Source organism: Nicotiana tabacum, chromosome 1 (assembly GCF_000715075.1).
Source record: "Nicotiana tabacum cultivar K326 chromosome 1, ASM71507v2, whole genome shotgun sequence".
In the NCBI taxonomy this organism is placed as follows: domain Eukaryota; kingdom Viridiplantae; phylum Streptophyta; class Magnoliopsida; order Solanales; family Solanaceae; genus Nicotiana; species Nicotiana tabacum.
Window position 1 is genome coordinate 196,731,233 of NC_134080.1, and position 72,089 is coordinate 196,803,321.

The following is a 72,089-nucleotide window of genomic DNA, read 5'->3' on the forward strand; positions in this document are numbered from 1 at the left end:
TCTAAAACCTTGTTTAAATTGATTCTTTATGTTTAAACTTCCATCTCTTGCATATTTCAACTGATTCTATAATTCTACTACCTTTTCAACTTGCCTATGTTGAAAGCCCTACATTTCTAAGATTACTTTGTTTGGTTCTATGTGTTAGCATGATTACTCGACTCTTGTTTAAGTATCTGTGATTACCTTGCCTCGAATATGTTCTTACTGAGTTTTTATCCAAACTTATACCACCTCTATGTGATTATGTTCAAACTTGCCTCTTTCTATCGATACTGTTTAACCTGTATGTTTGTTATGTCTGGTTGCTCTTACTTTATTTATATGCTGAATACTGAATCATGAACTCCTCTTTGATTGATTCTGGATTACCTATTTTATGGTTTGATTGAAAGACCTTCCCTCAAGCCCTCAATTTCTACCTCTTCTATTCAAATTAACTGATTCGCCCACCTTGTCTATTGTGGTACTTTATTCTTACTGAACTATTTCCTTAATTGGAGTTCTCTGAACTTAGCCCTAATTTTTTACCCTATACTTACTGAATTTGATTCTTTCCTTATTAGTCATACACTGATTTCTTTCCGTATATGCTAATTGTTCTTACCGTTTGAATTAATTTCGTTAACTTAAGGGAGTACTTGCCTGGACTTTGCTCTAATTGATTCTGAGTTCCATAATTACAATGCTACTATGATTCTTACCTTATTTTTTATCTAATTTCGAACTACTATATATACATACTCTCTTAGTAACACAAGCACACGAACACTTTGGTTCAAAAGCTCTCTCTCTCACACTTAAACTTTCTACTCTCTCTTTGTACTACTTGCTACTATTCTGAGCTAGCCGGCTGCAAGACAAGGCTAACTATTGTGCTTGCCTGCTCCTTGACTTTTGTTTATTATCTTCTTAACTGGTATGTTTCAAAAACTATATGGTTCTTTTATTGCTTCAGTTCATCCTGTTTTTAGTTTGCTTTTACATAGGGTTTTGCTGTGAAACTTGCAGTTAATATGATTGCATGATTAACATGTCATGTACTCCCCTTCATTAGGATCAACACAAACATGCTACCTCCCCCCCTATATGAAGTCTGTCTCCATGTGATTCTGCTCTATCTGGTTTCTGTATGAGTCTCCTTGTGAAATAGTCAGCACTCCTAAACTTGTATGGTTCTAGGATTGACCTAAAATCATGTGGATCCTATACCGAACCCTCTTAAACACGGTTGGTTCCGTGACTATGTCTGATCAGTTATGTCTGAGCATGGCTATACCAGTTCCTAAGGCCTTTGCATGTTATGTGTTTAAAATCATGTGTTCTATGTATCCCCAATCCCCATCACCCTTGTGTGTAGGTTCTTTCTCCTGTTTTGGTCTTGTGAGCATTGCTGATGGGGTTTTAGACTCCATATTTGATTTACTATTGCTTGATCATATAATTCTCTCATTTTAAAGTTGTTTTACTACATAACTCCCTCTTTTACTCCACAAAGTATTTCAAACAAACCTCCTTTTAATATTGTTTTCCTACTAAAACTTTTCAAACTATGTCAAGCACTCCCACCTTCTTTCTAAGTCAATAGGTTCTGCCCCCTCCAGTATGTGTATTGCCTTGGGATCCTCTTAAGAACCCTCTAAACTCAGGCATACTAAGGCTGGCCCTTCCACACTGCACTTATTCAATTTTGGTTACCAAGTCTAGGTGTAAGCACTGCCCGGGATCCTTGAGATCCTTAGGGAGTTTTGATGCACCTAGACTATGGAATTGTCTATGGAATTTGGGTATTTGAGGCTATTGGAGGCTTTGGAAACCCGGGCCTAATTGAAGGATCCCTATAGAATAACTTCTTATTTTCTTATTTACTCATGTAATTCATTCATATGGTCTATAATAATTTGTTAACGAATATTGGGGTAATTAGTGAAAAGGGTGGGTAGCTACATGTTTGTGTGGTAATAATGGTAGAAACCATGCCTATAGAACTTTACACCTTGTTATGTTTGTCTCACCGTGTTAGAAATCATGCCTAGAGGTTTCAAATAATTCCATAGTAGAAATCATGTTTACAAGTCTTAAAAACAGCTTCACAAGTAGATGTCATGCCTATAGGATATAATTCAATCCAAATTCTGTTACGACAAGTGTTTACATGTTTCATGCCTGCAAGTTTCTAAAATAAGTATTCAACAACTAGATATCATGCCTATAGGGGACAACACCAGAAATTTTGCTTGTCAATCCGAACTAGTTCAGTTTAAATAAATTAATGATTAGCTCACTTCTAAACTGGTTTAATTAAGTGGTGTATATTTCCCTGAAACGAGTCATTTTTAAAATTGTCTTAATTTATCATTAGACAACATGCCTATAGGGATTAAAAAGTCCGTTTTAAAAATCTGCCTTGTTTCACTATAAGACTTAGTTAACATTGTTCCGCATAGGCAAGCTTGTAGGGCATTTTTAAAACTTGCAATTCTGAAATTGTTTTTGTGACTTAATGTTCTTTTGGTTTAACAGGCTTTAAAAAATCAATAGGCAACTGATAGGGCATTACTTCTGAGTTTATAAAAATAAACTGCTTGTCTTTTGTATATTCACCTAGACATCCTGCCTTAGGATACTGTTTAAAAAAAATGCCTTTATTTGTGTTTGAGTCATGCTGTTTACATGCCTTATTGTGGAGGTAAACTGAGCCTCTTATTTGCTCTTTCCTGTTCTTGTTTGCTAAGAGTCCTATGTGTTATTGCTTGTCGCCTTAGTATTTTCACCTTTTAAACCTTAGGGGTCTGTCTAGAACCACCTATAGGTAGAGGCCCTAAATCCCTCCAGGACCATTAAGAAGGGAAGGGTAGCAGCACACAATAGAAATCGTTGACCAACACTCACTTTGAATGACCACTAAGGGGATGGGAAGGGTAGATATGGGATATGATGACTACGTGCTAATATAACGTGTAGCCCCTCGTTGAGGAGTGTTTACCGGACATTGTGTGAGGTGATACTATAGGCTAATCAACCTAGGACTCCTCCTTTTTCAAAATTCCTTTTGTTTAAACATTGTTTTATAAACACAACTTGTCCAAAACCTTTATCTTATTATTTGAGTTATACAAACATGCCTTATTTGTAATTATTTGTTGCAAGTATTTATTTGGAATAATTCATAAATATAAGTTCGACCGGAACTCGCAGTTGTAGACCAAGAGGGGTGCCTAACACCTTCCCCTCGAGGTCATTTCGAGCCCTTACCCTAATCTCTGGTAATGCAAACCAATCCAAGAGTTAATCACTCTAGGTGCCCTAACACATCATAACTCGTTAGGTGGAGACTCTTCAAATACCAAATTCCCAAAAGGAAAGGAGTTATTACACCCCATGAATGTCAGAACCCGTACCTCTCTCCGCGAGGAGGGAAACGGGCGCGATACTCACTGACTATTTTACTAAGTGGGTAGAAGCAGGAGCCTTCAAATAGGTACGAGAAAAAGAGGTCAGAGACTTCATCTGACGAAACATCATATGCCGGTTTGGGTTTCCAAAAGAGATCGTGTGTGATAACGGCCCGCAATTCATAGGTGCACAAATCACAGAATTCTTCCAAAGTTAGCAAATTAGAAGGATTACCTCGACACCTTATCATCCAATGGCCAATGGAAAAGATGAATCAACAAATAAAGTTATTATAAACTTGAAGAAACGACTAGAAGAATCAAAAGGCAAGTGGCCAGAGGAACTACCTGGAGTCTTGTGGGCTTATCGAACAACAACAAAAACAAGTACGGGAGAGACACCATTCTCACTTGTGTATGGTGCTGAAGCCTTAATTCCAGTCGAAAAAGGGGAGCCAAGTATGAGATATACTTGTGAGCATGTGATTTTTGCCCTATACGAAATACTCCTATAAAATCCCAAGAAAATAGGTTTTCTGTTAATTATTTGCCAATTTAGGATTTTTGTAGAATTTTATTTAATTGTTTGCATTTTATGCATGTTTAAGTTTTATTTAAATCATGAAAATACCAAAAATACCATGAATTGCATTTAGGATTGGTTTTTACATTTTTTTTTAGGATTAATCAGTAATTATTTATTTTATAGAAATTTGAAAATCCCAAAAATAACTCATTTTACATTTTTTGTCTTTTAATTTTTAATTTATTGATTTTTCTCTTTTGTAGAATTAAGTGATGTATATAAATATTATAATTAGATAATTAGCTTAATTTTACAATTTGGATTAATTTAGGATTTTAATTTAAGAAAAAGAAAAAGAAAAACAAAGGAGAAAGGAATAAAAGAGGTAATTGAATAAAAGGGGTTTTAATATGAATTTGAGTTAATTCTTTATACCAAATTGGCCAATTTCTTCCCCAAAGCTAACCCAGATCCAAGCCCAAATTCGAACCAACCCCAGTCTAAATGCACTTGAACCCATCAGCCCAAAACTCATGCCCTTTTAATTAAAACCTAGCTCCTAGACCTAGGATAGAGATCAAATTTAGACAAAAAAAGAAGACCCTCCCCTTAGAGAAAAAATCGAAAACGGTGCTCCCCCTTCTCTTGAGAACAATCAGATCTAATCCCTCACAGATTACACCTAAGGAGATGAAAAAAATCAGAGGCTCCTCTATAAAAGAAGCGTCGTTCCCCTCTTCTTCACCTTCACTACTCGTTCACACACAGAGAACACACTCTTTCCCTCCCGTTTTTCTCTGATTTCATCAACACACACATGCTGAACCCTTTGGTAACAAGTGGAAATTACAGAATCTAGAGCTGAAATTAGAAGGTGGCGAAGTTGATTTTTAGCCTCAAATTTTTATTTTATTTTCCACATTTTTCTCGGAATTTCGGAGATTGATGAAGCCGTAAAGATTGCTTCGAAGCTGAGAGCTGTTGGAACTGTTTGATTGTGAGCTCATTGTTGTTTGTTGGCTGGAGCTTCTTGAGTTTTGCTTCTAGGTATGTTCATATTCTCTGTCGCTCTACATCGGATCATGAAATAAAACTTGCTTTGTTAGTTTCTGCCCAGTTCGGTAAGACCAGTTGGCTCAATTGTTGATTTTAGCTTTGAACCCCTCTCTTTGTTTATCTCTAGTTCCAGTAGCATAATTCAAATACTTGAGTACGATGTTGTTTTGCTGATGAAACTAACATATGTCTACTAAGTTTTTACTCACATAAAAGTGATAGATTCGTGGGTCTAAGTCTATTCTGTTTTCGTCTTAGTATTTGTACTTGAAAAAACATTTCTCCTCTTGTCTAGTTGTGCTTTGTGGTGGTGAAGTATCTGAATGCATATTTATACCAAAATGCTCTGTTTGTGCAGAATAATTAATGGCATACAAGTTAGCACCTTATGTTAGCTTTTCTCCATTTGATTTTCATTCTTTATGCTCAAAAGTTCAAGAATCTTTTCCAGTTGCCTTCTGGTTTTTAATTGGAGTAAATAATTTTGGAAGTCCTAAATTTTAGCGGTTACTAAAAATAGAAACTAATTGCTAAATGAAAGACATCTTTGGTTTCAGCAGTGTGCGAGGCTAGTTGATTTGTAATTGGAATTTGGTTGCCTTAAGTTGAAATGGCTTGCCATATTTTGTTTGGGTAATAATAAAAGATTACGTAAAGTTATGAGCGACCCATTTTAAATACCTACTGTTTTGATACAATTGTTTTGCAAATGGTGCTACTAATTCATTTTTTATATATAGTGCATTTGTCTACTTTTTCTCGTAGATATTTTCATGTTTTAACTTTTTTTTCGCATTTCATCTTTAATTAGGATTCACAAATGTCATTTCATCTTCTGATTTATAGGATATTCAATCTACATGTTTTCAAAAATCATCCATGAGATGACACTTTACAACAAATCTTAGACTTAGAAAGATAATTAATCTTTTGTAACATCGTAGTTCGATATAGGCGCGTAATAATAAATCATCGTGACTATGGGTACGGTTCCTGTGGCATGGTCACAATACGTAATCACCAATTAGGGTGTGCATTTCATGTGACCCGATCATAACAACTTTGAATAATAATAAAATAAACGTGTCGCAAATCGTGGGTGCATTTCATGTAGCATGGTTTGCGGTGTGTTCCAAAATGGCAAGTGTACGACAATCGTAACTTGTTCAAGAAATAATTCCATAAATCCTAAAAAGCAGTAAAATAATTAAAAGTTGTTATAAAGCTAAAAATGCACAATTGGTTTAAAACAAGCAGTAAATCAGATAATAGGTCAATTATTAATAGTTTAAGCGACCGTGCTCGAACCACGGAACTCGGGAATGCCTAAAACCTTCTTCCGGGTTAACAGAATTCCTTAAGTAGAATTTCTAGTTCATAGGCTTTTAAAATAAAGTCGAAATTTCCTCAATTTGGGATTTTTAAATAAATTGGTAACTTGGGACACCCAAATAAACTATTCCAAGTGGCGATTCTGAAAGAATTAATAAAACAATTCCATTTCCATTAATGTCACTTAAATTGGAAAAATTCCCTTATATCTGCCCTCGGGTGGGAAAAGAAGGTATGACAATACTCAAGCTACTGAAGAGTCAAATGAAGAAGAGATGCGGGTAAATCTGGATTTGCTTGAAGAAAGGAGGGAAACTGCCCTAATAAGAACGGCAGCGCAAAAACAAGTTACTGAGCGATATTATAATCAGAAAGCTCGTCTCAGATACTTCAAGATTGGGGACTACGTACTCAAGAATATTTTTCAATCCAGAAGAGTAGCCAATGCAGGAAAGTTAAGTCCAAATTGGGAAGGGCATTACAAGATTCGTGGTATTATAGGAAAAGGTGTATATGAGCTTGAAACCATGGATGGCAAGATTCTGCCGTCAAGTTGGAATGTTGTTCATCTGAAAAAGTAATTTCTAAGGGAAGGAAATACCAACAGTCAGGTATCCCCACTTACAATGTTTATTTTTGAATTGTTAAAGTTATACTAACAATTTTAGATGATAGGCAAAAAGCTAGCCCACACGAAACGATGAAATTAGACCTGAAAGACACGAGGAAGAAACATAATTCCTGGTCTAGGGTTACAACTATTCTGATGGATATGTAATGGGTTAAGCAGTCTTCATCTAAATTATACCTCCGAGTCCCATATGTTTTTCCTTTTCAGGAAAGTGAACGCATGGAAGGAATAATCAAGTGCTCGAGATTTCATACTTCAAAGCTCAAACACTTGGGGGACTATATAATATACATATAATATATGTATAAGGAAGGCAATAAAGGCTGAAACAATTAAATTTCAAGTCAATCCTAAAGTCTACTCAACAAATATCATGTTCAGAGCAAAATCACGAGCCAAAAACGCAAGCCCAATTCGAAAACCTGTGAAGAGTACACCCGTGGATATAGATTTCAAAATCTTACGAATGTTTAGGTTAAAGGAAATATTTAGCCATGGGTCATAAAGAAACCCTTGAATTTTCTTTTTTACAAATTTGTTGTAAAGAAAACAGTTACGGAAGAGTTATAGAAGATACTTAAATATATGTAAGGTATTATTCAGTTCGAATGAAATAAAACTTTTCTCAAAGTTATTCCAAGAAACATGTGTGATCCTATTTCTCCTTTCGTATGTTTACACCATTATGAAGTTGAAACATCTTCTTCATTAAGTGTATATAAAAGGGCCCTCTTTTATAATTCATGTTTGATTCAAATAAGTCATGAAATTATCTAAGCATTTTTAAATGCAAAAGTTAAAAGGGTAAAACAAAAACCCGCGTATTAAAATTGAAGTGGAAAACAAAGCCTTAAACTTAAAAGGAAAAATCAAGGGCAAACCACTAAAAGAGTAAAATAGAAACTCAAATCAAAGGCATCATAAAAGAGAGCACAAACTTTTTGATATCTTAAATAACTTAGTTAAAACTAAGTATGAACTTAGTCCTAACCTAATTGTCATTATAAACCCCAGAATAGGACTGGAGGAATGATGTTACCAAAAAACATTACCCCTAAATGGGACCAGGGGTAAAACCACCAATTGTTCACCAACAAAACAAAAAAAATCTAGTTAACTTCACAATTAAACTTTCACTATAGAGCAGATTTTGAACCAGTATTCAAGATGGCATCATCAGCAGCAGAAGGATCAACTTGATCAGAAGGAGCTGGGACATCTACTACGCCAGGATTAGCTTCAACAATTTCGGGAGAATCAGCCATGGGTGAAGAAAAACTTTGGCTTTGCTGAGTTTTTTTAATTGTCTCCTTAATCTTTGCTAACTCAACGTCCAAGTTAAAACCTTCCTAACTTACCTCCATAAGAGAATCATGGCGGGTGCTCAAAATGGCCCAACTTTCTTCAATAGCGGCCTTGAGCTCTTCTTTCTTAGCTAAAGCAGCATCATAAGAATCCTGTAATAGAGCAAGCGAACTCTCCAAAAACCTAACTTTATCGGTGGACACTCAAAGGTCTTCTTGGGCTTTAGTGAGCGTTTGAACAAGCTCACTTGCATAAACATCTTTCTCATCTAGCAAGGCTTTTAGACCTCTGATCTCTTCTGTTGCCTTAGAGAGTTGTTCAGCAAAAGATGACTCAAGAAGGTGTTTGTCCTTGCCTGCCTGGTTGGAAGAGGCTTTCTTAATTTCTAGCTCCGCTGCCATGATTTTAATGTGTTGCTCCAAGGTATATTTGTTCTTTTCTAAAACTTCCATCTCAAGCTGAAGACTTTTATAGTGTTCTTTCCAATTATCAGCCTCAATCTGATAGTCATGCGTCAACTGCTTCGTATGGGAAACCCTTTTCATCATCTTCGTACCGATGAGATTAATCTACATAAAAAAAGGATGAGAATCCTAGTAAAGGGAAATTACGTTAGGTAAAAAGGGAAGCCTATACATTCAATGATGATTTCACGATGTCGTTAATCCAAGTTAAAGAACTGTGACTCTCCAGTTTTGACTTTTCCTCTGGACCTATCAAGGGTTTTAGCCATACATAAGCTTGGCCCGACTTCTTCAGAAGATTACCATCAACAGGAACCTCAATGGTAATTTGCTTCATTGCCCTGCTACCACTTGAAGAACCAATTTCATGACGAGAAGTATTGGTAGCAGGAACGGTTGAAGAAGTTATAATAGCTTCGGTTATTATAAATAGAAGCTAACTGCTAAATAAAAGGCATCTTTGGTTTCAGCAATGTGCGAGGCGAGTTGATTTGTAATTGGAATTTGGTTGACTTAAGTTGAAATGGCTTGTCATATTTTGTTTGGGTAATAATAAAAGATTACGTGAAGTTATGTGCAGCCCATTTTAAATACCTACTGTTTTGATACAATTGTTTTGGAGATGGTGCTACTAATTCATTTTTTATATATAGTGCATTTGTCTACTTTTTCTAGTAGATATTTTCATGTTTTAACTTTTTTTTCTCGTTTCATCTTTAATTAGGATTCACAAATCTCATTTCATCTTCTAATTCAATGTCGGCATCTCATTATGTGGCGGCCTAATCTAACTTTGGTAAATTGGATATTCAATCTATATGTTTTCAGAAATCATCGATGAGATCATACTTCACAACAAATCTTAGACTTAGAAAGATAATTAATCTTTTGTAACATCGTAGTTTGCTATAGGCACGTAATAATAAATCATCGTGACTATGGGTACGGTTCCCGTGGCATGGTCACGATACATAATCCCCAATTTGGGTGTGCATTTCATGTGGCCTGATCATAACAACTTCGAATAATAATAAAATAAACATGTCGCAAATCGCGGGTGCATTGTAGCGTGGTTTACGGTGTGCTCCAAAACGGCAAGTGTACAACAATCATAACTTGTTCAAGAAATAATTCCATAAATCCTAAAAAGCAGTAAAATAATTAAAAGTGGTTATAAAGCTAAAAATGCACAATAGGTTTAAAACATGTAGTAAATCAGATAATAGGCCAATTATTAATAGTTTAAGCGACCTTGCTCGAACCACAGAACCCGGGAATGCCTAACACCTTCTCCCGGGTTAACATAATTCCTTACTTAGAATTTCTAGTTCGCAAGATTTTAAAATAAAGTCGAAATTTCCTCGATTTGGGATTTTTAAATAAATCGGTGACTTGGGATGCCCAAATAAACTATTCCAAGTGGAGAATCTGAAAGAATTAATAAAATAATCCCATTTCGTTTAATGTCACTTAAATTGGAAAAACTCCCTTATATCCACCCTCGGGTGGGAAAAAGAAGGTGTGACAACTCTGACGACTCTGCTGGGGACAGAACCCAAAACTTCTAGTTCAGGGTTCAGAATTCGAGCTTAGAATAACTGTTATACTTGGCTTTATTTATTATCTTATTTTTACATGTTTGAGCCTAATGTACTAAATACCGCTTTTTACCGTTTTGATATTATTGAACTGTATATAAATTATTACGAAATCTTCCTCTCTCTGAGTCTTCTAAATCATCTGGGAAGTGTGCCCTTCGTGTGACTTCTTTTCTGTTAGAGTCATATCCCAATTTTAGAACGAGGTTCGGACAAGTTGCAAAGCCGGTGAAGCTTCTGTATTCCCGGTACGCTGCCCCCCTGGCTCGAGCTGTCCGCTTGGGTAAGACAAGTCTAGAACAATACACCCAGGTTTTTAAACCTAGAATAACATAGCCTCATGTCGGATCCCTAGTAGGAACGTTTGTTTGCATCATGTGCATCTGACTTTGGGGACTCAACACAAGAGTTGAGTCCGTCTAGGATAGGTGTACCCAAATTAAAAAGACCATCCTGATGCATCTTACAAGCTACTTGCGCATTTGTTTGTTTCGGCTTGCATGTTGACCGGCTTTTAGAATAGGGAAAGAAATTCAAAAAAAAAGAATGAAAAAGAGAGAAAAAAATCAAAAAAAGTGAGAGGTAGGTATTTAGAAAGTTCTGAAACTCTGCCGAATTTTTTTTTTTTAAAAAAAGAGGAAAGGTCATTCAAAATGAGCCAAAATTTTCAAGTGCCATATTTCCCTTGCTCAGTCAAAACTAACTGAACTACGCGGGTCTGATTCTCAAGATGTGAGATACGTAGGCAAACTCCATCGGTTCCGGCCCCAATTTAAAAAAAATCCAAAAATAATTTCCTTTAATTCCGTCCTTAGAAACATTTCCTTAGAAAATTCAAGAAAAAATTTTTAAACTCAAAAACAAATAGTTTCCTTCTTTCTAAAGACTTTCATATTGAAAAAAATAAAATAATAAAAATCAATCAAAAATCAAAATCCAAAATAGGGGTTTCCTTTATTTTGAAGTATTTTTCCAAAAACTTCAAAAAAAAAAAAGAATTAAAACAAAAATCGTTTCCTTGTTTAAAAGTATTTCTTTCAAAAAAACAAAAATATTTTGAAAAATTATAGTCCAAAATATTTTCGCTTTTGTAAATAAATAAAAACTCAGAAATCCAAAATATTTTCTTAAAAGTCCCTCTTTCGAAAATTAAGAGGCAACATCCAAAATCCAAGAAAATATTTTTCTTTCTTCTTTAGAAAAAGAGAAAACAAATGAAAGTTCAAACAAAAATATCTTCCTTTTACTTTTGAAATTCCCAAAGTTCAAATCAAAAGAAAAGGAATTTTCAGAAGTCTTTCTTTCAAAATATAATTTAAAAAAAAAAAAGAATCAAAATCAAAGATCCAAAAAATATTTCCTTTCTTCTTTTAAAGCATTTCTTTCAAAAATTTCAAAAAACATAATAAAGAATTGGAAAAAATATATTTTCCTTTTGCCTCAAAGCTTTCATGGTCTAAGTGTTATAAAAAAAGAAAAAAGAGTTAGTTTATTTACTCCATTCCCAATCTTCCTGAACTACGCAAGATCTGATTCATGCGGTGTCATGATACGTAGGCAATCCCCATCGTATTCGATCATAGCCATAAAATTAACTAAGTGAAAAAAGGAGCGACAAGAAATAAAAAGTAACAAAACAAAAGAGAAAGAGAGAGTGCAAAAATAAAAGAGCGGCAAAAACGAGATGAAAAAATCAAGAGTGATTAAAGAGAGGCAGAAATGCAGAAAAAAGGTACAAAGTGAAAAGGGTTAGTTAAGGCCGGGATGAAACATGCAACCGTTAAAACACATGGTAAAACGTTTAACTGTTTAGGTGCATTGCATTCAAACGTGTGATTTCCTATCTACTAAGCGTCTCAAAACTAACAAGGTTGTTCGATGTGCAAACTAGCCAGGTTTTGGTGGTTGGTTTTGTTCGTAGTATAGCCTCCCCTCCTTTACAAGATCCAAAGGCACAGATGGCCTCCGCAAGCAATCTACCAATCATCGGTCCTGAGGATAGCCCAACATCGGCTATTCTGCAGCTAGAATTAGCAGCTGCTGAAGAGAATAAGATATTGCGTCTCCACATATTGGAAATGTGGGGTGCCTGGTGTAATGGTAGGGAACCGCCAAGTGCAATCCCTGAGTTCTCTGAGTTGATCCCCGGGTCAAGTGAGGTTTCCAACGCCCAGGTGCCCAACCCGCTCATCCTATGCGGGCGCCCTCCAATGCCGTCCAATGTTCCTGGCATGCTTTCTATGGTTCTCCCCCAGGCCCCAGTTTCCAGGGCACCTCCAATATTGTTTTCTGTAGTACCAATCTGCACCAGAGTACAACCAACTTTACCACGGTCGTATATTGAGCCTCCAATGTTCACCTTTCAAGGTTCATAGCTTCAATCAGAAATAACATATATGACCCCGTACTTTTTCACTCAACCTTTGCAATATGATCTCTCGGGGGAGCAAGAAAAGGTTGTTAAAAATCCCGAGCAAGAGGAAATGGCTCGGAAGATGAAGAGCTTAGAACAAAGCCTGAAAAACATGCAAGGTCTGAGTTGCCAGAAGAGTGTCTCATACTCTAACCTCTGTATGTTTCCCCATGTCTACTTTCCAGCTGGCTTTAAGATGCCAAAATTTAAAAAGTACGACAGGCATGGAGACCCGGTCGCTCACCTGAAATAATATTGTAACCAGTTGAGAGGTGCTGATGGAAAAGAGGAGCTGCTCATGGCCTATTTTGGGGAAAGCCTCACCGGAATCGCTTCTGAGTGGTATACGGATCAAGAAATTACCCATTGGCACGTGTGGGATGATATGGCCCAAGATTTTGTTCGACAATTCCAGTATAATGTGGATATTGCTCCCGATAGAAACTCTTTGTCCAATTTGAAAAAGAAAACCGCGGAAAGCTTCCCCGAATATGCCGTCAAATGGCGTGAGCAGGCTACCAGGGTAAAGCCATCAATGGACAAAATTGAAATGGTCACGATTTTTCTGCAGGCCCAAGAGGCTAACTACTTCCAGAACATGATGTCTGCTGTGGGTAAGTCGTTCGCTGAGGCTATCAAAATTGGGGAAATGGTTGAAAACGGTTTAAAAACAGGTCGAATCTTGAGTCATGCTACTTTTAAGGCCACATCACAGTCTGCTCAGAATGGTTCGGAGGGTTTGATGAATAGAAATGGGAGTGAAGAGGGAGCCATGATGGTTTCAAGCTCGAGGGGGCCCGCAGGTCATTCAGCCAATCATATGTGCCTCATATCGCCGCACTACACTATTATCCCCTTCAAGACTCTACTTATGTTGTGGCACCGCCTCCCTATGCGGTGATGAACGTGCAACCTTACCCGCGGCCACAATATTATCCACAAAATCGAGCTCCACCTCCTAGAAATGCTCATCCTTACCAAGCTCCATATAATATTCAACCAAATGATTCCCAATGCAATCCTCGCCCAAGAGAGCCTTTCAGAAAGAATCAGTTCACCCCTATTGGTGAATCGTATTCAAGCTTATTCCAAAAGCTAATCAGGCTAAATCTATTGAAGCCAGCAGCCCTGAACCGGCTGAACCCCGAGTCCCAATCACACCGAGCTGATGCTATATGTGCATACCACTCTGGAGTAGTGGGACACACTATAGAGGACTGTTGGACCTTCAAAGGGGCAGTTGAAGATTTGTTTGAAGCTAAAAGAATCTTTTTTCGGGATGAAGAAGCTCCTGATGTGATGAACAATCTGTTGCCTGCCCACAACATCGGGCCAATAGTCATAATGATTTGTGAAGCTGAGGAATTTGATCCGGCACTGAAGGCCATTGCAACCATTGCCGAGACAGAAGAAAAGTCAAAAAATGGTCACCAAGCCTGAAAGTTCCCCATCAGACGGGAGTCTCGGTAGCCAGTATTGCTATCCTTTCTGCGTCCGGATTATCTCAGGGTGTGATCCGAATGTTTTACCTTATTGTCTTACTTTTCGATGTAAACCCTTTTATCTTCAAAAGAATGAAAAAAAATCAAAAAATCAAAATTAAAAATCAAAAAAATTAATATTTCATTGTCCAGGAATGTCTCTTTTCTTAATATTGTCATTTTTTTTCTTAATCTCTTTTTAGTTCTGTTAAATGCAGATTTTAATAACATGAAATGCTTGCGGACATCATGCCCGGATCCTGAAAGCTGTCAGAACTCGAAATATTGAATCAAGAATTAGGTCGCAATGAAGAGAAGTTTAAGGAAATAAAACAAAGAGTTGGAGCAGCTGAAGGAAAATTGGTTCTAGATTGGAAAGGTCCATACATTGCAACAAGCGTACTGCCAAAAAAGTGCGTTGTACTTGGGACACATCGAAGGAAATGTCCCTCAAACAATTGTCAATGCAAATGTAGCCAAAAGGTGGTATGTTGATCCTCCATATAGTGTTAATATTCTCCGGTTGGGATGACGAAGGCTTTCATTCTCGCTAACCAAACATCATTAACCCTTTTGTAAACCATTTGAGCTGGTTACTCTTCTTTGATTACCTTCCTTGGAACCTGAAAGTATTATTGAAAAAAAAAATTGAAATTGAAACGTTGAAAAAAAAAATTTGAAATTTAAACATTGAAAAAATGAAATAAAAAAAAAGAAATGAAAAAAAAATAGGAAGAAAAGGCAAAGAAAATTAAATGAAAAAAAATGAAAAAAAGAGGAAAAGCAGAAAGGAAAAAGAAGGAGAAAACAAAACAAAACAAAACAGAAACAAAGTTCCCTGAACTACGTTCGACTTGATTTCGAAAGGATACATAGGTAGCCTCTCTTTGGGGGTTCGGTCACACCAAAATAAAAATCTAAATTCCCCCAAAGTTAAAACTGGGACAGAAGTTACAATGGTTCGGCGATGGGTTTGCCTGAAATGTTCCAAGGTTGTAATTCAATCCAAAAACTTTTTACCCCAAACCTTGTTCAAGTCCTTATGATCATTCGGCAAGAGGTTCAAAACGGGAGGATACAGTCAGTTGGATCTGACACATAAAAATTAGAAAAATAAAATGAGAGAGTCTTATTTGTGAAAACCCACACGAGCACCGTGAGGCGACATTAAGAAGAGAAATTAAAAATGAGAGAGTCTTGTTAGTGAAAACTCGCAAAGAGTACTATAAGGCAACAGTGAGAAAAGAAATGAGAGAGGTCAGCTCGTGAAAACTCGCAAAGGGCGCCCCTGATTGAAAAGAGGATCCTCACAGCCATCGACATCGATAGATCCTGGCAAGGTTACTCGATTTTGAGGCAAAACTTGTGATGAATTTCTGAGAGTCGAGAGATTTACATAGATCACGCATCCAGTTCAAAAGGCACTTCATGTTCATTGAAGTCCGCATGTACTCCAGAAAAGTCCTTCTTTCCTTTCCCTGAAAGGGACACTTTTTGTTTACCCTCATTCTTTATTCATTGTTTGTTTTCTTTGAATCCCTTTCAGCCTAACTCTGTTCCGAAACTAAGACAAAGAAAGGTTGGTAAGACTGATTTACAGGGCTTCCGTTTGACACGAGCTAATGTGCAAAAAGGCACCCAGCCTCGTCAGGGGCATCAAGTCGACCTCGACTGGCCATGGTGGCCGATACTTCGAAATCAAAATTCTTGGAAAAAGAAAATCAAATTTAAGTGCCTATAAAGGCAAATGAAGCTGAAATGGTTGAGTACCACGTGGCTAACCGTCTCGGCAAAAGTTTGAAAAGCCAAGGTACCCCTAACTCTTTGAAATAGAAGTTGGAAGAAAGAAGCTAGAAATGAAAGGCTTATGAAGGTGGAAAAAAAGTTGGAAAAGGTTAAGTCCCACACGACTAGCCATTGAGACAAAGTTTGAGGAGCCAAAAGTTCCCAAACGCTCCGAAGTTTAAAAAAAGAAAAAAAGAAGAAGATAAAGAAGTCGGAAGGGAAAGGCCTACGAAGAAAAAATAAAGTCGAAAAGGTTGAGTTCCACCGACCAACCATCATGGCAAAGTCTGAAAAAAACAGAGGTTCTCAAGGGCCTGAAATGAAATCGGTCCTTAGGGAACAAACAGTTGCAGTTGAGATCTTCATCCAAGAAGCTGGGCCGAGACCGAGTGATTGAAACAATCAAGGCCACAAAACCAACTACCGTTTCAAACTAACAATTGTTCTTTGTTTGAAAATATGAAACATGTACAATCCAAAGCAACCTTGCAAGAAGCAGGTGCAACCAAACAGAAACTGCGGAAGAGCTAGAAAAAGCTTTGCGGCAAAAATCAATCCAAAAGGGAAGTCTCCTCTAAATTCTTTCCTCCATTTTTACTCATTTTCTTAAATAAAACAAAACAAAAAAAAGAAATGAAAAGAAGAAGAAGAAGAAGAAGAAGAAGAAGAAGAAGAAGAAGAAGAAGAAGAAGAAGAAGAAGAAGAAGAAGAAGAAGAAGAAGAAGAAGAAGAAGAAAAATTCAAAATCATGGTAGCATAGAGTCTCCAATCTCTAGCTACGTATTGCCCAACATAGGGTCTCATTCCCTAGTCGCTGCCAGCATAACCTGGTAGTCTTCTCCAGTACATGATCCCACTCCCTAGTCTGCTTTTCCAACATAGGGTCCCCACTCCCTAGTTGATTTTATTTTAGGCATAGGGTCTCCACTCCCTAGTCTGCCTTTCCAACATATGGTCTCCACTCCTTAATTGATTTTATTTTAGGCATAGGGTCTCCACTCCCTAGTTGATTTTATTTTAGGCATAGGGTCTCCACTCCCTAGTCTGCTTTTCCAACATAGAGTCTTCACTCCCTTGTTGATTTTATTATAGGCATAGGGTCTCCACTCCCTAGTCTGCCTTTCCAACATAGGGTCTACACTCCCTAGTTGATTTTATTTTAGGCATAAGGTCTCCACTCCCTAGTCGCGTTTTCCAACATAGGGTCTCCACTCCCTAGTTGATTTTTGTTTAGACATAGGGTCTCCACTCCCTAGTCACTTTCCCAACACAGGGTCTCCACTACCTAGTTTATTTTAGTATACATATAGGGCTCCACTCCCTAATCTTTTTTTTCCAAGGATAGACAATCCTGATTTTATTGCTTTCAATAAAGAAATAGTTTAGATTTTTGTTACAATAACTCATGAAATTTTCCTAGCAAAAACTGGGGCAGAAAAATTTTGTTAGTTTGTTTGCTTTGGTGCCTAAACAGGTTTTCACCGTGAGGCACAAGGGTTTAAATGACCAAAAGAAGAAGTCTTAACCCAAATAAAAGAAAAAAAGAAACTAGAAAAGAAGTTAAACTCTGAGTGTGGAAGCGGAGAAAAGATGCGGACTGCCTAAGCCATGGTTGAAGTCATAAGCTTTGCATGTACCGCCTTTATCTGAAAAGCAGAAGAAGATGAACCAGTGGTTGCAACTAACGAACATCAAGATTCAGGTCGGAGTCTGCTGGAAGAACCATCCAAGACTCAAGATCAAGCTTTAGAAGGTTTATAGATAGGAATCTTGTAACTCGTAGTTTGATAGGATTAGCTAGTTTAGCTTTTGATCTTTTTATTTCGGTGTAATAAGGAGCTCAGCAAGCAGAAACAGCAGCAACAACAGTGAAATCATAGTTTCCCGGTAGTCCCAGCTACCAAAACTTCCAGAACTACACTGACCTGATTCCTTTATAGCCAAAGATATGTAGGCAACCTCCGAAGCAGGGTTCGGTCAGACCTTTTTAAAAAAATGCTTCCCATGGAGTTTCAAAACGGTCAAAAATCCCTCATAATTGCTCATTTTGTCTTTGCTCGAAAACTCTTCATGTTTCCGAGCAAAGAGGGGCAGCTGTGAGCATATGATTTTTGCCCTATACGAAATACCCCTATAAAATCCCAAGAAAATAGGTTTTCTGTTAATTATTTGCCATTTTAGTAATTTTATAGAATTTTATTTAATTGTTTGCATTTTATGCATATTTACATTTTATTTAAATAATGAAAATATCAAAAATACCATGCATTGCAATTAGGATTGGTTTTTACATTTTTTTAGGATTAATCAGTAATTATTTATTTTATAGAAATTTGAAAATCCCAAAAATAACTCATTTTACATCTTTTGCCTTTTAATTTTTAATTTATTGATTTTTCTCTTTTTAGAATTAAGTGATGTATATAAATCTTATAATTAGATAACTAGCTTAATTTTACAATTTGGATTAATTTAAGATTTTAATTCAAGTAAAAGAAAAAGAAAAACAAAGGAAAAAGGAATAAAAGAGGTAATTAAAAAAAGGGGTTTTAATATGAATTTGGGTTAATTCTTTGTACCAAATTGGCCCAATTCTTCCCCAAAGCTAACCCAGATCCAAGCTCAAATTCGAACCAACCCCAGTCCAAATACACTTGAACCCATCAGCCCAAATCTCATCCCCTTTTAATTAAAACCTAGCTCCTAGACCTAGGATAGAGATCAAATTTAAGACAAAAAAGAAGACCCTCCCCTTAGAGAAAAATCGAAAACGGTGCTCCCCCTCCTCTTGAGAACAATCAGATCTAATCCCTCACAGATTACACCTAAGGATATGAAAAAAATAAGAGGCTCCTCTCTAAAAGAAGCGTCGTTCCCCTCTTCTTCTCCTACACTGCTCGTTCACACATAGAGAACACACTCTTTCCCTCCCATTTTTCTCTGATTTCATCAACACACACATGCTGAAACCTTTGGTAACAAGTAGAAATTACAGAATCTAGAGCTGAAATTAGAAGGTGACGAAGCTTAATTTCAGCCTCAAATTTTTATTTTATTTTCCACATTTTTCTCAGAATTTCGGAGCTTGATGAAGCCGTAAAGATTACTTCGAAGCTGAGAGTTGTTGGAACTGTTTGATTATGAGCTCGTTGTTGTTTGTTGGCTGGAGCTTCTTGAGTTTTGCTTCTAGGTATGTTTATATACTATGTCGCTCTACATCGGATCATGAAATGAAACTTGCTTTATTAGTTTCTGCCCAGTTCTGTAAGACCAGTTGGCTCAATTGTTGATTTTAGCTTTGAACTCCTCTCTTTGTTTATCTCTAGTTACAGTAGCATAATTTAAATATTTGAGTACGATGTTGTTTTGTGGATGAAACTAACATCTGTCTGCTAAATTTTACTCACATAAAAGTTATAGATTTGTGGGTCTAAATCTATTATGTTTTCGTCTTAGTATTTGTACTTGAAAAAAGATTGCTTCTCTTGCCTAGTTGTGCTTTGTGGTGGTGAAGTACCTGAATGCATATTTATACCAAATGTTTTATTTATGCAGAATAATTAATGTCATACAATTTAGCACCTTATGTTAGCTTTTCTCCATTTGATTTTCATTCTTTATGCTCAAAAGTTCAAGAATCTTTTCCAGTTGCCTTCTGGTTTTTAATTGGAGTAAATGATTTTGGAAGTCCTAATTTTTAGCGGTTATTAAAAATAGAAACTAATTACTAAATGAAAGACATATTTGGTTTCAGCAGTGTGCGAGGCTAGTTGATTTGTAATTGAAATTTGGTTGCCTTAAGTTGAAATGACTTGCCATATTTTGTTTGGGTAATAATAAAAGATTACGTAAAGTTATGAGCGGCCATTTTAAATACCTACTGTTTTGATACAATTGTTTTGCAGATGGTGCTACTAATTCATTTTTTATATATATAGTGCATTTGTCTACTTTTTCTCGTAGATATTTTCATGTTTTAACTTTTTTTTTTCTCGTTTCATCTTTAATTAGGATTCACAAATGTCATTTCATCTTCTGATTCAATGTCGGCATCTCATTATGTGGCGGCCTAATCTAACTTTGGTAAATAGGATATTCAATCTGCATGTTTTCAGAAATCATCCATAAGATAACATTTCACAACAAATCTTAGACATAGAAATATTATTAATCTTTTGTAACATCATAGTTTGCTATAGGCGCGTAATAATAAATCATCGTGACTATGGGTACGGTTCCTGTGGCATGGTCACAATACGTAATCACCAATTCGGGTGTGCATTTCATGTGACCCGATCATAACAACTTCGAATAATAATAAAATAAACATGTCGCAAATCGTGGGTGCATTTCATGTAGCATGGTTTGTGGTGTGTTCCAAAATGGCAAGTGTACGACAATCGTAACTTGTTCAAGAAATAATTCCATAAATCCTAAAAAGCAGTAAAATAATTAAAAGCTGTTATAAAGCTAAAAATGCACAATTGGTTTAAAACAAGCAGTAAATCAGATAATAGGTCAATTATTAATAGTTTAAGCGACCGTGCTCGAACCACGGAACCCGGGAATGCCTAACACCTTCTTCCGGGTTAACAGAATTCCTTAAGTAGAATTTCTGGTTCGCAGGCTTTTAAAATAAAGTCGAAATTTCCTCAATTTGGGATTTTTAAATAAATTGGTGACTTCGGACACCCAAATAAACTATTTCAAGTGGCGATTCTGAAAGAATTAATAAAATAATTCCATTTCCATTAATGTCACTTAAATTGGAAAAACTCCCTTATATCCGCCCTCGGGTGGGAAAAGAAGGTGTGACAATACTCAAGCTACTGAAGAGTCAAATGAAGAAGAGATGCGAGTAAATCTGGATTTACTTGAAGAAAGGAGGGAAACTGCCCTAATAAGAACGGCACCGCAAAAACAAGTTACTGAGCGATATTATAATCAGAAAGCTCGTCTCAGATACTTCAAGATTGGGGACTACGTACTCAAGAATATTTTTCAATCCACAAGAGTAGCCAATGCAGGAAAGTTAAGTCCAAATTGGGAAGGGCATTACAAGATTCGTGGTATCGTAGGAAAAGGTGCACATGAGCTTGAAACCATGGATGACAAGATTCTGCCGTCAAGTTGGAATGTTGTTCATCTGAAGAAGTACTATTTCTAAGGGAAGGAAATACCAACAGTCAGGTATCCCCACTTACAATGTTTATTTTTGAATTTTTAAAGTTATACTAAAAATTTTAGATGATAGGCAAAAAGCTAGACCACACCAAACGATGAAATTAGACCTGAAAGACACGCGGAAGAAACATAATTCCCGGTCTAGGGTTACAACTATTCTGATGGAAATATAATGGGTTAAGCAGTCTTCATCTAAATTATACCTCCGAGTCCCATATTTTTTTTCTTTTCATGAAAAGGACCGCATGGAAGGAATAATCAAGTGCTCGAGATTCCATACTTCAAAGCTCAAACACTTGGGGGACTATATAATATACATATAATATATGTATAAGGAAGGAAATAAAGGCTGAAACAATTAAATTTCAAGTCAATCCTAAAGTCTACTCAACAAATATCATGTTCAGAGCAAAATCACGAGCCAAAAATGCAAGCCCAATTCAAAAACCTGTGAAGAGTACACCCGTGGATGTAGATTTCAAAATCTTACGAATGTTTAGGTTAAAGGCAGTATTTAGGCATGGGTCATAAAGAAACCCTTGAATTTTCTTTTTTACAAATCTATTGTAAAGAAAACAGTTACGGAAGAGTTATAGAAGATACTTAAATACATGTAAGGTATTACTCAGTTCGAATGAAATAAAACTTTTCTCAAAGTTATTCCAAGAAACATGTGTGTTCCTATTTCTCCTTTCGTATGTTTACACCATTATGAAGTTGAGACATCTTCTTCATTAAGTGTCGTATATAAAAGAGCCCTCTTTTATAATTCATGCTTGATTCAAATAAGTCATGAAATTAGCTAAGCATTTTTAAATGCAAAAGTTAAAAGGGTAAAACAAAAACCCGCGTATTCAATTGAAGTGGAAAACAAAGCCTTAAACTTAAAAGGAAAAATCAAGGGCAAACCACTAAAAGAGTAAAATAGAAATTCAAATCAAAGGTATCATAAAAGTTGAGCACAAACTTTTACATATCTTAAATAACTTAGTTAAAACTAAGTATGAACTTAGTCCTAACCTAATTGTCATTATAAACCCCCGAAAAGGACTGGAGGAATGATGTTACCAAAAAATATTACCCCTAAATGGGACCAGGGGTAAAACCACCAATTGTTCACCAACAAAACAAAAAAAATCTAGTAACTTCACAATTAAACTTTCACTATAGAGCAGATTCTGAACCAGTATTCAAGATGGCATCATCAAAAGCAGAAGGATCAACTTGATCAGAAGGAGCTGGGACATCTACTACGCCAGGATTAGCTTCAACAATTTCGGGAGAATCAGCCATGGGTGAAGAAAAACTTTGGCTTTGCTGAGTTTTTTTAATTGTCTCCTTAATCTTTGCTAACTCAACGTCCAAGTTAAAACCTTCCTAGCTTACCTCCATAAGAGTATCATAGCGGGTGTTCAAAATGGCCCAACTTGCTTCAATAGCGGCCTTGAGCTCTTCTCTCTTAGCTAAAGCAGCATCATAAGAAGCCTGTAACGGGGCAAGCGAACTCTCCAAAAACCTAACTTTATCGGTGGACACTCAAAGGTCTTTTTGGGCTTGAGTGAGCATTTGAACAAGCTCACTTGCATAAACTTCTTTCTCATCTAGCAAGGCTTTTAGACCTCTGATCTCTTCTGTTGCCTTAGAGAGTTGTTCAGCAAAAGATGACTCAAGAAGGTGTTTGTCCTTGCCTGCCTGGTTGGAAGAGGCTTTCTTAATTTCTAGCTCCGCTGCCATGACTTTTATGTGTTGCTCCAAGGTACATTTATTCTCCTCTAAAACTTCCATCTCAAGCTGAAGACTTTTATATTGTTCTTTCCAATTATCAGCCTCAATCTGATAGTCATGCATCAGTTGCTCCGTATGGGAAACCCTTTTCATCATCTCCGTACCGATGAGATTAATCTACATAAAAAAGGATGAGAATTCTAGTAAAGGGAAATTATGTTAGGTAAAAAGGGAAGCCTATACCTTCAATGATGATTGCACAATGTCGTTAATCCAAGTCAAAGAACTGTGACTCTCCAGTTTTGACTTTTCCACTGGACCTATCAAGGGTTTTAGCCATACATAAGCTTGGCCCGACTTCTTCAGAAGATTACCATCAACAAGAACCTCAATGGTAATTTTCTTCATTGCCCTGCTACCACTTGAAGAACCAATTTCATGACGAGAAGTATTGGTATCAGGAACGGTTGAAGAAGTTATAATAGCTTCGGGTTGAGCAGGAACATCAACGGGGGAATAGGCACATGAGATTCCATTGGAACTAACATTGGAAAGGAAGCAAGAGGTGTTTCCTTAGAAACCAAGTCAAAATTTTCATTGTCAAACCTACGTGAAAAGATGTGCTCAGTAGAGTCATGGGGTGCCACAAGCGTCTCTTCATCAGAACATACTAAAGTGGCTTCAATAGGTTCGATCACTAAAATAGAACGAGGAGGAGGAGTAGCTTCGTCTTCCGAAATGACGCGTCTTCTAGACCGCGGTTTACGCACTAAAGAGCCTCCATCCCGCTCCTCTTCATCTTCAGAATCTTGTAGTCTATCAACCTTTCTTTTCGATGAAGAACTCAAGATTGTCTCTTGATCTCTTTCCAAGGAAATTGTAGACACTGCGATTGACTCAGCACTCACTCCTCGAATAGCAAACCCTGATAAAAAGAAAGGTTAATAAATTCTAAAGATAGAGTAGTCAAAGGGAAAAGAATGGAGAAAATAAAAAGTTTTACCATGAGTCTTAACCTTCCAGCCAAACCTATTCGAAAGGTACTTCCAAGACCTTACTTCCATCAAAGCAATTCTCAACAAATTTTTTACACAACCATGAAAATTGGGAATCTCTTCAATAGTTCCATGGTTGCTGAAAAAGAAAAATAAAACAGTTACGGGAAGTATAAACTCTTAAAAAAAGAGGAAGTTGTAAAGAAAACTTACGTGCAAAGTTCCACTTCTCAGGGACGAGAATATTTCTTCACCTACTAACACTTTTGTAGGAGCAGCAACAAATCGGGCGTACCAGCCACGATCTTTATCGTCCTCGGGGCTAACTAAAACCCTCTTACTCCTCGCCACTAGAGTTAAAATTCCATGATGGAATAATTTCGGAGAATAAAGGTGGATTAAATGGTAGAAGGTGAAAGGCAACTGAGCCAAATTGGCCAAATACCTTAAGCATGCAACAACCCTCCATACAATAGGGTCAATTTGTCCTAAACACACATTGAAGAAGCGACAGAATTCAATAATGACTGGATCAATAGGAGGTCTAAAGTCTAATGTAAAGGGATATGTGTACACAAAAGAAAAGCCATCTTTGAAAGAAGTGATCTTTTGATTTGCATTAGGGATCAGAATTAGGAAATCAAACTTCCAATGACAATCCCTACGAACAACAGAGATCAAACCTTCAGTAATCTGTGAAGGATAAACATCAGCATGATCATGAGAGGACATAGAGGAAACCTGATTTCTATTCGACTCTCTATCAATATAAAAAGAAAGCTCAGCGAGGATACTCTCGTCTACTATAGGTTCACGAATCGGCTCGTTGGAATCCCTGCTTCTAGCTGAAGACCTATGCGAAACAGAAGTCCTAGTTCTAGAAGACGATGGAGGAGTAGAACTAGGTTGAGGAGAAGAACCTCGAATGGAGACTGATTCTAAACTACGTAGCCTACCACCTCTCATGCTTCTGGTAGGAGCAGGGGGGAGTTCATCTACGATAAGGACCTTTTGAGGATCAAGGTTTGAAGAATACATAGCTATACGAAGGTGAAGAAAAGGTTGAATGGCAAAGTATGAGAAACTTTTTCGTGAAAGAAAAGGCAAAGGGTATATTTATACTCAGAAGCAACCGTCAAACAAAAAGGTAATGATGGAAACGTCATTATGAAAACTGTCACTTTGTGATTGATGCATCCGTAAAAAAGCCTTAAAAGACGCTGAAGAACTGCAGAACCAATCAAAAGCCATCATGTGTACATGCATTAAATGGAAGTGACATGCGAAGCGTCAGTTCAGGAAAAGGTATAATGGTATGTGAGAACAGCGGCAAAAATTCCCGCTTTAATGAGTTTCCGAAATATTCAATTGTTGAATAAATGGCAAATGGGGGGACTATCTGTATTGGGGAAAATCGACTTAGCATTTGGAATTAATTATGTGGCTGACATGTCAAGACACGTGGATTAATATAAGAGTGACAGCTAGCAAATAGTACTCAAAAAGACGCGGGTCTTAATATGTACGGGCAAAGGTTCAAGAAAACAAGAAGGAACAGTTACTCGGGTCTCTTGATATTTTAAGAGACACCAGAAGAATGAACCAAGATAGCAAAAAGTACAGGTACGTAATATCTGCAATTAATGAGCATAAATGATGAGGAACGTTATGGAATCTTCACGAAACAGTTACGATTGCCAATTATAACGTTTCATTAATATCATTAATTGCTCAAAATGGCTCTATTATGAAAGGAAAGAAACGTAGTACTTAGAAACAGCTATAAAAGGAGGGGGGATAACATTTGTATGGACACACTGATTATTATGGGAATATACTTATCTACATTGCTTTATATTGCTTACTCGGCTACTTCTCAGTCCAATTTTTCTTTTCTTATTACATAATTATTTCATTATTTGATTATCAGTAACCCGAATTCTTCTAAAATTACGCTTTGACCAAAATTCCTATTTTCTGGTTAAACATTGGGGTCGTGACAAGAAGATACAGTTATATCCTTTTTATTTTGTTAGAATTGTGGGATGGCCAAAAAAAAGGGAGTAAATATATGGAAATATATATCACATTACCCATGGTTTAGACCCATTTTTAGTTAATTGAATCTACACCACTAATATTAAAAGGAAATATGTGTCATCCATCCAAGTAGGACTTGGGGGAATGGAGATAATAGAAAATAGAAAGGAGTTGTATCCGGCAGAAGACTATCCTATAAGAGGGAATGTAAAATAAACGTGAACCAAGTCGGTTTTTTGATTTGATAGTTTTATGGCTTATCCGCAATTTAGTTTCATGAATTATCATTTAACTTTTACTTTAGTGTATCAAAATTATTAAACTATTTTTTGTAACAGAACAAGTTATCAAACTTTATCCAAATTTCACCACTAAACTCTTTTTCGTAACTAAAAAGTGAATCATCAATAATCATGACCGGCCATTTTTTTTCATAGAGATTGAGAGAGTTCTCACTTTTCATGCCACTAATGGAACTTTATCATGACTCTTTCTCAATTATTCCGAGAAAGATAAAAAACAAATTCTAGTAGTTCAGAGCTTTCTCCAACAACTTCTTCATAAGTGATTGTCTAAATACTACAAAATGTCACTAAAAGGAAACAAATAAGATGGTTTGAGTAATACTCAGGCAAAGTTGAGAGAATTTATAATTACAACAAATAATTTAGCGACTTTCGTGATATAAAAGTGATGTTCGAGTGATTTAGCTTTTGACATGCACGACCAAATTCACACAGTAGATCCTGATGACTCTTCTTGTCTGAACTAAACCAATAATGGAACTTTAATTTAATTTGTTGGCCATGTGGTTTAGAAAAATAAGACTCCTGGGGATGTAGACTACTACTATATTTACCATCTCTCATTTTATATCGGAGTTAGATATCTTTCATGTTTTGTATTCAATTCTGAAACATATTTGAAAAGCATTGTACTTATCAATAAGATTATGTTATCAAAACAAACAAATTCACAGCTGTTCTTGCTCTGACCCTACCAGGCTCTAAGGATGAACGAGTCAGTGAGTATTGAGTATCAAAACAATGAGTGTTCACACTGTTTTAGGGGGACCTAGCTAGCGGCGGACCAGGATTTGAAGGTCGTAGTATACTCTTTTATTTAATCAAAATCTGCTTTGTATATAGGGTGTCACTATTACTGCGTCACTATTTTCTAAAGATATATATGTATACATGAAATTTTTGTCTCGAGTGCCGGTGACCCTATCTTTATAACATAGGTCCGTCTCTGGACCTAGCTTGTACCCAATAAATTTTTCCAAACCTTTGTATATATTTCGAAATTTACTAAATATTTGATTATAAAAGCAGCTATTATTGTATATAAAAACTTAAGGAACCCGTAAATTTCATATCCCGAATCTGCCTCCAGGCTTAGTTCCACCTGTATATGTTGGCCCCCGTCGACCGGGGGAACATGATCTCCGCACTATTAACATCTGCTTCCATCAAGTCATCTGTCAACATACAGTTCCCCAACCCATCGACAATAGCACAATTACAGTGAAACAAAGCCTGGCCACAGCTCAGCCATTCCTCAATGACAAGAGGTGTTTGATAAAAAGAAAAATAATGATACCTCCTGAAGTTTCATAAATATAACCAACAGTGGTATATGCTAAAGGATCTATATATGGTACATACTAATTAAGCCTGCTATATATAATTGTGACTTCCGTTAGAACATGCGCAGCGGAAGCAAGCATACAATTCAGACATAAAATATATGTAAACTATTCAACGCAATAATAACAAGATTAGAAGCACTAACCTCTTGAAATCGTTGCACAAATCTTCTAAACAGTAAGAATCCAGGGCTGCAGTCTTCTGTTATATGCCTAGTAAAACCTTTGGACGATTTTGCTTTTGGGTGGGCAAGAACAATACAACTCTAAAAGGTGAGTTATTGCGTGAAATTAGTCTTGCTTTAACAGAGTTACTTTAGGCCGAAATTATGCTCCAAAAATGTGTAGGATTCTGCTTCTACAAGTAGAATCCTACTCCAACTCTATTAGATGACTTTTCTCCCTAGTCACTTTTTATCCAAGTCTTGTCCAGGTTTTTACTAGGTATAGCAAGGACCACAGAAATAATAAGAGGGTACCAATTATAGCATTAATTCGAAATTAACATAAATTAATTCTTACTATAATTAATTGCAATTTATTCTACAAAAAAACTACAACTGAACTCCTCAATATAAATTTCAAAAATTCAGTAACACTTATTTTAACTCCTCATGTTAAGATCTCAAATACCAGTTAATTAAATTAAATCACTGAAAATTTAATTTAATCAACTAATTAAGTCCTTTACAATTCCGTTTAAACTATTTCATGTGACGGATACAAAATCCACCTGCCGGGTTTTCACATGAAAACTTATAAGCTTACATAAAAGGGTATCATCAAACTCAAAACCGAGTCATGGATTCTATCAACTAATTATTATTCACAAATGTTATTCGTTATTGTCCAATCTATTAGGCATACACTAACTCTGAATAGAGTCGTACCTTTTGATAAATCAAAACAATAAACAAATTACATTAATCATAATAATTATATCAAGATTAGGAGTATAATCTCATTTAATGAATTAGAGAAAATATTTTATATATTCAATACAAAAATATCTTTTCTCTACTTGCTCCATTCAATATACACTGAGTATACTAGCACAAGAATTTGGAGTTAAACTACTCCCATAATCAAGACAAATTATACTATAATCTTGTGCTACAATCATCAAGATATTTTGTCCAACAATATCTTTGATTGTGAACATAGTTTATTAATTACGAGAAGCAACAATTTAATCTTTTGTGCATGAGCTAAGACTCCATACACTAAATTGTCTACTACATAACTAAAAGGACACACATGTAATAAATGATCTATTTAAAATAATACTTTATTGAATTGAATAAATTAAATCAACAATTGTTCCATAAAGAATAAAATATAATACTATGTCTAAACCGCACGGTTAATAGTATATCTCAACAATCTCCTACTTAGACTCATAACCATGCGTCTACTATTCTAACACCCATTCCTTCTACATGTTTGTCTAAAATCTTCTGTGTCAAGCTCTTTGTAAACGGGTCTGCCAAATTGTCCTCTGACGCAATCTTCAACACTCTTGCATCACCTCTCTGAGTTATGTCCCGAATTAAGTAATACTTATGCTCAATATGCTTACTCCTTTAGGGCTTCTTGGTTCCTTCGAGTTTGCAACTGCACCACTATTGTCACAATAAAGTAGAATCGGTGCTTGAACCGAAGGAACCACATTAAGCTCTTTCGGAAAGTTCCTGAGCCAAACAACCTCTTTAGCTGCCTCAGATGCAGCCACATATTCGGCTTCCATGGTGGAATCAGCAACACATGATTGCTTGATGATCCTCCAACTTATAGCTCCACCTCCTAAGGTAAAAACATATTCTGAGGTAGATTTTTAAGAGTCTTTATCTGACTGGAAATCTGAATCAGTATAGCCAATGGGTGCAAGATCTCCTGAGAGATACAACAACATATAATCCCTAGTACTTTTCAAGTACTTGATTATATGCTTAACAGCAGTCCAGTGTTCTCGACCAAGGCTAGACTGAATTCTACTAACCATGCCAATGGCAAAGCAGATGTCAGGTCTAGTACATAGCATAGCATACATAAGACTCCCTACAGCAGAAGCATAAGGGACCGCCTTCATCTTTTCTATCTCATCAGTCGTTTTTAGGGACTGATCTTTTGACAGAGAGATTCCATGTCTAAAAGGGAGAAACCCTTTCTTGGAATCTTGCATGCTAAACCTGGTGAGAATAGTATCAATATAAAGTGCTTGGGACAAGCCTAATATCCTCTGCTTATGATCTCGCATAAGCCTGATCCCAAAGATATATGCTGCCTGTCCCAAGTCTTTCATATCTAAACGTGAGGACGACCATTCCTTTACTAAATTCAACATGCTCACATTATTTTCTATGAGCAAAATATCATCTACGTACAAAATCAAAAATATAACTTTATCTCCATTCCACTTCTTATAGACACAAGACTCATTTTCACATTGATCAAAACCGAAGGTTTTAACTGATGCATCAAAAAACGTATTCCATGCCCTAGAAGCTTGTTTCAATCCATAAATGGATTTCTTTAATTTACACAACATGTGCTCATTGCCAATTTTAATGAAACCAACTGGTTATGCAATATAGATGCACTCATCAAGACTTCCATTTAGAAAAGACGTCTTGACATCCATTTTCCAGATCTCATAATCGTAATGAGCAGCAATGGATAAGAGAATCCTAATGGATTTAAGCATGGCTACTGGCGAAAAGGTTTCCTCATAATCGATCCCTTCTTTTTGAGTAAACCATTTTGCAACAAGCCTAGCTTTAAAAGTTTGCACTTTTCCATCCACTACTCTCTTTTTCTTATAGATCCATCCACAACCAATGGGTTTGACTCCAGTGGGTGGTTCTACAAGATCCCAAACTTGATTGGAGTACATGGAGTCCATTTCAGATTTTATAGCATCAACCCATTTATCAGCATCTATATCTTGTAGTGCTTCGTCGTAATTAATAGGTTATGTATTAGGCTCTTTAGGGATTCTATCATAAGATTCTCCCAAGAGCACAAACCGGAGAGATTTTCTAATAATTCTCCCACTACGACTAGTCACTACAAGTGGAGGCTGATTTTGTTGTTGAATCACAACATCATTTTCTGGAACTGAAGCCTCAATGTTATCCTTCACACCTTGCGGTGCTGGGATATCATTAACTTCTTCCTGGAGTGCAGCCTGCAGAACAATTTCAGGTTGTTCAACAATCTGAAGTTGCTCAACATTACTCCCACTACTTTCGAGTAGTGAGATGTTAGGCAATTGCTCTTGTGCAATCTGCTTCATGTTGACATTTCTCCCACTACTATAATGCAGTGGTATGTCAATATTGGCTTCTGGATACTTTCTAGAGATGAGTTTTTAGTTACTCCATTATTTAATTCCTGTAAAACTAGTTTACTTCAAGGAATATGGTTCGTTAAATAGTCCTCTTCTAAAAATCTGGCATTTGTCGTAATTGTTTAACCAAAAATCTGAGTCTTTGGTCAAAGCTAAAAAGAAATTCGGGTTACTGATAATCAGGAGACAAAATAAAATACTTTTGAGAATGATGGTAAAAAAAACAAATAGTTGTGTATTTCAATGAATTCTCAATAGTATTCTGTGTCCTTACAAATGATGATACTTCTTCCTTTTATAGATAATTCTAGGTAAAGGAATGAAGCCTCAGCTTTAATGATATAATTATGAGTAATAAATGACATTAAATAAACCGTTATACAATCATTCCTATTAAATACCAATTTCGTAACGTATCAAGTATTTAATAATGAATTTGGACTCCTTTCTGTCATCAGATCTTTGTCTTCAATGCCTTCTAATCCGTTGGCTGTAAATAATTTAAATTGGTACGAGACTCGTATCTATACGTCGTCTCGTGCCTATTTAAATTCTTCTTCCCGTGGCTGTCTCCATCCGTGCCTCTTAGTCAATTGTTGCGCTTTGACCATTTAACTAATCCACGTGTCATGCCACATCATCTTTAATATAAATTCAGTTTTTTCCCAATACAGATAGTCCCCCCCACTTTTCATTTATTTATCAATTAAATATTTGGGAAGTGTATCTTCATGAAAAAGGAATTTTTGCCACAATTAACGCTCATGACAGTATTAACGCCTCAGTAGTCTTTTCCATTTAATGCTCTGCCCATGTGTCATTTTCTAATTGATTCCGCTATTCACACCCTTTTTCGAGACTTCTTCATTCTCACTATTTACGAAGTGATAGCTGCCTTTATTATAGGCTTTCCATCATTACACTTCTAAGGTTGACGGTTCCCATTTTACACATAACTTTTTCTTCCTTTGTCTTCTTCACAAATCTTCAGCACACACTTCCTTCTTAACAATGCCTTCTTCAAACCCTAACCGTAAAAAAGTTCCAATTCTAGATCAATTCCCCAACGCCCCTGTTAGACACAGAAGAGGCGGAGGAGGTAGGCTTCGAACAGGGTTAGAATCTACTCGAGGCGGCTCCTCTGGTTCTTCTTCAAGGAGTTCTATCCCAAAGGCCCCTTCTTCTAAAAGTAGGGAAATTCTTGATTCTTCTCAAGAACCCTCAGTTGATGAAATAGTTCCCAGCGATTTGTCTTTTGAAAGTGACAAAACGTCTCTTCAAAAACAAATTGCAAATTTAGAAAAAGCCGATACTTACCCCACAATAGTAACCGAGCTTACAATCCCCACCATAAGAAAAGATTGTAACTGGAAGGATAGTCTCCGAATGTCAATTCCTTCCCCAAATCAAAGAATTTCCTCCTTTAGAAGTGGGTATTCTTCTGTTTATACTTACCATTTCACTTTAGGTTTTAATCCTCCGATTGACCCAGTTATTCTCGATTTTTATCGTTTCTTTACAATTTGTTTGGCCCAAATCGGTCCATTAGTGTGGAGAACAGTGGCTTGTTTGAGATATTTATCCTCCAAAGCCAATGTCAATTTCACCTTTTCTCACCTCATTCATTGTACCATCCTAACTTAATACGCCATGGGGTTTTTACCTTAACTGCAAGGAGCAAAAAAGTTTTGGTAAATCCTGAAGATGACAAAGATCGTGGATGGTATATCCGTTACGTTGTTTTTCGTACGGTGGACTTGATTGGCGAAACAAATATTCCCTTCTCTGAGAAGTGGAATTTTGAACGTAGGTTTCCTTTTATTTATCGTACCTACTTTTGAGAATTTCAAAAGAAATTTTGTTTTTAACCTCGTCTCTTCTTGGTTTTTTGTAGCAACCATGGGAGATATGGAACCTATTCCCAACTTCCGTGGTTGGGTAGACTCACTTTTGAAGATTGCTTCTAGGGAGCAAAGAACTTGAAAATCAATTTCTTTCTTACATGGCTGGAAGGTCAAAACACATGGTATCCCCCTTTTTATATGTCTTTTTTTTTACATGTTAAGCATTTTTCCTCAACTTTGATCATGTATATCCATCCTTTAATCAGGATTTGGCATTAGAGGAATGACGGCTGAAGTAGCTATGGCCATTCGCATGTCTGCGAATGCTGCTCTTGATTTGGATAAGGCTCGAGTCTTGCTGCCAAAAAGGAAAGCTATAAAGGAAAGTTCTGAAGAAGAAGAAGAGGGTACCTCCCTAATTACCAGGCCAAGGGTCAGGAGGCGAATAATCATTGATGATGAAATTGAAAACACTCATGCTCGAACCTCCACCACCGAGCCTGTTTTGATTCATTCTGACGAGGACACCGAACCAAGAGATAATAATGAGTCAATTCAGCATCTTTTTGACAGTGGTTTCGGGAGTGGCGAGCTCGGCCCTGTTTTTGATGAAGCTCATCTTTCCTCATTTGTTCCTATTTCCTCCATTCCTCTGCCAACCGTAAGTATTTCTTTACCAGTTTTGGCGACTTCCGTTCTTTTGCCAGTTTCTACCGCTCCTATGTCTGTTCCCTTGGCAGTTTCTATTGCACCTGCTTCCGCTCCTGCGTTGGTTTCTACATCTTCTCCTTCCATTCTTGTTTCTACATCTTCTCCTTCCATTCCTTCCATTGCTCCTCTTCCCTCTGTTCATCATACAGAGACGGGTTCTAGCAGTGGAAGTATGACTATGAGAAGTGTTACTCTGGAAGTTCCTGCCAATCATAGCCTCTTGAGGAAGACTGGTAGAGCCGATGTTTGGCTCGAGCCCCTAATTGGAGATATCGAGAAGAAGAAGATGGAGAGCCATAGCTGCTTAACTCTGATGAATGACATAATTCATTCTACTTTGAAGGTATTTTTTCTTCTTACCAACAAGTTTTTTTAATTATCTTCAATCTCTCATTTCTATGAGTTGTCTCTGTAGGCTAACCTTATTGGCACGGAATTAATGGGAAGAATTTCCCTTCTGGAAAGAAAAGCCCGTGAGTCTGAAAAGACTGTCTACGAGGCCGAAGAAATAGCTAGGGGAGCCCAGCTTGAAGCAACCAATTGGAAGGAACAGTTTGAGAATGCTCAAGGGACCATAGAGGAGTTGCAAGAAAATAAAAATCTCCTGGAGCAGCAAAACCGTGTTTTAACTTCTGAACTGGCAACTGCCAAAGCTTCTTCAAGCCAATTGAAAAGAGACAAAGAGCTTTTGGAATGCTCTTTGTCAGAACAATTATCCAAGGCTAGTGAAGAAGTTAGGGAGCTGAAGGCACTTTTGGCTAAGAAGGAAGAGTATGCAGGAGAGTTAGTGCAAAGCTTGACTCAAGCTCAGGCTGACTTACAGACCTCTTCTGACGAGATTCATACCTTGAAGAGTTCTCATGCCTCTCTTGAAGCTTCCCTTGATTCCCATTTAGCTGAGCACCAAATCTTAAAAAACGATCTTGCTATGTGGGAAAAGGAATATGGACTTCTAGAGGAAAACTTCAACATAGAGGTGAGTTGGGCTTTCCTGAAATCTCGCCGTGATGCTTTGACGGAAGCTGCTCAAGAAGGTTTTGACTTGCAGTCTGAACTGGCCAAAGTCGTAGATACCATCGAGAAAAGCCAACAGTCTACTGATACTCCTTCTCCTGCACTTGAAGTTCCTGGAACAGAAGAACTTTTAAATGAAAAAGTGACTACTGCAGCAATTGGGATTACAATTCCTGCTTCCGAGGGTGAAACTTCTGATGCTCCAAACCCTTCAGTGACTAGCTAAAAATGAAATTGTTGTAAAGGATCTTTTGATGAAGTCCCCAGTTAACATAATGGGGCATTTGTAAAAACAAATGCTTAGTTGACTAAGTTTGTACTTAGTTTTTTGTTTAAAAAAAAAGTTTTATCGGCACTTCTGCATATTCTATTCTTGCCTGTTTATCTAGGACTCATGGAATAGCTTAGCATTTTTATCCTTTTAAAATGCTTTACGATTCTTCTCATGGAATATCAACATGAGGCTTATAAAAGAGAGCCCTTTTATTTTATCGACACTTAATGAAGAAGACGTCTCAACTTCATAATGGTGTTATAATACGATGAAAGAAATAGGAAAACACACGTTTTTTATGAAACAACTTTGGCAAGTTTTTATTCATAAACTTTTAACAAGTGTTTGACTGTTACATGTATTACAATACATCTACAACTTTCTCGTAACTGTTTTTCTTGTAACAGATTTGTACATAACATAAAATAAACAAGGTTTTTCTTCATAACCTGTTTCAGTACATAGTCATGACCCTATCTTTACATATTAAGAAGGGTTTGAGAGGTGACTTTGTTTATGAGTTTGAGAGATGACTCTATTGTTCTCATGAATGCTGAAGATTTCGTAATTTTTTCTCAACACTTGACTTCTATCGTTCGATATTCGTATCTGCGTATCTGCATTTCTACACGTATCTGTGTACAGTATTGTAGTCCCCCAAGTGTTTGAGCGGTGAAGTATGAAGCCTCGAGCACTTGTTTATTTCTTTTACCTTTTCCCTTTTTCCTGAAACAGAAAGATATGCGGGACCCGAAGGTGCGATTATAGATGAAGACCGCCTAACTCGTGTGTATTTCCATCAGATTAATTGTAACCCTGGGCTAGGAATTTAAGAATACTCCATTTTGCCTTGCAGGTTGTGACTCATCATTTGGCACGAGTTAGGATATTTTGCCTAGCATCTAAAATCGTTAGTAAAATATTAATAAACCAAGAGAGAAATTTTAACATGATGATACCTGACCGTAGGTACTTTCTCAAAAGTAATATCTTTTTAAGTGGACAGCATTCCAATGTGAGGGTAAAACTTTACCATCCATTGTCTCCAACTGGTATGCTCCTTTTCCCGCAATGCCACGGACTTTGTACGGTCCTTCCCATGTTGGACTTAGCTTTCCTGAGTTAGCAGCCTTTGCAGATTGGAACACCTTTTTAAGCACGAAGTCCCCAATTTTGAAAAATCTGAGGCGTGCTTTCCTATTGTAATATCGTTCTATTACTTGCTTTTGTGCTGCCATCCTTATCAAAGCAGCTTCTCTTCTCCCTTCAAGTAAATCTAGGCTAACCCGCATCTCTTCATTATTAGATTCCTCCGTTGCCTGATCGTATCATGTGCTTGGCTCACCTATTTCAACTGGAATTAAGGCTTCCGTACCATAAACCATTGAAAATTCTGTTTTGGTCGTTGTACGATAAGCCCATAATACTCCAGGTAACACCTCAGGCCAATTACCTTTTGAATCTTGTAACCTCTTTTTCAAGTTATTGATAATGACCTTGTTTGTGGATTCCGCTTGTCCATTCCCTACTGGATGATATGGCGTAGACGTTATTCTTTTGATCTGCCAACTTCGAAGAAATTTTGTGATTTGAGCTCCAATGAATTGTGGTCCATTGTCACACACGATCTCCTTTGGTACTCCAAAGCGGCATATTATATTTCGCCATATGAAGTCTTTAACTTCTTTTTCTCGTACCTGTTTAAATGCCCCTGCTTCTACCCATTTAGTGAAATAATCTGTAAGTACAAGTAGAAATTTTACCTGACCTTTTGCTTGTGGAAGTGGACCTACGATATCCATTCCCCATTTCATAAAGGGCCATGGGGCTATAACAGGATGTAGTAACTCAGCTGGTCTGTGCATATTATTGTCGTACCTTTGACATTTATCACATTTGGACACGAAACTGGTTGCCTCTTCTTCCATCTTAGGCCAATAATATCCTGTGCGAATTAACGTTCTTACCAATGACCGTCCTCCTGCGTGATTCCCACAATGTCCTTCATGTACTTCTCTCATGACATATTCGGTTTGAGAGGGTCCGAGACACCTTGCTAGTGGTCCGCCGAACATATTTCGATAAAGATTTCCTTGATATAAACAATATCGTGCAGCTTTTTTGCGAAGCGCGTGAGCCTTTCCTTTGTCATTAGGCACGGTACCGTGCTGTAAAAAGGCAATAATTTCGTTTCTCCAATCCCATGTTAGATGATTAAAATTTACCTCGTTTTTATCAGATTCAAGAACGGAATGAAATAGATGTATGACTGAAGCATCTGTATTGTTTGCCACGTCTGCTGCGGATGCGAGATTTGCTAAAGCATCTGCCTCTACATTCTCATCTCTTGGGATCTGCACTACTTTCCAAGTTTGGAATTGCTTTATTAACTCCCGTACCTTTGCGAGGTATTCTTGCATTCGTGACTCTCTGGCTGTATAAGTCCCCAGCATCTGATTAACCACGAGTTGAGAATCACTCTTGATTATAATCTGTGTTATGCCGAGTTCTCGTGCCAATTCTAAACCTGCAATTACAGCCTCATACTCTGCTTCATTGTTAGTTATAGAATGACATTTTATAGCCTGTCTAATGGTCTCACCCGCAGGTGGTACGAGGACTATTCCTAGGTCTGCCCCTTTTACATTAGATGAACCGTCAGTGAATAAACCCCAAGTTCCCGGGTTCGTACCATTAAAAACTAGTAATTCTTTTTCTGCTTCTAAATGCATCCCCTGGCTAAAATCAACCACGAAATCAGCTAGTACTTGAGATTTTGTAGCGGTCTTGGGTTGATAAATAACTTCATATTCACTTAGTTCTATAGCCCATTTTGCTAATCTTCCTGAAAGTTCGTGTTTATGCAAAATATTTCGAAGCAGAAAAGCAGTAACTACAACAATGGGATGACATTGAAAATAAGGTCTTAATTTTCTAGATGCCATGATCAAAGCTAATGCTAATTTTTCTAGCTGTGGGTATCGTGTCTCAGCTTCCAATAAGGACTTACTTACATAATAAATAGGAGATTGTTTACCTTGGTCCTCGCGGACTAAAACAACACTCACTGCGACTTCAGATACGGCCAGATAAATGAGAAGTTTTTCCCCCACCTTTGGTTTTGCCAACAATGGTGGTTTTGACAAATAAGCTTTCAAATTTCTAAGGGCTTGTTGACAATCTTCATTCCATTCAAAATGATCTTGCTTTTTAAGTGCAGAGAAAAACTTAAAACACCTTTCTGAGGATTTGGAAATAAATCTCCCCAAAGCTGCAATTCTTCCCGTTAATCTTTGTACTTCCTTTTTATTAGTAAGGATATCAGGGATTTCTTCTATTGCTTTGATCTGAGAAGGATTCACTTCAATACCACGATTAGAAACAAGAAAACCCAACACTTACCTGATGCAACTCCAAATTCACATTTTTCTGGGTTGAGTTTCATATTAAATTTTCGCAAAATTTCAAAAGTAACAGATAGATGAGAAATATGATCATGAGATTGCTGGGTTTTGACGAGCATATCGTCTATATATACCTCCATTGTTTTCCCTAAATGTTCTTGGAACATTTTGGTGACCAACCTTTGATAGGTTGCCCCAGCATTTTTTAGGCCAAAGGGCATTACTTTATAACAGTAAGTCCCCTGTCTGTGATGAAAGAAGTTTTTTCTTTATCACCAGGATCCATTTTAATTTTATTATATCCCGAGTATGCATCTAAAAAACTTAAAAGTTCATGACATGCGGTTGCATCAATTAGTTGGTCTATATGCGGTAAAGGAAAGGAATCTTTTGGACAGGCTTTATTTAAATCGGTATAATCTACACAAACACGCCACTTACCATTTTTCTTGGGTACAACCACCGTGTTAGCTAACCAAGTAGGATATTTTACCTCACGGATTGATCCGATTTTTAATAATTTTTGGACTTCATCCTGAATCACCTGGTTCTTGAAGGCACCTTGCTTCCGTTTCTTTTGCTTTATTGGTATGAAAGAAGGGTCCTCATTGAGTTTGTGAGTCATCACATTTGGTGGTATCCCTGTCATATCAGCGTGGGACCAAGCAAAGCAGTCTAAGTTAGCTTTTAAAAATTCGATTATCATACCTCGCATGTTCATGCTTAAATTGGCCCCGACATAAACCTTCCGTTCAGGCCATTGATCAAATAACATCACTGCCTCAAGCTCTTCAATTGTCGTTTTGATGCTTTCATTTTCTTCAGGTTCTTGAATTGTGTCAGGTCTTGAGTCCAAATCCGTCTTTTCCTGTTCAGTTGAAGTTTGATCTTTTTTACCTTCAACTGTTTCCTGTAATTGCTATTTTTCTTTATTTGCGGTGCTCGTACTTGTTACAGCGTTGACACTTCTAGCCATCTGCTGATCCCCACGAATTTGGAAAATTTCCCATGGTGATGGGAATTTAATAACCTGATTTAGAGTTGATGGGACAACATCCATATCGTGTATCCATGGTCTCCCCATGATCATATTGTAGGCCATTTCCATATCAACTACCTGAAATTTAGTTTCCTTCACAACACCCATAGCAAAAGTTGTTAGAAATACTTCACCTCTTGTTACTACACTTGAATTGTCGAAGCCTGTCAAGGTGTGCGCCTTGGGTATCATTTTGTCTTCAGCTTGCATTTCTCGTAGTACCCTTAGTAATATAATATTTACAGAACTCCCTGGATCAATCAAAACTCGTTTTACATTAGTATCATGTACAAGTAAAGATATTACCAGTGCGTCATTATGTGGAGTTGTCACTCCTTCGGTATCTGCGTCATCGAACGAAATACTTTCATTTTCAAGGACCTGCCGCACCCGTTTCCCGTGTGTAATCGTTACCTTAGAAACCTTGTTGGAGGCTGTGTAGGTTATGCCGTGAATATCTTCTCCCCCGCTTATGACATTCACTGTCCTCTTGGGTGAAGGAGGTTGTGGTGGCTCTTGTCTGTTTTTCATATAAGCTTGTTTTCCTTTCTCACTAAATAACTCAGTGAGGTACCCTTGCTTCAATAAATGATCCACTTCACTCTGCAGGAATCTACATTCTGAAGTTTTGTGCCCGTGATCGTTGTGAAATTCGCACCAATGATCCGGATTGCGTCTACTTGGATTTGACCGCATCTCTTTTGGCCACCGTACCTTATCTCCCATACTTCTTAAAACAGCTACGAGCTTGGAGGTAGAGACATTAAAATTATATCCCCCGAATCGTGCCTTTAAACTCCTGTCATCATCTCGCGATTCTTGTCTGTTCCGATCATTCCTGAACTTTGAAGAAGAGCCAGAATCCCGGTTCCTCGATTTTTTATCATATTGCTGGCTATCTTGTTTCGACCGTGTGTCTTTTCCTGCAGGTCCCATATATGGATCGTACCTATTTTTACCTGATCTTTTTTCGGTTTCTGACCTTTGGGTACCGCCCCTTTCTTCATGATGAAGCTTAGGTACGATATCTTCTTCGATTCGCAGCTTCGTGCTATACCTGTTGTAAACATCATTCCATGTGGTTGCAGGAAATTCTCGAAGGCTTTCTTTGAGTCGTCTCGTGGCTTCAGAACTTTTGTCATTTAAATTACTTGCAAAGGCTATAGCAGCCCAATTGTCAGGCACACGAGGTAGAGTCATTCTTTCACGCTGGAATCTATCAACAAAGTTTCTAAGCAGCTCCGAATCCCCTTGTTTGATTTTGAAAATATCTTCCATTATTTTCTCAACCTTTTGTGCTCCCGAATGTGCTTTAATAAAAGAATCTGCAAGCTCAGCAAAAGAATTAATAGAATTTTCAGATAAAAGAAAATACCAGGTTAATGCACCCTTGGTGAGTGTTTCTCCAAATTTCTTGACCAATACCGATTCAATTTCTTGTTTGGTCAAGTCGTTACCTTTTACGCCTGTTGTAAATGCAGTCACGTGGTCACGTGGGTCTGTAGTACCATCATATTTCGGGATTTCAGGTATTTTGAACTTTTTCGGAATTGGAAGGGGAGCAGCACTAGGCTTCCATGGTTGTTGTTAGTATTTGTCCATGTCCACTCCCTTTATTACAGGCGGAACTCCAGGGATTTGTTCAATACGCTCATTTTGTTCCTTAAGCTGTTTCTGCAAGGTTAGTACTAAATTTTGCAAATATGAATTATTTAAATTACCTGGTCCCCCTTCCTGTGGTTCACTGGGGGTTGCTACGTTTCCAGAATTATCAAGACCAGAACGGGGATTCTCCAATGTATTATTATTAGGAGTTGGTGTGGGTGGCGCAGCAGGCAATCGACTAACAAGTGCCTGAAGAGCTTTGCCGACCTGTGCATCAATTAGCTTTTGCAAAGCTTCAGTTGTAACTCCTTCAAAATGTTCAGATTGCTCTTGTTGATCAGCACGAGATTCAGTAACAGGAGTGCCTTCACGAGATTGACGTGGTGAATTTAGAGGAGAGGGAACCACGTCATCTTGATTTTGATGTATTTGATTCTCATGGTTTCCCAATGTGTTATTACTATTGTTGTCGGCGTTGTTGTTTGACATGGTGACGACAATAGATAAGATATAGCTTAAAAGGAAAGATTATCAGATTCCCGGTAACGGAACCAATTTGTTTAACCAAAAATCTGAGTCTTTGGTCAAAGCTAAAAAGAAATTCGGGTTACTGATAATCAGGAGACAAAATAAAATACTTTTGAGAATGATGGTAAAAAAACAAATAGTTGTGTATTTCAATGAATTCTCAATAGTATTCCGTGTCCTTACAAATGATGATACTTCTTCATTTTATAGATAATTCTAGGTAAAGGAATGAAGCCTCAGCTTTAATGATATAATTATGAGTAATAAATGACATTAAATAAACCGTTATACAATCATTCCTATTAAATACCAATTTCGTAACGTATCAAGTATTTAATAATGAATTTGGACTCCTTTCTGTCACCAGATCTTTGTCTTCAATGCCTTCTAATCCGTTGGCTGTAAATAATTTAAATTGGTACGAGACTCGTATCTATACGTCGTTTCGTGCCTATTTAAATTCTTCTTCCCGTCGCTGTCTCCATCCGTGCCTCTTAGTCAATTGTTGCGCTTTGACCATTTAACTAATCCACGTGTCATGCCATATCATCTTTAATATAAATTCAGTTTTTTCCCAATACAGTAATAATTACCTTGTTTTCTTTGGGACAATAAAACAAACCGCCTTTAGTTCCCTTTGAATATCCAATAAAATGCACAATTCTGTCCTTGATTCGAATTTATCCGCTTTCCCTTTCAGCACATGTGGTAGACAACCCCAAACCCGAATGTGGCGCAAACTTGGCTTGCGCCCAGTCCACAATTCTACTGGAGTTGAAGGTACTGACTTTGAAGGAACCAAATTTAAAATGTAATTTGTTGTTTCTAAAGCATATCCCCAAAAGGAAGAAGGCAAATCGGAATAACTTAACATTGATCTAACCATTTCCATAAGGGTACTATTTCTTCTTTCTGACACACTATTTTATTGTGGTGTTCCTGGGGTAGATAATTGAGATGTAATTCCACTATTTGATAGGTGCTTTATGAATTCCGCAGAAAGGTATTCACCACCATGATCAGATCACAATGTTTTGATATGTTTATCATGTCGTTTCTCCGTTTCTGTCTTAAATTCTTTGATTTCTCAAAGCATTCAGACTTACGAAGCAACAGATAAATATATCCATATTTTGAGTAATCATCTATGGAAGGCACAAATACTCAAAACCACCTCTTGCTTGTATATTTATAGGGTCACACAAATCAGAGTGAATTAATTCTAGCTTATTGTTGGCTCTATTTCCTTTTGAGGGAAAATGTCTCTTGGTCATTTTACCTTCTAAATAGGATTCGCATGTTTGTAGTGACTCCACTTTCAATGTACTCAAAGGTACATTAGATACCAATCTTAAAATCCTATTTAGATTTATATGACGTAGACGTAAGTGCCACAAATAAGTTTGACTCAATTCAGAAATACGTTTTCTTTTATATGGCAAATTAATGTTATTTAATTCTTTTGGTTGCTGTAGCACATGAGGAAATATATCAAGAATAAAGAGGTTATGTACTCTAGCAGCAGTGTAGATATATTTATTAAACTTAATAACAGCAGAGTTATTAGCAAAATAAATATTATAACCTGCATCCATTATTTTCGAAACCAAAATCAAATTCCTTCTAATAGAAGGTACATAGAGAACATCCTTTAAAACTAAAACTCTAGACTACTAAACGAAACTCTAATATCTCCTAAAGCTAAAGCTGGTGTTGGCTTTCCATTGGCTTGAAAAACGCAAACTTCATTCTCACTTAGCCGTCGCGTTTCCTGAAACCCCTGCAAAGTAGTGCAGATGTGATTAATGGCTCCCGAATCTACATACACAAACATGGTAGAAACAACCTCTAAATAAGTTTCAACGATATTTAAATTTGAATTACCTTGCTTATTCAACTTTGCTAGATAGGCAGGGGCATTGCTTCTTGTGATGCCCATCTTGTTTGCAATAATAGCATTGGGATTTTTCACACCAGCCGCACCACTAGGTGCCAAAACCTTTTGAACCTTCTTCTTTTTCTTACTGCCTTTAGACTTAGAAACCGAAGCTTTCTCAACATTGAGTGCCACAACTGGAGCTTGTTGTTTGATAATAGATTATGTTGCTTGCAGCTCATTCAACAATTTTGCTAGTGACAAATCCATTTTGTTCATATTATAGTTCAAGCGAAACTGTTGAAAACTATCAGGCAGAGTCTGCAGGACCATCTCAACTTGAGACTCCTTATCAATCACGGCTCCAAGGACCTCCAGTTCATTCAGAAGACTCATCATCTTCAGAACATGGTCCCTGACCGATGATCCTTCAGCCATCTTGGTGTTCAAAAGGGCTTTCATGGTTGTTTGCTTAGCTGAACGATTTTGCTCACGGAAAATCTCTTTGGCACTTTCGAGCATATCATTCGCAGACCCCATAGACTGATGTTGATATTGCAAAACATTCTCCGTAGAGGCACGAATGCAACATCTCTTCATCTCGTCAGCCTTAACCCATTTGTCATAGGCCTTAACCTACTAATCAATAGCATTTTTAGGTTTTTCTGGGCACTCCTTAGTGATTACAAATTTATAAACTTCAGCAGTTAGGACAATATCTGTAACGACCCGACCGGTCATTTCATGAGTTACCGCTCCATTTTTTCCATTTCTGCTTCTTATTGCCTTGTTCAGCTGTATTATGTGTTACTGGGTTGGTTGGCTCAGGTTCTGAGAGGTTTTGGTAAGGTTTGAGACACTTAGTCTCTTTTGAGTAAGCTTAAGTTAAAAAAGTCAACTGGATGTTGACTTATGTGTTAAAGGGCTCGGATGTGAGTTCTGACGGTTCGGATAACTTTGGGAGGTGATTTGGGACTTAGTAGTGTGATCGGAACATGTTTTGGAGGTTCGTAGTAGGTTTAGGCTTGAATTGGTGAAATTAAAATTTTGGCATTTTCCGGTTGATAGGTGAGATTTTGATATATGGGTCGGAATCGAATTTTGGGAGCTGCAGTAGGTCCATTGTATTATTTGGGATGTGTGTACAAAATTTCAGGTCATTCAGACGTGGTTTGATAGACTTTTTGATCAAAAGCGAAATTTGGAAGATTTTTGGAACCTTAGGCTTGAATCCGATGTGTTTTGGTTGATTCGATTTTGTTTGAGGTGTTTTGAAGATTGGTATAAGTTTGTATAGTGGTATATGACTTGGTTGTGCTTTTGGTTGAGGTCCCAGGGGCCTCGGGGTAATTTCGGGTGGTTAACAGAAAGTTTGGAGTTGAGTTTGACAGCTGAAGTATTTTTGTTTCTGTCATAACCGCACTTGCGGTTGGGAGGCCACAGGTGCGATGCCCGCAAAAGCGGAAGGCAAGCCGCAGATGCAGCCAAGAGGAAGATCAGGTGGGGCCACAGAAGCGAACATCTGGGCACAACTGCGATGGCACAGGTGCGAGGGAGTGACCGCAGGTGCGGTCCTAAGGATTTAACTCATTTTCGCAGGTGCGTACCTGGGACCGCAGGTGCGGGTCTGCAGGTGTGACCATTTAACCGCATGTGCGGTTTTGCTGGGCCAGAAAGTATATAAACCCTCCTTCTCGATTTTCAGCCTTTCTTCACCATTTTTAAAGCGATTTTGGAGCTTTTGGGGGGATTTTGAAGAGGGAATCCAAGGGAACTTCATTGAGGTAAGATTTATGAACATAAAACTTGTTCCTATGGTGTTATTTCATTGATTAGGCTTGGAATTTATGGAAATTTGTGGGTAAATATTGAAGAAACTAGGGCTTGAGATTGGAGACCTTAGATCAAGGATTTGAGGGGTCATTTGTGGTCGGATTTTGGTAATTTTTATATGGATGAACTCGTGGAAGAATAAGGAGTTTATTGATATAATTTTTATGAAATTCCGAGATGTGGGTCTGAGGGTCGGGTTTGGTTAATTTCGGGATTTGTGTTGTAATTTGATTACTTTTGAGTGGGTTTTGTTCCCTTAATATATTTTGATGGTTATGTACTTAATTTGGTTAGATTTGGAGCATCCGGAGGCCGATTCGAGGGGCAAAGGCATTGCGAGCTAGAGTTTGGACCGGATAGAGGTGAGAGGTGAGTAATGATTGTAAATGTTGTCCTCAGGGTATGAAACCCCGGATTTCACATCGTTGTGCTACTTTGAGGTGACGCACATGCTAGATGACGAGCGTGGGTTCGTGCACCATTGGGGATTATGGCTTAGTCCGTCCCGTATGACTGTTTAACTGCATATTTGATTGAAAACTATTTGTTATCGTCATGTTTTGGGATGAATGCCATATTTGGGCCTCATGCCAACTGTTTTGGACCCTTAGGGGATTTTTACTACTATTCCTCACTGTTTTGACTTCATATTTGTACTCAGTCATGTTGTATTCTACTGTTTTCATAATTCAGTCATATTTACTCTGTTTTGACATCTTTAAAAAGATATTTTGGGCTGAGAATCATATTTTACTATGCTCGAGTGGCTTTTAGAGATTTCTGGCTAAGTAGGGCCGAGGGCCTATGTTGTGAGGTTATTATAGGATCGGGCTGCATGCCACAGTAGTATTGTGCTAATTCATGATTATGAGGTCAAGGGACGATTTGTTATGCCACAAGGAGGCTTGGTATGAGGCTGAGAGCTTATTCGATTATGCCACGAGATAGCTTGATATTGCGCTTGGGCCGTAAGGGGCCCTTCCCGGAGTCTGTACACCCCCCAGTGAGCGCGGGTACCCAGTGTGTGATGTGATTTAGCCCAAGGGGATGATGTTGTTCCATGTTATTGCCCCAGGGGTTGACAGGAGTGATTGTGAGATAGCCGCCCGAGGGGCTGATTATGTTGGTATTTTGCCCGAAGGGCTGATTTTATGTGTCTATCCTTTCTCACTGCTTTTCATTCACTCGTTTAACTTTAAAAAAAATGTTTTAAAGGGGTTTTTTACTTAACTAAGGTGTTTCTATGAGCTTTAACTGATTATTGCCTTGTTTGATTTTATACTGCCTCTTTGTAGTATTTTGCTGTGTTTTACGTGTTTTCTTATCTCTCAGCCGCTTTTACTTTCATTACTCACTGAGTTGGAGTACTCACATTACTCCCTGCACCTTGTGTGCAGATTCAGGAGTCTTGGGTCCTGCTAGCGAGGGTTGATTGCTTCCAGCAGACTGTTCGGAGTTCACTAGGTAGATGCTCGGCTTTCGCAGCCTAGTACTTCTCCTTCGTATCTTTACCTTCATTTGTACTGGATTTGTAGTAGACTATGTAGTCTCTTCCTACTCTTAGACGGATGTTTAGATGCTCATGACTGGTGACACCCCGATGTCGGGCTGTGTTTGTTTCCGCATTTGTCCTATTTCACTTTATTTTTGAATTTATCACTTATTAATGGCTTAATTATGAATTAAATAACTATTAATTGGTATTGTGGGTTTCTGTCGGCTGGCCTTGTTTCACGATAGGCGCCATCATGATGGGGTCTGGATTTGGGGTCGTGACAATATCAAGGTTCTTTTTCCAGTCAACATAATTCGGTCCTTCTAACTTGTTTTGGTTCAAAATTGAGGTAAGTGAGTTGAATGAAGACATGGTTAATCTGAGAGATATTCACATTAGATAGATTATTAGTTATGTATTTAGAATAATTAAATTCAAAATAGCACATTACACATATAACCATGCTCATTGAACAGTTAGATTCGTTAGGGAAACTTAACTATTCATGAAAAATATATGAGTGATTAAAATATTAGCCCCATATATTTAAACAGCACCAACTCAGATGGAGAGTAAACTGTTAATTTAAAATAGGTAAATATCACTTTTATAAACTCTAGTTTCATTGAATCAACATGTAACTCAGTTGGAGAGTTAATACAAGTAATCAAATAACTAGAGGCAAAACTATAGTAATCATCTATAATGAATTTATCCGATGTGGAAGAAGACATATGTCAACATATAAATTCATTATATTACTGTAAAACATGATTGGAAACAATGGAAATCGAACCCTACCATCACATATTTCTTTTTAAAAAAAATTCTTTTATTAAAAAAAAACATTCAAGAAGATAGAAAAATGGCCAAAAACCCATCTAAAAGACCGTGAATACCCAAAAAATGACGTACATCATGAGCAAAGCTGATGTGTATTGCTCAGTGGGCCTTTTCGATGAACCTACAAAATTTGAGGTCAATCGGAGTTCGACAGAATTTCAGAATTCTAAAGTCATGACCTATTTGTAGAATTCCGTTTTTGGCATTTTAAGGGTTTTTTTCTTCTTTTTTTTCTTATTAGTTTGACTTGTTCAAATCACATAATATACTAATGTATGTTAAAACATGATTTCAGAACTCAAAATAATATTTTTTTATTTTTATTTAATAAAATGTCTTTGGACAAAATTGTAAAAAAACAGTATATTTTTCACTCTTTAAAAATACACTATTCATAATTCTGTATATTAATCCAAAATTGCAGAACTAATATCATACAAAACAGTCAAGTTTTTATTAATATAACACTGTGATTATGGACAAAACACAACTAAAATAGATTAATAGAATTAATTCACTATTTATGCATGTGTATATTAATTCATAATTTCAGAATTATAGAATTAAGATACTAATAAATACAATCGCGTTTTTGACATAGAATAATCATACCAAACATGTATCAATAAACAACACGTTTTATTATTACTCGATTCATGTTGTATTACATTATCTAGTTAGATGTAAGACGACGTCTCATACCAATTGTTAGAACATGCGCAGCAGAAGCAAGCATACAATCCACGCATCAAATACATGTAAACTAGACAGCGCAATAATAACAAGAATAGAAGCACTAACCTCTTGAAATCATTGCACAAATCTTCAAACAGCAAGAATCCAGGGTTGCAGTCTTCTGCTATATGCCTAGTAAAACCTTTGGACGATTTTGCTTTTGGGTGGGAAAGAACAATACAACTCTAAAAGGTGAGTTATTGGGTAAAATTAGTCTTGCTTTAATAGAGTTATTTTTGGCTGAAATTATGCTCCAAAAACGTGTAAGATTCTCCTTCTACAAGTGAAATCCTATTCCAACTCTATTAGATGACTTTTCTCCCAAGTCACTTTTTACCCAAGTCTTTTCTAGGTTTTTACTAGGTATAGCAGGGACCACAGAAATAATAAGTGGCTATCAATTATAGCACTAATTCGAAATTAGCAAGAATTAATTAATTGCAATTTTTTCTTACTATAATTAATTGCAATTTATTCCACTAAAAACTGCAATTGAACTCCTCAATGAATTTTTAAAATTCAATAACACTTATTTTAACTCCCTATGTTAAGATCTCAAATACTAGTTAATTAAATTAAATCACTGAAAATTTAATTTAATCAACTAATTAAATTCTTTACAATTCCACTTAAACTATTTTATGTGACGGATACAAAATCCACCGGCCGGGTTTTCACATGAAAACTTATAAGCTTACATAAAGGGGTATCATCAAATTCAAAACCGAGTCATAGATACTATCAACTAATTATTATTCACAAATGTTATTCGTTATTGTCCAATCTATTAGGCATACACTAACTCTGAATAGAGTCGTACCTTTTGATAAATCAAAACAATAAACAAATTACATTGATCATAATAATTATATCAAGATTAGGAGTATAATCTCATTTAATGAATTAGAGGAAATGTTTTATATATTCAGTACAAAAACATCTTTTCTCTACTCGGTCCGTTCAATATACACTAAGTATACTAGCACAAGAAGTTGGAGTAAAACTACTCCCATAATCAAAATAAATTATACTATAATCTTGTGCTACAATGCCACGACCCTAAACCCGGATCCGGTCGTGATGGCGCCTCTCGTGAAGACAAGGCCAGCCGACACAACACCCAATTCATTTATACAATTGAAATAACATAATTAAGTCATTAACAAGCAATTAGTCTCAAAATAAAGGAGAACTAGTACAATTTGAGGAAAAACACAGCCCGACATCGGGGTGTCACCAGTCATGAGCATCTATTAACCGATTAAAACAGGAAGAGTCTACATAGTCGATTACAGAACTAAAACAAGAGAAAATAAGATAGGGGAGAAGCATTGGGCTGCGAACGTCGAGCAGCTACCTGGTGAATCTCTGAACCGCCTGAGCTGGAAGAAATCAACACTTGCTAGCAGGACCTGAAGCGCATGAATCTGCACACAAGGTGCAGGGAGTAAAGTGAGTACTCCAACTCAGTGAGTAATAACAATAAATGAAGGCCGGGCAATAAGATATCGCGTAAAAACACAACAACATGCTATACAGAGGCAGAGTAAAACTAGTAAAATGCAATAAAATAGTGAAATCTCATAAAATCACCTTAGTTCAGTTTAAGCTTCTTAAAATACCTTTTTCACAGTTATACAAGTAAATGACAGGCAGCTAGAAAAGATAAACACATAAAAACCGCCCCTCGGGCACAATACCAACAGAATAGCCCCTCGGGCAACAACATGGAACAACACCAGCTCCTCGAGCTATATCTTATATCACAATGGGTACCTGCGCTCACTAGGGGTGTACAGACTCGGGAGGGGACCTTTACGGCCCAAGCGCAATATCAAGCCATCTCGTGGCATAATCAATAGGCTCTTGGGCTCATATCAAGCCACCTCGTGGGGTATAACTCAGACCCTCAGCGTCATAATCATAATCAGTGTATCACTGCTGCGACGTGCAGCCTGACCCAAAGTATCCTCACAACTCAGTCCATCGGCCTTACTCTGTCAGAATCTCATAAGTCACTCGGGCAACAGTAAAACATGATGCTCAGCCCAAAATATCATTTAAATGTTAAAATAGAGTGAACATGGCTGACTTATGAAAACAATATAATATAACATGACTGAGTACAGGTATAAAATCAAAACAGTGAGGAAATATCAGTAAAAATTCCCTAAGGGTCCAAATAGTTGGCACAAGGCCCAAATATGGCATTCAGCCCAAAACATGATGATAGCAAACAGTTTTCAATCAAATATGCAGTAAAACAGTCATTCGGGATGGACTAAGTCACAATCCCCAACGGTGCACGACTCCACGCTCATCATCTAGTGTGTACGTCACTATAATATAGCACAACGATGTGAAATCCGGGGTTTCAAACCCTTAGGACAACATTTACAATCATTACTCGCCTCAATCCGGTCCAAACTCTAGCCCGCGATGCCTTTGCCCCTCAAATCGGCCTCCACTCGCATCGAATCTATCCAAAATCAGAATCACGATGTTAAAATATGCTAAGGGAACGAAGCCCATGCAGAAATAATAAATTTACAACATAAATCCCGAAATTAACCAAAATCCGACCCCCGGGCCCATGCCTCGGAATTCGATAAAATTTACATCAATAGATTCCTTATCTCCCCACAAGCTCATACATATCAAAAGTCCCAAAATCCGACCACAAATGGCCCCTTAAATCCTCAAGCCTAGGTCTCCAATTCTCAAGACCTATCTTCCCAATTTTTAAACCTTAATTTCCATAATTATAGCTCTAATCCATGAAATAATACCATAGAAACGAGTTTTAGGTTCAACAATCTTACCTCGAGACGTTATCCCTTGAATCCCTCTTCAAAATCTTCCAAAAAGCTCCAAAACCGACTTGAAATGGTGAAGAACAACTCAAAAATCGCGAAGGAATTCTTTTATACCTTCTGACCCAGGCTTTTTGCATCTGCGGCCAATTCCTCGCTTCTGCGGTCCCGCTTTTTCCGTCTAGACCACTGCACCTGCGGTTTTCACTTAATTGACCATTTCCACATCTACGGTTGAAATATCGCACCTGCGCCACCGCAGGTGCGCCTCCTCGATCACTTATGCGGTTCCAGCTAACCTTTAACTTGGCCGTATCTGCGGCTGCCTTCCGCTTCTGCGGGCATCGCACTTGCGGCCTCCCTACCGCAGGTGGGGTTATGACAGCAATAAGAATGCTTCAGCTTCCAAACTCAACTCCAACTTTTCCGTCAATCATCCGAAATCACCCCGAGGCCTCTATGATCTCAACTAAAAACACCAACAAGACCTATACCACTATCCAAACTGATACCAATCTTTAAAACACCTCAAACAACATCCTATCAACCAAAACACATCGGATTCACGCCTAAGGTTCCAAAATCCTCCGAGTTACGCTCTTGATCAAAAAGTTTACCAAACCAAGTCTGAATGACCTAAAATTTTACACACACATCCCAAATGACACAACAGACCTGTTGTAACTCCCAGAATTCCATTCCGACCCCTATATCAAAATCTCACCTATCAACCGGAAAACGCCAAAATTCCACCTTCGCAAATTCAAGCCTAAATCCACTCCGGACCTCCAAATCACATTCCGATCATGCTCCTAAGTCTCAAATCATCTCCCAAAGCTGTCTGAATCATCGGAACTCACATCCGACCCCTTTAACACATAAGTCAATATCCGGTTGACTTTTCCAACTTAAGCTTACTGAAAAGAGACTAGGTATCTCAAACCTTATCAAAACCTTTCCGAACCCGAGCCAACCAATCCGATCACACATATAACCGATAAAAAAAGAAATAAGAAGCAGAAATGGGGGAAACGGAGTAGTAAATCATGAGATGACTGCCCGGGTCATCACATCCCCCCTCTTAAACAAACATTCTTCCTCGAACGAGTCAAGAAACATACCTTAAGCCTCAAATATGTGAGGATATTTGCTCCGCATCTCCCGCTCGGTCTCCCAGGTAGCCTTCTCCATGGGCCGACCTCTCCACTGCACCTTCAATGAAGCTATATTCTTTGACCTCAACTTTCGAACCTGATGCTCCAAAATAGCTGTTGGCTCCACATCATAAGTCAAATCACCATCTAACTGAACCGAGTTGAAATCTAGAACATGAGACGGATCCCCAATATACTTCTGGAGCATAGAAGCATGAAATACCAGATGCACACTCGACAAGCTGGGTGGAAAAGCAAGCTCATAAGCCACCTTCCCAATCCTCCGAAGCACCTCAAAAGGCCCAATGAACCGAGGACTCAATTTACCCTTCTTCCCAAATCTCATAACACCCTTCATGGCTGAAACCTTCAACAGAACCTTCTCACCAACCATGTAGGACACATCCCGAACCTTCTTGTCAGCATAACACTTTTATCTCGATTGCGTTGTACGAAGTCTCTCCTAAATCACCTTCACCTTTTCTAAAGCATCCTGCACCAAGTCTGACCCCAATAGCCTAGCCTCACCCGTCTCAAACCAACCAACTGGAGACCTACACCACCTCCCATACAAAGCCTCATATGGAGCCATCTGAATACTCGACTGGTAGTTGTTGTTATAAGCAAACTCTGCAAGTGGTAGAAACTGATCCCATGACCCTCCGAAATCAATGACACAAGCACGCAACATGTCCTCCAATATCTGAATAGTGCGCTCAGACTATCCGTCCGTTCGAGGGTGAAACGTTGTGCTCAACTCCACCTGAGTACCCAACTCTCGCTGCACAGACCTCCAAAACTGCAAAGTAAACTGAGTGCCCCTATCTGAAATGATGGAAACTGGGAGACCATGCAAATGAACAATCTCCCAGATATAGATCTCTGCCAACTGCTCTGAAGAATAGGTAGTACACACAGGAATGAAGTGCGCGGACTTGGTCAACCGATCCACAATCACCCAACTAGCATCAAACTTCTTCAAAGTCCGTGGGAGTCCAACTACAAAATCCATAGTGATCCTCTCCCATTTCCACTCTGGAATATCCATTTGCTAAAACAAGCCACCCGATTTCTAATACTCATATTTCACCTGCAGACAATTGAGACACCGAGCTACAAATCCCACAATATCCTTCTTCATTCTCCTCTACCAATAATGCTGCCTCAGATCCTGATACATCTTCGCGGTACCCGGATGAATGGAATACCGCGAGCTATGGGCCTCCTCCAGAATCAACTCCCGAAGCCCATCCACATTAAGAACACATATCAGACCATGCATCCTCAACACTCCATCATCACCAATAGTCACATCTCTGGTATCATCGTGCTAAACTCTGTCCTTAAGGCCAAGAAAATGGGGATCATCATACTGGCGCTCTCTGATGCGATCATATAAGGAAGACCGAGAAATCATGCAAGCCAATACCCGACTAGGCTCCGAAATATCTAACCTCACGAACCGATTGGCCAAGGCCTGAACATCAACTGTAGGAGGCCTCTCCCCAACTGGAAATATGCCAAACTCCCCATACTCACTGCCTTCCGACTCAAAGCATCAGCCACCACATTGGCCTTTCCCGGATGGTACAAAATAGTAATATCATAATCCTTTAGCAACTCCAACCATCTCCGCTACCTCAAATTGAGATCTTTCTTCTTGAACAAGTGTTGGAGGCTATGATGATCAGTAAACACCTCACAAGACACACCATACAAGTAATGCCTCCAAATCTTCAATGCATGAACAATGGCAGCCAACCCCAAATCATGAACAGGGTATTTCTTCTCATGGGGCTTCAACTAACGAGAAGAATAAGCAATAACTCTACCCTCCTGCATCAATACACACCCAATACCAACTCTCAAAGCATCACAATACACGGTATATGATCCTGAAACTGATGGCAAAACTAACACTGAAGTTGTGGCCAAGGCTGTCTTTAGCTTCTGAAAACTCTCCTCATTAGGCCATACAAATGAAGCACCCTTCTGAGTCAACTTGGTCAAAGGCGATGCGATAGATGAAAATTCCTGAACAATCCGGCGGTAATAACCTGCTAAACCAAGAAAGCTGCGAATCTCTGTGGTTGAAGACGGTCTGGGCCAACTCTGAACCGCCTCTATCTTCTTCAGATCAACCTGAATACCCTCACTGGACACCACGTGCCCCAAGAAAGCCACTGAACTAAGCTAAAACTCACACTTGGAGAACTTTGCATAAAGCTTCTCCTCCCTCAATCTCTGCAACACAACTCTCAATTGCTCCGCGTGCTCCTCTCTACTACGCGAGTATACTAGAATATCATCAATGAAGACTATGACAAACGAGTCGAGATAAGGTCGGAACACGCTGTTCATCAAATGCATGAACGTTGCTGGAGCATTAGTTAGCCCAAAAGACATCACCAAGAACTCATAATGACCATATCGGGTCCTGAAAGCTGTCTTTAGAATATCCGAGTCCCTGATCTTCAACTGGTGATAACTTGAACAAAGATCAATCTTGGAGAACACTCTCGCTCCCTGAAGTTGGTCAAACAAATCATCAATGTGAGGCAGAGGATACTTGTTCTTAATTTTTACTTTGTTCAACTGCCTATAATCAATGCACATCCTTATAGTGCCATCCTTCTTCTTCACAAATAGAACCAGCGCACCCCAAGGCGACACAGTAGGCTGAATGAACCCCTTATCAAGGAGTTCCTGAAGATGCTCCTTTAACTCCTTCAACTCTGTTGGTGCCATACTATACGGCGGAATAGAAATGGACTGAGTGCTCGACACCATATCAATACAAAAATCAATATCCATGTCCGGCGGCATGCCTGGCAGGTCTACAAGAAACACATCGGGAAAATCCCTTACAACTGGGACAGAATCAATATTGGGAGTCTTTGTACCGATATCCCTCATAAAGGCTAGATACGAACGACAACCCTTCCCAACCATACGTTGGGCCTTCAAGAATGAAATTACCCTACTGGGAACATAATCGGTCGAACCTCGCCATCAATTCATGCCACACCCGGTATAGCCAATGTCACTATCTTAGCATGATAGTCCAGAATAGCACGATACGGAAATAGCCAATCCATGCCCAAAATAACATCAAAATCCACCATACATAACAACAAAAGATCCACTCGGGTCTCCAGACCCCCAATAGTCACCATACATGACCGGTATACACGGTCTACAACAGCAGTATCGCCCACCGGAGTAGATATATGAACAGTTGAAACAAGAGACTCACGGGGCGTATCCAAATAACGAGCAAAGTATGATGACGCATAAGAATAAGTGGAACCACGATCAAATAATACAGAGGCATCTCTGTGGTAGACTGATACAATACATGTAATAACAGCATCGAAAACAATAGCATCGGGTCTAGCTGGAAGTGCATAGAAACGGGCCTCACCTCCACCTGATCGACCTTCCTCTCTAGGTGACCCCTAGCTGACTGACCTCCACCCCTAGTTGGCTGGGTGGGTGGTGTGAAGTAACTGGCGCTGAAGCCGATGGCTGACTCCTCTGCTGAGATGAACCCACAAGATGACGAGGACATTGCCTCCACATATGACTCATCTCTCCACACTCATAGCAACTCCCGGGTCCTGGAGACGAGGACTGAAGGGAAGCCCTAACATCGGAATGACTAGCAGATGCACCTGGCATAGAAGATCCCTGAACTGATTGAGCACAGGACGAACTCTGAGCTAGAAAGGCACAAAGTGATGACTGGCCCTGATGAGAACTGTGATAACCATTACCCGATGACGCCCTACGATAACCTGGGCGAGCTGGCTGACAATGCCTGAATGGACGACCTCTGCCGTGCTGAAACTGACCTCTCGAAGGAGCACCACCATAACTACTAGATCCTCGAGGCCTCTTGGCCTCCCTCGCATCTCGCTCCTAGCAACAAACTGACTTAATCTCATGAGCAATGTCAACAACCTCCTCGAAAGTAGCACCAGACACCCTCTCCCTGGTCATGAGAATATGAAGCTGATATGTGAGGCCATCAACAAACCTCATAATCCTCTCTCTATCTATCGGAACCAACCAAATAGCATGATGAGCTAACTCGAAGAACCTCATCTCATACTACATCACAACTATCTCTCCCTGATGCAACCACTCAAACTACATGTGCATCTCCTCTCTGGGAGACTACGGCACATACTTCTCCAAAAAGAGAACAGAGAACTACTGCCAGGTAAGGGTTGCTGCACCAATAGACCTACACCTCTCATACGCCTCCCACCACATAAAGGTAGCTCCAGAAAACTGAAAAGTAATAAAAGCGACCCCATTGGTCTCCAGAATACCCGCTGTGCGAAGAATCCTCTGACACTTGTCCAAGAAACCCTGGGCATCCTCGCCCTCTGCACCACTGAAAGTCGGAGGCTGAAATCTACCAAACCTCTCCAACCTGCGCTGCTCGTCCTCTAGTATGGAAGGAGCTACATAGTCCTGAGCAGCTGCAATTGGATAGGTTGGATGTGCCCCTGGTGTCTGAAGTCCCTGCACGACCTGCTCAGGTGTGCGAGCGGCGGGAGTCTGATTGCCTCCCCCGGTCTGAGAAGTAGTTGCGGCTGTAGTAACTGAAACTGCCTGAGCTAGGCCAGTGCATACTGATAGAATCTGAGCCAAGGCCTCTTGAAGACCCGGAATCATAATGGGCATAGCTGGTGCCTGAGTTGGTACTGCTGGAGCGCCCATAACTAGGACCTGATCCTGAACTAGGGCGGCTGGTGGATCTGCAGGTGCTGCCCTAGCTGTTGTACGGGCCATACCCCTGCCCCTACCGCAACCTCGACCGCGTCCTTGGCCTCTAGCAGCTACAGCTGGTGGTACTGGTGGTTGTCCATCCTGACCGATAGCGCGTGTCCTCACCATTTGTGAGAGGATAGAATAACAGAAGTTTAGTACTCGGATCAACAGATTCGCACGACAGGAATTTCAAGAATATGAAGTTTTTTCTAAAGGTTCTGCAGCCTCTCGAGGATAAATACAGACGTCTCCGTACCGATCCGCGAGACTCTACTAAACTTGCTCATGACTCGTAAGACCTATGTAACCTAGGCTCTAATACCAACTTGTTATGACCCTAAACTCGGACTCGGTCGTGATGGCGCCTCTCGTGAAGATAAGGCCAGACGACACAACACCCAATTCATTTTAAACAATTGAAATAACATATTAAGCCATTAACAAGCAATTAGTCTCAAAATAAAGGAGAACTAGTACAATTTGCGAAAAAACACAGCCCGACATCGGGGTGTCACCAGTCATGAGCATCTATTAACCGATTAAAATAGGAAGAGTCTACATAGTATATTACAGAACTAAAACAAGAGAAATAAGATAGGGGAGAAGTACTGGGCTGTGAACGCCGAGCAGCTACCTAGTGAATCTCCGAACCGCCTGAGCTAGAAGAAATCAACACTCACTAGCGGGACCTGAAGCGCCTAAATCTGCACACAGGGTGAAGGAAGTAAAGTGAGTACTCCAACTCAGTGAGTAATAACAATCAATGAAGGCTGAGCGATAAAAAATCACGTAAAAACACAACAACATGCTATACAGAGGCAGTGTAAAACCAGTAAAATGCAATAAAATAGTTAAATCTCATAAAATTACCTTAATTCAGTTTAAGCTTCTTAAAATACCTTTTTAACAGTTAAACAAGTAAATGACAGGCAGCTAGAAAATATAAACACAAAAAAACTGCCCTCGGGCACAATACCAACAGAATAGCCCCTCGGGCAACAACATGGAACAACACCAACTCCTCGAGCTATATCTTATATCACAATGGGTACCCACGCTCACTGGGGGTGTACAGATTCCGGGAGGGGCCCCTTACAGACCAAGCGCAATATCAAGCCATCTTGTGGCATAATCAATAGGCTCTCGGCCTCATATCAAGCCACCTCGTGGCGTATAACTTAGGCCATCTGCCTCATAATCATAATCAGTGTATCACTGCTGCAGCGTGCAGCCCAACCCAAAGTATCCTCACAACACAGGCCCTCGGCATTACTCAGACAAAATCCCATAAGCCATTCGGGCAACAATAAAACATGATGCTAGCCCAAAATATCATTTAAAATATTAAAACAGAGTAAACATGGTTGAGTTATGAAAAAGGTATAACATAGCAGACTGAGTACAAATATAAAATCAAAATAGATAGGAAATATCAGTAAAAATCCCCTAAGGGTCCAAATAGTTGGCACGAGGCCCAAATATGGCATTCGACCCAAAACATGATGACAGCAAACAGTTTTCAATCAAATACGCGGTAAAACAGTCATTCGGGATGGACTAAGTCACAATCCCTAATGGTGCACGACCCCACGCTCATCATATAGTGTGTACGTCACCTCAATATAGCACACCGATGTGAAATCCGGGGTTTCAAACCCTCAGGACAACATTTACAGTCATTTACTCACTTCAATCCGGTCCAAACTCTAGCCCGCCATGCCTTTGCCCCTTGAATTGGCCTCCACTCGCATCGAATCTATCCAAAATCAGAATCAAGACGTCAAAATATGCTAAGGGAACGAAGCTCATGCAAAAATAAATTTACAACATAAATCCCGAAATTAACCAAAACCCGGCCCTTGGGCCTATGCCTCGGAATTCGATAAAATTTACATCAATAGATTCCTTATCTCCCCACGAGTTCATACATATAAAAAGTCCCAAAAATCGACAACAAATGGCCCCTCAAATCCTCAAGTCTAAGTCTCCAATTCTCAAGCCCTAGCTTCCCATTTTTAACCCTTAATTTCCATAATTACAGCTCTAATCCGTGAATTAATACCATAGAAGTGAGTTTTAGGTTCCACAATCTTACCTCCAGACGTTATCCCTTGAATCCCTCTTCAAAATCTCCCAAAAATCTCCAAAATCGACTTGAAATGGTGAAGAAAAACTCAAAAATCACTAAGGAATTCTTTTATACCTTCTGGCCCAGGCTTTTTACACCTGCGGCCAATTCCTCGCTCCTGCGGTCCCGCTTCTGAGGTCTAGACCACTGCACCTGTGGTTTTCACTTAATTGACCATTTCCGCATCTGCGGTTGAAATATCGCACATGCGCCACCGCAGGTTCGCCTCCTCGATTGCTTCTGCGGTTCCAGCTAACCTTCAACTTGGCCGCATCTGCGGCTGCCTTCTGCTTCTGCGGGCATCGCACCTGCGGCCTCCCTACCGCAGGTGCGGTTATGACAGCAATAAAAATGCTTCAGCTTGCAAACTCAACTCCAACTTTTCCGTCAATCATCTGAAATCACCCCGAGGCCTCCGGGACCTCAACTAAAAGCACCAACAAGACCTATACCACTATCCAAACTTATACCAATCTTCAAAACACCTCAAACAACATCCTATCAACCAAAACACATCGGATTCAAGCCTAAGGTTCCAAAATACTTCGAATTACGCTCTTGATCAAAAGGTCTACCAAACCACATCCGAATGACCTGAAATTCTACACACACATCCCAAATGACATAACAGACCTGCTATAACTCCTGAAATTCCATTCCGACCCATATATCAAAATCTCACCTATCAACCAGAAAACGCCAAAATTCCATCTTCACCAATTCAAGCCTAAATCCACTACAGACCTCCAAATAATATTCCGATCACGCTCCTAAGTCTCAAATCATCTTCCGATTCATCGGAACTCACATCCAAGCCCTTTAACACATAAGTCAATATCCGGTTGACTTGTCCAACTTAAGTTTACTCAAAAGAAACTAAGTGTCTCAAACCTCACCAAAACCTTTCCGAACCTGAGCCAACCAACCCTATCAAATATAAACCGATAAACAAAGCATTAAGAAGCAGAAATGGGGGAAACAGAGCGGTAACTCATGAGACGACTGGTCGGGTCGTCACATACAATCATCAAGATATTTTGTCTAACAATATCTTTGATTGTGAAGATAGTTTATTAATTACAAGAAGCAATAATTTAATCTTCTATGCATGAAGCTAAGACTCCATACACTAAATTGTCTACTACATAACTAAAAGGACACATATATAACAAATGATCTATTTAAAATAGTACTTTATTGAATTGAATAAATTCAATAAATAATTATTCCATGAAGAATAAAATATAATACTATGTCTAAACCGCATGATTAATAGTATATCCCAACAGAGTTCCCACTTAGACTCATAACCATGCATCTACTACTCTAACACCCACTCCTTCTACATGTTTGTCAAAAATCTTCTATGTCAAGCTCTTTGTAAACGGGTCTGTCAAATTGTCCTCTAACGCAATCTTCAACACTCTTGCATCACCTCCCTGAGTTATGTCCCGAATTAAGTGATATTTACGCTTAATATGCTTACTCCTTTTATGGCTTCTTGGTTCCTTCGAGTTTGCAACTGCACCACTATTGTCACAATAAAGTACAATCAGTGCTTGAACAGAAGGAACCACATTAAGCTTTTTCAAAAAGTTCCTGAGCCAAACAGCCTTTTTAGCTGCCTTAGATGCAGCCACATATTCGGTTTCCATGGTGGAATCAGCAACACATGATTGCTTGATGCTCCTCCAACTTATAGCTCCACCTCCTAAGGTAAAAACATATCCTGAGATAGATTTTCTAGAGTCTCTATCTGACTAGAAACCTGAATCAGTATAGCCAATGGGTGCAAGATCACCTAAGTGATACAACAACATATAATCCCTAGTCCTTTTCAAGTACTTGATTATATGCTTAACAGCAGTCTAGTGTTCTCGACCAGGGTTAGACTGAAATCTACTAACCATGCCAACATCAATGCAGATGTGAGGTCTAGTACATAGCATAACATACATAAGACTCTCTATAGTAGAAGCATAAGGGACCGCCTTCATCTTTTCTATCTCATCGGTCGTTTTTTGGGACTGATCTTTCGACAGAGAGATTCCATATCTAAAAGGGAGAAACCCTTTCTTGGAATCTTGCATGCTAAACCTAGAGAGAATAGTATCAATATAAAGTGTTTGGGACAAGCCTAATATCCTCTACTTGCGATCTCGCATAAGCTTGATCCCAAGGATATGTGCTACTTGTCCCAAGTCTTTCATATCGAAATGTAAGGACAACCATTCCTTTACTAAATTCAGCATGCTCACACTATTTCCTATGTGCAAACTATCATCTACGTACAAAATCAAAAATGTAACTTTATCTCCATTCCACTTCTTATAGACACAAGACTCGTTTTCACATCGATCAATACTGAAGGTTTTAATCGATTCGTCAAAATAAGTGTTCCATGCCCTAGAAGCTTGTTTCAATCCATAAATGGATTTCTTTAATTTACACAACATGTGCTCATTGCCAATTTTAATGAAACCAACTGGTTATGCAATATAGATGCACTCATCAAGACTTCCATTTAGAAAAGCCGTCTTGACATCCATTTGCCAGATCTCATAATCGTAATGAGCAGCAATGGATAAGAGAATCCTAATGGATTTAAGAATGGCTACTGGCGAAAAGGTTTTCTCATAATTGATCCCTTCTTTTTTAGTAAACCCTTTTGCAACAAGCCTAGATTTAAAAGTTTGCACTTTTCTATCCACTCCTCTCTTTTTCTTATAGATCCATCTACAACCAATGGGTTTGACTCCAGTAGGTGGTTCTACAAGATCCAAGACTTGATTGGAGTACATGGACTCCATTTCAGATTTCATAGCATCAACCCATTTATCAGCATCTGCATCATGTAGTGCTTCGTCGTAATTAATAGGTTCTGTATTAGGCTCTTCAGGGATTCTATCATAAGATTCTCCTAAGAGTGCAAATCGGAGAGATTTTCTAAGAATTATCCCATTACGACTTGTCACTACAGGTGGAGGTTGATTTTGTTGTTGAATCACAACATCATTTTCTGGAACTGAAGCCGCAACGTTATCCTCCACATCTTGCGGTGTTGGGATATCATTAACTTCTTCATGGAGTGTAGGCTGCAGTACAATTTCAGGTTGTTCAACAACCTGAGGTTGCTCAACAATCTGAGGTTGCTCAACATTACTCCCACTACTTTGGGGTAGTGAGATGTCAGGCAATTTCTTTTGTGCAATCAGCTACCTATTGACATTTCTCCCACTATGATAATGCAGTGGTATGTCAACACTGGCTTTCGGGATATGTTCTAGAGATGAGTTTTTAGTTACTCCATTATTTAATTCCTGTAAAACTAGTTTACTTCTAGGAATATGGTTCGTTAAATAGTCCTCTTCTAAAAATCTGGCATTTATCGTAACAATTACCTTATTTTCTTTGGGACAATAAAACAAACCTCCTTTATTTCCTTTTGGATATCCAATAAAAATGCACACTTCTGTCCATGATTCTAATTTATTCGCTTTCCCTTTCAGCACATGTGTTGGACAACCCCAAACCCGAATGTGGCATAAACTTTACTTGCGCCCAGTCCATAATTCTACTAGAGTTGAAGGTACTGACTATGAAGGAACCAAATTTAAAATTTAATTTGATGTTTCTAAAGCATATCCCCAAAAAGAAGAAGGAAAATTGGAATAACTTAACATTGATTTAACCATTTCCATAAGGGCCCTATTTCTTCTTTCTGCCACACCATTTTGTTGTGGTGTTCCTGGAGCAGATAATTGAGATGTAATTCTACTATCTGATAAGTATTTTACTAATTTCGCATAAAGTTATTCACCACCACGATCAGATCATAATGTTTTGATATGTTTATCATGTCATTTGTCCGTTTCCATCTTAAATTCTTTGAATTTTTCAAAGCATTCAGACTTACATCGCAACAGATAAATATATCCATATTTTGAGTAATCATCTATGGAAATCACAAAATACTCAAAACCACCTCTTGCTTGTATATTCATAGGGCCATACAAATCAGAGTGAATTAATTCTAGCTTATTGCTGGCTCTATTTCCTTTTGAGGGGAAATGTCTCTTGGTCATTTTACCTTCTAAACAGGATTTGCATGTTGGTAGTGACTCCACTTTCAATGAACTCAAAGGCCCATCAGAGACTAATCTTAAAATCCTGTTTAGATTTATATGACCTAGACGTAAGTGTCACAAATTAGTTTGACTCAATTCAGAAATACATTTTTTTATGTGGCAGATTAATGTTATTTAATTCTTTTGGTTTTTGTAGCACATGAGGAGATATATCAAGAATAAAAAGGTCATGTACTCTAGCAGCAGTGTAGATAAAACATTTATTAAAATTAATAACAACAGAGTTATTAGCAAAATAAATATTATAAAAAGCATCTATTATTTTCGAAACCGAAATCAAATTCCTTCTAATAGAAGGTAAATAGAGAACTTCTTTTAAAACTAAAACTCTATCACTACTAAACGAAACTCTAATATCTCCTAAAGCTAAAGCTGGTGCTGGCTCGCCATTGGCTTGAAAAACGCAAACTTCATTCTCACTTAGTTGTCGTGTTTCCTGAAACCCCTGCAAAGTAGTGCAGATGTGATTCAGTGGCTCCCGAATCTACACACCAAAACATGGTAGAAACAACCGCTAAACAAGTTTCAACGACATTTAAATTTGAATTACCTTGCTTATTCAACTTTGCCAGATAGGCAGGGCATTGCTTCTTGTGATGCCCAAGTTGTTTGCAATGATAGCGCTTGCCTTTGGGCTTTTTCACACTTGTCGTACCAACAGGTGTCAAAACCTTTTGATCCTTCTTCTTTTTCTTACTGCCTTTCGACTTAGAAACCAAAGCTTTCTCAACATTGAGTGCCACAACTGGAGCTTGTTGTTTGATAATAGATTTTGCCGCTTGCAGGTCATTCAACAATTTCGCTAGTGACAAATCCATTTTGTTCATATTATAGTTCAAGCGAAACTGTTGAAAGCTGTCAGGCAGAGTCTGCAGGACCATCTCAACTTGAGACTCCTTATCAATCACAACTCCAAGGACCTCCAGTTTATTCAGAAGACTCATCATCTTCAGAACATAGTCCCTGACTTATGATCCTTCAGCCATCTTGGTGTTTAAAAGGGCTTTCTTGGATGTTTGCTTAGCTGCAATATTTTGCTCACCGAACATCTCTTTGAGACTTTCGAGCATATCATACGCAAACCCCATAGACTGATGCTGATGTTGCAAAATATTCGCCATAGAAGCAAGAATGTAATATTAATTAAGATGAAAGCCGGTAAGAAGTGCATCTTGCTTGGAAAGACCGTTGCCCAAGAAAGGGCTATTAGATGGGCGATTCCCCAGCTCCTGAATAGGTGCTGGATGAAAGCTCTAAGCCCGCATCTTCAGCTTCTATTAGAGGAGCAGCGGATCCAATCCATTCGAAGGGGGAGCAGAGCAGCAGGCAGGCAAAGCAGGGGAAGAGATATGGATTGCACCAAAAGCAATGCCCTTCGCACCTAAGTGCCACAGGCTTCATATGCAAGAGTTAGGATAGAGCTTTCACTAATATAAGGGGGTCGCTTTGATTGAAAAGTTTCTGATTCAATTGTAGTGCATTCTCGAACAGTAAGAGCTGAATCGGAATATCCCTCTTCTCTTTCCTTTCATACCCTTGGGAAGTCGGCATAAGGACAGTGAGGATCCCTCGATAATAAAGAAGTCTGCTTTGAGGCTAGGCACCTAACGCGCCATCTCGTCAGCCTTAACCCATTTGTCATAGGCCTTAACTTGATCATCAGTAGCATTTTTAGGTTTTTCTGGACACTCCTCAGTGATTACAAATTTGTAACCTTCAGCAGTTAGGACAATATTAAGGTTCCTTTTTCAGTCAACATAATTCGATCCTTCTAACTTGTTTTGGTTCAAAATTGAGGTAAGTGGGTTGAATGAATACATGGTTAATCTGAGAGATATTCACATTAAATAGATAATTAGTTATGTATTTAGAATAATTAAATTCAAAACAGCATATTACCCATATAACCATGCTCATTGAACAATTAGAACTTAACTATTCATGCAAAATGTATGAGTGATGTAAGATGTTAACCCCATAAATTTAAACAGGACCAACTCAGATGGAGAGTAAACTGTTAATTTAAGATAGGTAAATATCACTTTTATAAACTTTAGTTTTATTGAATCAACATGTAACTCAGTTGGAGAGTTAATATAAGTAATCAAATAACTAGAGGCAAAAACTACAGTAATCATCTATAATGAATTTATCCGATGTGGAAGAAGGCCTATGTCAACATATAAATTCATTATATGACTGTAAAACATGATTGGAAACAATGGGAATTGAAACCCACCATCACATATTTCTTTTTAAAAAATCTTCTTTTATTAAAAAAAATTCAGAAAATAGAAAAATAGCCAAAACCCATCTAAACGACCCCGAATGCCCAAAAATGATGTAACTCATGAGAAAAGCTCATGAGTATTGCTCATTGGGCCGTTTCCGATGAACCTACCAAATTTGAGGTCAATCGGAGTTCGACAGAATTTTAGAATTCTAAAATCATGACCTACTTATAGAATTCTGTTTTTGGCAATTTTTATTTTTTTTTATTTATTATTTTGACTTGTTCAAATCACATAATATACTGATGTATGTTAAAATATGATTTTAGAACTCAAAATAATATTTTTTAATTTTTATTTAACAAAAACGTCTTTGGACAGAATTGTAAAAAAAAAGTATGTTTTTCACTCTTTAAAAACGCTACTGTTCATAATTCTATATATTAATACAAAATTACAAAACTAATATTATACAAAATAATCAAATTTTTATTAATGTAACACTGTGATTATGGATAAAACGCAACTAAAACAGATTAATAGAATTAATTCATTGTTTATTCATATGTATATTAATTCATAATTTCAGAATTACTGAATTAAGATACTAATAAATACAATCACATTTTTTACATAGAATAATTATACCAAACATGTATCAATAAACAACACATTTTATTATTACTCTATTCATGTTGTATTACATTATCTAGTTAGATGTAAGACGGCGTCTGATACCAATTGTTAGAACATACACAGCGGAAGCAAGCATACAATCCAGACATCAAATACGTGTAAACTAGACAACGCAATAATAACAAGATTAGAAGCACTAACCTCTTGAAATCGTTGCACAAATCTTGCAAACAGCAAGAATCAGGGTTGTAGTTTTCTGCTGTATGCCTAGTAAAACCTTTGGACGATTTTGCTTTTGGGTGGGCAAAAACAATACAACTCTAAAAGGTGAGTTATTGGGTGAAATTAGTCTTGCTTTAATAGAGTTATTTTTGGCCGAAATTATGCTTTAAAAACGTGTAGGATTCTCCTTCTACAAGTAGAATCCTACTCCAACTCTATTAGATGACTTTTCTCCCAAGTCACTTTTTACTCATGTCTTGTCCAGGTTTTTACTAGGTATTGCAGGGACCACATAAATAATAAAAGGATACCAATTATAGCATTAATTAATTCTTACTATAATTAATTGCAATTTATTCCACATAAAACTACAATTGAACTCCTCAATATGAATTTCGAAAATTAATAATACTTATTTTAACTCCCCATGTTAAGATCTCAAATACCAGTTAATTAAACTAAATCACTGAAAATTTAATTTAATCAACTAATTAAGTCTTTTACAATTCTGCTTAAACTATTTCATGTGACGGATACAAAATCCACCGGCCAAGTTTTCACATGAAAACTTATAAGCTTACATAAAGGGGTATCATCAATCTCAAAATCGAGTCATGGATTCTATCAACTAATTATTATTCACAAATGTTATTCGTTATTGTCCAGTCTATTATGCATACACTAACTCTGAATAGAGTCGTACCTTTTGATAAATCAATACAACAAACAAATTACATTGATCATAATAATTATATCAAGATTAGGAGTATAAGCTCATTTAATGAATTAGAGAAAATATTTTATGTATTCAGTACAAAAACATCTTTTCTCTACTTGGTCCGTTCAATATACACTGAGTATACTAGCACAAGAAATTGGAGTAAAACTACTCCCACAATCAAGACAAATTATACTATAATCTTGTGCTACAATCATCAAGATATTTTGTCCAACAATATCTTTGATTGTGAACATAGTTTATTAATTACGAGAACCAACAATTTAATCTTCTGTGCATGAGCTAAGACTCTATACACTAAATTATCTACTACATAACTAAAAGGACACAAATGTAACAAATGATCTATTTAAAATAGTACTTTATTAAATTGAATAAGGTAAATAAACAATTGTTCCATAAAAATAAAATATAATATTATATTTAAACCGCATGATTAATATATCCCAACAATTTCGACAAGGTAGTTTGAATGTGGTCTTGAATGCCAATACTTAGCATTTTCTTTGCATAAGGGAAGCTCCAATTAATGTGGAACACGTTTAATTTCATCATATTCATATCTGAGGATAGAAACTCATGCTGACTGAAGTCCCCAAAGATCCATCATATACTTGGATACTTTTCTCATCCAACTATATGGTGGGACGGATTGGATTCCCAACCCTTAATTAATATCCCGGATTCAAGTCTTGAGAATGAAAAGTTCTCTAATACGGAGTGCTTCCCCTTTTAATGAGTTGTATGCTGTGCAAATCTGAATTGATAGGACCACTAGGTAGTGAATACTAAACGGTCATACCAAAATTAAAATTTGTGATCCAACTATACAGAATTTAACTAGAAAAGGAAATAGGAAATCTGTCAAAAATAACTACCTAACTGTTTCTGCCATAAAGTTAAAATGGAACACTCCTTGTAGTTTCCCATCAACAAAAATAGTATTCCTTTCATCCCAATTTATTCGACTATGTTCGAATTTTGAGACCCAAACTAATTATATTTTGATCATATTTTTATATACCTTTTAAATATTTTAAAAATTAATTATTGTAACTTATAGTACTTTAACGTAGTTTCCAAATATGTAATATTTTTATTTTGAAAAACTTAAAAATTTTATGTCCAAATACATAATCAAAATTAAGAATTTTAAATTTAAAAAATGAAAAATTTCATATAAACTGAGACAGATGGAGTAATATATAAAACACTAATTCTAAGCCTAGCAACTGCATGCAGGCCCCCAGTATTAACATGTCAGATATTATAGATTATCCTTTGCAACTTTCTTTATCACTTCAAATTGAATTAGTGATCATAAGACATCAATCTCTCTGACATGGCAGCAGGAAGACAACTTGTTGCGACCAAAAACACTCACGCAAGTGCACGTGATCGTCAAGTAATAGAGTAGTGAGTGGAGTGTCGTTCCCACGAAGACTTATGATTAACTGTTGACTGATTCAAACCCAATTTCTTTATCTACCCAAGAGATTGTTCACAAAAGAGAGAGTAATTGTTTTACTACTTAAACTATAAAGAATTAATCTAACTAAAGCAAGTAACCAAACGAATAGCAATTTCGAGTAACAAACAGTAGGAGAGGATATTTCAGAGTCACGGGCATAGTTAACAATCGTGTTGTGTTCTTGGCTTAAAATGACTAATCAATTTATCTGGGTTATTGATTGACAGGGTTGATATTACTCATAAGAATCTGTCGAGTTCTTACTCGCCTATTCAAGTCAACCCAATGCCTATATGTCTATGGAATTAAGATTAACAAGAACGCATTTACAATTCCTGTATTTCAACCAACCAAGGCAATTGGGTATATGTCTATCCCAATTGTGAATCTGTTCCCTGAGGCCCGGGTTCAAGAATTTACTCTATTTAATTCTATATGCAATCTAAAGTTCCCACTTTCGAGTTCAACTAAAGATTCGTAGATAGTATTTCACTGTTAGCTACTCAGCAAAATAATTAAGAACAGAATTAAATAAACAACCCAATATGATAAATCGACTTTGTCGAATTAAACTTCAAACAACAACATTCATATTTTACCCATGACCCTAGAACAATGGGTCTTAGCCACTCATACTAGTGTTCATCACAAATAAGTTCAATTTCATCACAAAATAGCAAAAACAAGAGAAGAAAAGAAGAACTTGATGGTCAAAACTCCTCCTTGCCTCTTGCCTCTCTATTTCTTGCACTAAACTATGAAAACTTTTTTTTTTCGCTTAACCTTGGGCGAGCTTGACTTTATATAGGTTAAGTGGGTTTCTCTCCAGATTTTCAATTTTACCCCTAAATAACGTTTTTTCGGACCGGACACGCGCGAGCTCGCGCATAACTTCGTGCGTTTCTTCGCGCATGATTCTGCCTCGGCCTTTCTTACGCGCGAACTCCTGCGCGGTTTCGCGCGTTTCTTCGCGCACCTGGAGCTTGATTTCGTCCATTTTTTCGTCTCGTCCTTGCGCGCACTCAACTCCGAGGGGTTGTTCTTGCCCATAAATCATTCCAATATCCTCTTGAGAGCATCATATAGGCTCCTCATCCTGCAATGTATATATATCACAATTAGAGCCTATTTTTCATCAATTAACCATAATATGTCATTGGAATATAATCAAGCGGAAGCATAAACAATAGCTAAATCACCTAGATTTCGCCTATTATCAACACCCTACACTTAATTCATTGCTAGTCCTCGAGCAATAAACTATACTCTCTAGAGAATCCTTCACTAACCATTTCCCTTAACGCATTATACCTAGAACAATGTACATGTATTACGCCTAGCAGTGAATAATCCTAGCCTCAAAGTCGACTCTCAAGTGTCATGCAATATTCACACTTCCTCAAAGTACTCTACACGGAAGTCAAGACTTGCTTTTCCGTCACGAACCATATGACCTCACAATTACATCAACAAAAACTGACTTCAATCCACCACATTCAATTCATATACTCACATATATCAAGGAAATCACTCACTCTCACAAAAGAGGTCACATGCATGCAATTGGTACCATAAGCTTGCCCTTAATGTAAATCTCTACTAATGTAAGCTAGCTCGATCCAAAATCAATTAGAACTTTTTCATGGTTGTAATGTGGGCTAAGGGACGGGTAGGATGTATTTAGGAATAGTGACTCAACCCCTAAGCACTTTAACACATCACATGAGCAATTTTTAGCGCACATTCTTCAACCCACTTCTCATTCACACACAATATCATCCCACAAATACTCCCTTCTTCTTTAAGCACTCTATTAATTCATTCCAACTAGCTGGAACAAGACACAATGTAATCATCTCTTTTTTTTTTCTTTTTTTTTGATAAAGTTTATTCTTCTTGTCACTCAATTTCTGCTAGTGGTGCATTCGTTTACAACATAAGTGCACCTTTCATCCTTTTATTGGTTCCACTCAAAAGTCACCCCACACTTATTTCCTTCTTACTTCTTTTAGCGCTCCTCTCACAATTAAAGGGCTTTAAGAGGTAAAAGGATCAAAACAATGTCAATTAAGAACAAAAGGGTATAGGCTTGTAATGCGGGGGCCAAACAAAAGTCTAAAGGCTGAAAAGGGTTAACTAGGAATAAATTTTATTTGTGATAAGCAATTAAGCTCAAAAAGGTCAAAGAAAGCCTAACATCATTTTTTCAAACCGAGCATCACCTAAAATTTTGCTTCAACTCACATACCGGGCAAGTTCTAGATACAAGTACAATACATGGACTACACAAATACTCACCACACATGGCAAATGACTCATTCAGATCAGCTCATTAAGACGCTCCATTACAAGCATTCAATTCAGTAACAAACATACAAATTAAAGCACTTTCAGTGAGATTCAACAAGTAGGACTAAGCGTTACACTCTAAGGTCTATTGAGTTCAAGTGTGTCAACGATATGGGTTCTCTTTCAATTTTATAGCTCGTAGCCCATTACCCTAATCTACAAATCAAAAAGAAAACAACAATAAAAACTACCTATGCCCGGTTCAAGCTAAACCCTTGAAAAAGAACCGCGGCTTAAAGAAAAACCAAGGAGGAATTGCTACACTACCTAAGAAAAAAATAAAAAATCTTTTTGTTGTTTTCTCTAGACTCACTTCCCTCAAGAAAATCGTCTAAAAGACCTGTCATCAGGAAGAGCCTACAATCTTTTCAGTTTTTTTTCTCGACTCAGTCCCTCAAGAACCCCGTCGAAAGGGATCCGTCGTCGGGCCGAGCCATTTATCTAAATTAACAAAAAAACTACTCCTGCTTAACAAAAACTATCAAGTCAACATGAAACCAACAAAACAACCCGGCAATTTGTACAACTACATACAACATACAATGAAGGAATCCCCCACCCCACACTTAAAAAAGAAGACATGTCCCCATGGCTTAAAATTTAAAAGAGCAGTGAGGTAAAGAGACTTCCCTGAAGCTTCACTCTTGATCGGAAACGGTTTCGGGGTTCACGTTGCATGCACGCCCCAAAGCTCGCAGCCAACCCATGAACTTCTTTTCCGACTTGACTTGTCGGTCAGCTATCGCGTCCACACGAGTGCCCAAATCAGTCATGGAGGTGTGTAGATCTGCCACCTCCTTCTCCAATGTGGTATGCCAGGACACTCTGGCAGTTCCTGAAGAGGACGCTGCTCGTGACAGTATTGCAGTTATTGCGTTGGGCGCAAGGGCTTGCGCTTTGCCCTCCACATCCATTTGCTCATCCTCTTCCTCCTCCAATGCATCATAACCACTCTCATCATCTCCACCTGCCGCTACTGCTGGGGCTGCCCCCGTGGTGTTCTTGCCAGGTCGGATCTTGTGACTTTTTCTTACCAGCCCGTCCACATGAGTATTTTCAGGCACCTGCACTTTCCTGCAAAGCTTAGTCACCAAAGATGGGAAAAAGAACCCGTATAGGCATTGGGGGCACCGGGTAAACATCTTGTCGTGGATCACTTTGGCCATGTCGAAGGGAAGACCCTTGATGAAACACCAAATCAATGCAGCCTGGGGTCCATTCACCTCCGTAGTATTTTTGGAGGGAATAAGGCGACTGTTAATCACATACAGCCAGCTCTTCGCCTCTG

The 72,089-nt window shown here is 38.0% G+C and overlaps 2 protein-coding genes and 1 long non-coding RNA gene across 3 annotated transcripts; 2 read left to right on the forward strand and 1 right to left on the reverse strand.

The window, feature by feature from the left end:
* The first annotated feature begins 4,427 nt into the window (after positions 1-4,427).
* Positions 4,428-19,364, forward strand: LOC142181980 (uncharacterized). Its single transcript, XR_012710879.1, has 2 exons — positions 4,428-4,968; positions 17,461-19,364. It is a non-coding gene; the product is annotated as an uncharacterized LOC142181980 (long non-coding RNA).
* A 9,137-nt stretch (positions 19,365-28,501) lies between these two features.
* On the forward strand, positions 28,502-34,851 carry LOC142181977 (uncharacterized). Its single transcript, XM_075255706.1, has 3 exons — positions 28,502-32,953; positions 33,038-33,825; positions 33,898-34,851. The coding sequence occupies exons 2-3, from the start codon at positions 33,055-33,057 to the stop codon at positions 34,720-34,722; spliced, it is 1,596 nt and encodes a 531-aa protein (XP_075111807.1). The 5' UTR covers positions 28,502-32,953; positions 33,038-33,054; the 3' UTR covers positions 34,723-34,851.
* An 8,593-nt stretch (positions 34,852-43,444) lies between these two features.
* On the reverse strand, positions 43,445-43,822 carry LOC142164617 (uncharacterized). The gene has a single exon (XM_075222745.1). It carries the CDS (start codon positions 43,820-43,822, stop codon positions 43,445-43,447), a length of 378 nt encoding a protein of 125 aa, XP_075078846.1.
* Positions 43,823-72,089: the final 28,267 nt, after the last annotated feature.

What these genes read in the sequence shown, in the direction of transcription:
- LOC142181977 (XM_075255706.1), top strand. Translation starts at nt 33,055, where the DNA reads ATGACGGCTGAAGTAGCTATGGCCATTCGCATGTCTGCGAATGCTGCT. An exon ending in TAATTCATTCTACTTTGAAG is followed by an intron (nt 33,826 to 33,897) that starts GTATTTTTTCTT and finishes TTGTCTCTGTAG; the next exon opens with GCTAACCTTATTGGCACGGA.
- LOC142164617 (XM_075222745.1), bottom strand. Translation starts at nt 43,822, where the DNA reads ATGAAGAGATGTTGCATTCGTGCCTCTACGGAGAATGTTTTGCAATAT.